This window comes from Ictalurus punctatus, chromosome 21 (assembly GCF_001660625.3).
Source record: "Ictalurus punctatus breed USDA103 chromosome 21, Coco_2.0, whole genome shotgun sequence".
In the NCBI taxonomy this organism is placed as follows: Eukaryota; Metazoa; Chordata; class Actinopteri; order Siluriformes; family Ictaluridae; genus Ictalurus; species Ictalurus punctatus.
The window spans coordinates 17202546-17274634 of record NC_030436.2 but is presented as its reverse complement, the minus strand read 5'-3'; the positions used below and the strand labels follow the sequence as shown (position 1 = coordinate 17274634).

Sequence of the window (72089 nt, the reverse complement as noted above, 5' to 3'; positions counted from 1 at the left end):
ATATGGGATGTGACGTGACCTTGATGAGTCGGTGTTATAAACGAGATTGAAAGCAAAAGATTTTAAGAAAAGCAGACTATTTTCGACTGGATGTAGTCCGTCGGCCGAAACATGTTCGATGACGTTTGATGATCACGTATCATGATGGCTGACGTCAGCTTCTTTAGCCTTGCACTGGAGCTCTGGAGCGAAATAACTCTCACCGAATCGGAATTTCAAACTGCTGCGTCACAGGGCAGCGTGACACACTCGGAGGAAAGAGCTATCAGCCCTCTTCCTCATACACAAGCTCACAGATGCCCACGATCGACTAGTGTCGGCCCGATTGACAGGTGACAGAGAGGCTACGCTACCAATTTTACTCCCTTGGATCCATGTGGGATGATTTGTGATTTGCAATCATGAGCATTTTATTTACGGTTTAATCATAGCATGTAGGGTTTTGACAATTCACCGAAGGGGAAAGGACACGGGATGTAAAACGCGCATTTGTTTGCATTTACTTACTTTTCTACTTTATTTTTGATTTAAATTTTTTTTAGGATAATATGGGGTTGACATTTTAGGGGTTAATTAGGGTGCTCACGGAAGAGGTGGGTCTTTAGCTGTATTTTGAAGATGGTGGCAGATTCTGTTGTCCGGATTGAGGTTGGAAGTTCATTCCACCACTGAGGGACAGATAGTGTGAAGGTTCTGGAAAGAATCTTGAAGAAAATATGTACGAGCTGATTTTTTTTTTAACATCTCAAGTACCAGAGGCATTAGACTTTTGCCTTATAGTTTTTTGCTTGGTGCGTTTTTGCGGGGGAAAAAACGTTGCCCATACATTTTTCCAAAATCGCTCTCCGAGGAAGAACTCTATTTTTGATCAGTCTAACTCGACATTATGAATCAGTGAGTCTATGTGCTATCGTAAAATAGTCAGACTGGATCTAAACGAGGGAAGTAAAAATGAGTTAAGAATTCAGTATCGACAGACAGATTTTTATCATTCATGCTGTTAGCATCGAGCCGTCCCATGTCCGAGTAGCTTCTGGTTACTAGATTCGTAATCCGCATTACTTCCGGCTTTGTCACCGTTTTCCAGCGTTCGCAGTGGTTGTAACGTTACAGGGTATTTACAGACGTGTTGTGAATTTTATTCATGTCTATAAATGACACGACGTTGGGTTCCAGTGCAAGACTAAAGGAGCGAATTTCAAACACTAAACACAGCTCGACTAACTAGACTTCGATTAGGTAACGGCGTAATGATTTGTAGCTAAATCATTTAAGAGCCATGAACAATGCGTGTCAAATGCACAGAACAGTACGTTCTCATCATATCATTCAGAACAAAAAGAAATGACCAGTGAATAAAGAGAAATCTTCAGACAATAGGTCAAGGGTGCTTCCTCATTTTCTGCCCTGGAGTAAATCTCCGGTTAAGGAAGGAGGACACGGTGAGGGACAGAGAGAGAGAAACCCTCCAGACCTGAAGCTTATTGTCTTAAGGGCTTAAGTTAAGAGGTAAACGAGAAGGGAGGGACGGAGGGCGGGAGAACATCGAGAACACTGTCTGAAACGATGACCAGAGCCGTCCTTCTGCTCCTAATCCTTTGTCATGCGCGTGGGACGGTTTGTCGGGTAAAACCGTGTTTACTCAAAACCTGCTTTTTCAGTTTAGAGCGCTTTAAAAACAAAATGGCTGCTCTGAGACGTGTTGTGAGGACTGTGATATCGGCGCAAATATATAGATAGAGAGATATGTTAGCTCTGAGGATACTAACATCAGTTTGAGTCTCTTTGCTGCGTTTGTGTTAGGGATGCATCGGTACTATGTATTTTTTCCAGACCACGTACGTGTACATCACTAATACCGATACCAAAATGAGTAACTTACTGAGTATTACTCAACCAGGAGCATCACGGAACATATTATTTATCCTTGTATACGTGTCCCTGGTGAGGGTAGCAGGCTCGCGCTTTATATCGTTAGCACGTTTATTTTAAATGAAGTGTATTAGCTAGCTGTATTAGCACCATTGGATGCAGTACCTTGTCCGGGTAATATGACAAAAATCCCATATCACGACACTTTAGACATTTTCTCTGATACACGATATGTATCATGATCTAAAGGTTTGATTGAAAGGCCGGATATATAAAAAGACTAAAGATGAAAAAACAGATTCTCTTGATTGTTGATACTTTTAAATGGCTTTTAATTTACTTGAATTAACTTTAAAAAAAAAAAAAAAAAAAACATGCTGGAAAAATAAACAAACAAACAAGCAAACAAATAAATACATTTGACAATTTTATAGATTCAGTTCAAAATCTTAAGATCGAATCAGCTGCTTCCAATCATAGTTTTGTAATTATTATTATTATTATTATTATTATTATGTTCAAAAAAGCCTGTGAGATCTAAAAAAAAAAAGTGTTGTGACATAATTTATCAGGATATTGATATTATATCATCACATCGGCCCACCTTATTGGATAAAAGCCGTTACATGCACTTTTCCTTACCTAGCATGTGTTTGTTGAGAGCGCTGAACGCTTTGTGGTGAGTTTTATCTTTAAGAAGTTTTATCAGGTTCTGTATTGAAGCCTCATCTGCTCGTTAGTGCGACAACATACACTAGGATTAGTATCACATGGTATCAGATGTTGGTATCGGAGCGTTTTGGATTTCTTTGGAGTAAACGAGCACGGCATCAGACTCGTATCTGATAGCGGTATCGTTATCGATGCATCCCTAATTTTGAAGCGTTTTCTTCTTCTCTGTTGAAACCTGTCTGAGATTCGCACGGCCTTCTCCTTCTCTTTGTTCCACTCTGAACAATCTGTGCTGCATCCTAAAAAAAAAACGCTTCAGACGGTTTGCTTATGCATTGCAGTGTGTGTCTGCAAAAAAAAAAAAAAAAAAAACAGAAAATAAATAACTAGAAAAGAGAAATCACTCCTTATATTCACATCCTTTCTTTGTTTCCCTCTCGCTGTGCCTGTCTCATTGCATTTCCTTTGTTTTGTTTTGTTTTGTTTTTCTCCCTACTCTCTCTCTCTCTCTCTCTCTCTCTCTCTCTCTCCCTCCACCTGAATCAAAGTGGAACTTATCCTTCCTGTTGAGTTGTTTTTATCACATTATCTCGAGTGGCATGATTCAGAGTCGACTAATCTTCCTGTGTACATCTACTAGCATGACCCGCCTCCTTGGAGAATTCCCCTCATACATGCATTCGCAGACATCCAGCCATCTTCTCCACTCCAGTCCTCCACCCCATTTCATGCCCGCACACACACACACCCCGGGTCCCCCCGGGCCCCCCTCTGACCCCAGATGGGTATGCAGGGCACATGTTTGGCTCCTTTCCCCACCTGCTGAAGTGGCTATGCCAGCAGAGAGTGCAACAAACAGGCCAAGCAATCAAAAACACACACACACACACACACACACACTCATATACATGCACATGCACACACATTCAATATGACACAGCCATATCACCACCTTTCTTCTCAATATCTTCATATCATATTCTTTTTTTTTTTTTTTTTTTACTTTGATCACATCACAGCATTAAAAAAAAAAATCTAATCTCTATTTAATCTCTCTCTCAGTTATCACACTTATAACAGAAGTTGAAGGGCAGTTGTCGTTGGGGCAGTAAATGAATGTTTACAGAACAGATGTCTTCCAGACATACCCTGACATTAAATGTATCTATAAACGGATAAAAAGTACAATGTCTTGTTTAATAATCTTTTTTTTTTTTTAAATGCCACATGCTTTTTCTGAAAATAATACATTTCAGGTTGTACCAGTAACTCTGCTTGACATCAGGCCGCATCACACTGTCGTGGAGTATTTCCCTATAACAGCGCACTCTTAAGTGTTTTATTCCTTACACGGTATGTCGTTAAACGTCCTCGTTGGTACCGATTGTTCTTACGCATCAACGTGTAACCGTTCTAATTTCTGCCCAGAGCTCATGATAACCTTGATAACAAACCAATTCCAGAATATAATCCTGTGGGGGTGATCTTGTTGTTATTTCCCCTCATCCATCACATTTATGTTTTCTCTGAACCATTTCGTTTCTTCAGATCGCCCTGGACACTACAGTTTGATTGGCCCTTTGATTCTTAGCTTCCCTTCTGTTTTTTTGTTGTTGTTGTTTTTTTTTTTTTTTTTTTTTTTTTTTTTTAAATTCCCTGCTAATCTTCCTCGTGGGAAGGTCTGATCTAACTGGATGTTAAGATCAGACTGGAAGCCGTCCTCGAGCAGGCATGGAGTGTGTTCGGCGGAGGTTAATTGGGGTCAAGAATGAGGATTTCTCAGCAGCACACAACACAATAAGATTACACTCAGTGTCGTCCTTTTTGCCATTTTATAATAGTATTTTGTTAGAAACGGCCATATGGGCATGTGTGCCAGAGACACCAACAGTTACAGAGCACGGTTTAAGACTCATTAATGTTTCGGCTACTGACATCTAAATGTGTTGATTAGACAAAGAGAAATGTGGACCATCAAGTAAGGACTTGTAAACACTTTAAAACAGGATGTGCTGTTATAAGAAAACTATCAGCGACATGGCGGTGTGACGCTGTTACCCAATCTGAATTATTTGTCATTTATTCGTTATAACTAATATACTACAATGACTTGTTATGCGACAGTGATTCTTCAATGACAATTTTTTTCCATTTATAGTTACATTTAATGTTGTGGAACATCCCTGAAACGTTATCGCTACTGTTTTTTTATAAATAAAAAAAAATAAGACAAAAAAAAATTTGTTTAAAAAAAAAAAAGTAAAGTCCTGAAGACTTTCCCGTGGCCGAAAACATACTGACCGTTACAAAGCACTGACGCTGGAGACTCCTTCCAGAAAACTTTACTGCTGCAACAATTACGCATTTATCATCGCTAAATGACAACACAGATATTTTAATTGAATATTACTGGCTTCAGATTATGCCGAGCGTCCGCCATACGGTACAAGTCCATATGAATGAGTCGGTCCTATAGAAATGATGACCTCTCCGAAAGATCTGGAACTACTGTCAGAGCTGCTGTTATAGAAAATGAATCGACGCCTTTCTAATCGATCAGAATGGGGACTTCGACAGCGCTGTGGTATGAATGTCAGATACAGATGGCCTTTGGTCTGTTTTAATTGGATACGCCGCATAACACGCTCCAAATCATGTAACGTCACGTAATAAAAATGTGTGAGGGGTATTTGTCATCAAGGAAAGAAGGATTTCGTTTCATCACTGGCTTTAAGAAAGGCATGTTACAGCCACAGTGTTAGTCCAACATGATGAAGATACAATATGGAGTGAAATATTGAAAACTTTAACTTGCTGGAATACCAGCATGCAGCTGTTTCCTGAAGCTCATCGCTAGGACCATATCCGACTCCTGAACTTCATGCTGAAGCTACAGTTAGTCAGGGACAACCGATAGACAGAGGATGTAAAGGGAGGGGTGAGGGAATTCATTTATTTTGCCCTCTGTCATTCGGGCTAGTCCTTTAAAGAGTGGCTGAAGAAAGTGGGATTAACATGAGCGCTCATCTGTCTGATTCAGGCTGAGCTTGAAGATCATTGATTAAAAAAATCCCAGTTTATGTGGATGTGTGTGTATATATATGTGTGTGTGTGTATGTGTTAGAACCCTTGAGCTCAGCTCAGAGACTCAGGCATCCACAGATATGCCGTCGGATTACACGGGTCAATTATACCCTTAATCTGCCTTTCTAGGGGGTGGGATTACGGCCGGCTGGCATTGATTGATTCAGCGTATTTCTGATGACCTTGGTAGAGGCTGAGTCTTTAGCGCTACTGCTTGTTGTCGGGTTCTGTTGTCCAGCTAGACCATTTCACTGTCTGCTACCACTTTGCAGTCATGCTCATGACCTGCTGACCCGAGTGAATGGTTTAATCAACTCGCTGTCCAGAGAGAACCACCTGACCACTCGTTCAAGAGGTCACAATCTCTGGAGTCGTTGAAGCTGAAGTTACGATTACTACTTTATTCAGCATTCAAGAGTATGGAATTTTCCTACAGTTATACAGGACTTCATATTGTGCCTTAAAAATGAAAACTATTCAGACCTTTTGACGCCGTTACAATAATCTCGTCATGAAGATGCCAGCGTCGTGTTTTTCGCCTCAGGCTGGTATTAATGAAGAAGCGTTGCAAAAAGTAAACAGGACATTAGTGGGCGGAAATATATACTTTAAAAAAAATAATAATAAAAGAGGTGGAGAACCAACAGGTACCTCTATGGTTATCGTTCCAAACATGTTAAAAGGTTTTTCTTCGTTCAGAAAGGAGGCAGTGGCGCTGTTGTAAGCTGCTTAGGTTTCCAATAATTACAGGAACTGCGATTCTTTTCTCTTTTTTTTCCCCTCCAGCTCTCAGCATGTCGAGTGTAGACCTGGTGGGTTAATGCTACAGTGCAAATAGGCACTAATTTTGAATGACAAGAAAATATATATTTATAGTGTGTGATTGCATTGGGGTCATTCTGGTTTTCTAAACAGGAAATTTAGCCAACCACTTTGTTCTCCCTCTCTCAGTCTTTCTCCATCTCTCTCTCTCTCTCTCTCTCTCTCTCTCTCTCTCTCTCCATGATGTAAACCAAAGTATGGTGGTATTTGTTTGATTAACTCGTCTGACAGGAGTGACAGCTGCTAGCGGGTGCGCGTATACGAGAGTCTCAGCGCGGGTCCGCCTTTGTACATCTGTCAGCACGGAGGCAGGGGGAATCGGAGGGAGAAAAGAGACAAATTGGTCCCAAAAGGCAGGCCATTCACCTTCAGCTCACCCCCTCCGCCCCCCGCCCTCCCTCGGCTCATTCAGGTGCTCTGCGGGATTCTCAAGTGCTCGCTGGCTTATTCCATTTTGCCCCCCTTCTCCCTTCGCCCCTCCCGACCCCATTCAAGGCCGAGCCCCAGAAGTGTTGAGCTCCTCATTCGGCTGCGTCTCAATCCGCCTCTAAGCGTTCCTTTGTGAGCACTTTGCTCACGGCTCCTTACTCACAACCCCCACTCCTTCTTTCCTTCTTTCTTTCCAGCCTTTTTTTTTTCTCTCTCGCTCCTCTTTTTCGCTCATTGTGTGTTTACTCAATGACACGGACATGGGCTATAATTCCCAGCGTTTAGTTCATCCCAACAAGGTCGTTCTCTCTGTCTGAGCATGTTTTGGTGAAGAGAGCTCTGTTTGCATACTGTTATCCATTTAGTGAACAGGCTCTTATGCATAAGAACAGAGTCCACTGGAGGTCCAATAGTAGAGGGGCTTTTTTTTTTCCCTTCTTCTTTTCCCATCCAGAGCTGTAGATCAACAAGCTAAAAAAACTGTAGTGACACATTTTATTGAGAAAAAAAAAAGAGAAGAAGAATAGCGCTCCATTTGAAATGCTTGTTAAAATATCAAAAGGGTTTATGAATTAAACTGTTTGTCCTGGGTGTTTTTCCTAAGCCCGTCTGTGTGCCGGAAAGATTAAGCGGCCCTTTACAGACGTAGCGCTAGCCTGAGCAGAAACATTGGAGGCTTGTTGCACTTAAGGCTCCAACGAGGCATGCAAACCTCCACTTTGTACGCGCCGCTCAATCAAAAGCAGTTTGAACCTCACATGCTTGCTGAGCCTACAACTTTTCTTCAATCCCGCCATTCAGGCGGACCTCTTTCTGCGAAGAGAAAAAGAGAGAAGGAGGGATGGAGAACGAGAAAAGGGGGGGAAAAACGAGGAAAGAAGAGAGGCTGAATTTGAGTGCTAACACAATGGCGCAATAGAGGAACATGTCTGGGGTCGTGTGTTTCCTGTGAAAAGTTTTCCTCTGGGTCATGATGTCCCACTGTGCTGAGAGAGAGAGACGTGAGCTCGTCGGTGTGAGTTACCATGGTAATTGAGTTCCCTCGTCAATGGACCTCCTCTCAGGGGCCAGAAAGCACACAATAATAGGCCAACAACGGCTGTGAACAGCGAGCAGGTAGGATTAGCCCGTCCCTTTGTCCTAAAAGCATAATGTCTTGTAGTCAGTTTTAAAGAGTCCTCTGCACCGGGGGCCGGGTTTAGCTCCAAGCCTGAGCTCAGTAAGAAAAAGAAAGATGGTGGAAAAGAAAAGCAGACAGACATGAGCTTCGCTCCTTAGTCCTCTAGGTTTTGTGCAATTTTTTTTTTTTTGAGGCAAGGAGCTTTGAGTTACAAAGACAAGGAATTCTGAGTCAGTCTTTCTCAAGCTTTCCAGCAACTTGTCATTTCACATTAGCATCAACACTAGCGGCAATCTTCATTCCATCCCTCTCGCTAATTGCAGACACAGCTGGGTCCCAGCGGGAGAGCTTCTCGAGCGGCGTTGGCCGTAGAGAGCAGGCCTCACTCAGACACACGCTCTAAACTCATACTCGCACATACACACACTAACTCATTCAAACGCACGCATTACCACCAGTAAGGGCAGAAAGAGGCAGAGTCACAGGTTGCTTGTAATCCCCCTGTACCCCCCACTGAGTCTCCACCTCCTCCACCCTACAAAATTCCTGCTTTTACTACAAAAGGGAGATTTTTTTTTTTTAGGAAGCACAAAGAAAGGCCTGATCCGGATCCTCAATGACTCCCACTGCCTAGATTCAGGTGTGCTTAGGATTAGTAAAAGTAGCATACGTGCGTGTGTGTGTGTGTGTGTGTGTGTGTGTATTGGATGGGTGTGGAGGGGCGTGCAGCCTCGCACTGAATTCTGTTTGTTGCCCCCTGCTAGGCACCACGGCTTCCTGTAACATGTCAGAGATTGGAGTGTGAACGCAGGCTCGCTCGAAAACTGGGTGTTTTTCTGGTGTGTGTATGTGTGGTGTTGCAGGGGGCAGGAGGTCGCACAACCATTCAGCACTCCCTCCTAGAGGTGTGGGGGGCCTGCAGATGTTCATGTGTGTGCACGTTTCGGTAATGCCTAACACACACACACACACACACACATAAATCCTAATATCAGATGGAACTCATTAGATGATCACAGTTTTTTTTTTTTTTTCCATATCCGTTTCATTACGTATTCAGAGGCATGATACTCTTGTTTCGATTGGCAGACGCTGCCAGCTTCCTGCTGCTTCATATCCAAAAAGTGGCGCGGTACATAATGCCCTCTGAGAGAGACTTCTGTTCCTTTCGTCATAGCAGAACAGAGTGCCACAACCAGCACTGTTCATTTTGCAAGCCAGCCCAGGCCTGTTTTTATATTTGCATCCCTCTGTGTAGATCTTTTTGTTTTTGTTTTAATTTAAAGCCATTTATGTCTGATTTGAACTTCAGAATTATGCCTATGATGTACCTCTATGATATTAACAATAATTGTTTTTTTGTTTTGTTTTTGTATAAGACACTCTCACATTTGGTGCTTGGGCGTTGCTTTGTCATGTCATTTGCCTTTTTTGTCGAGCTAATGTTGCCAGTGTATCCAAGGAGAAGGTATCCAAGAATAGGGTAGAATAGGTAAAGGGCACGAGAGATGAAAGGGGAAGACAGAGTGTGTGATGGAGGCAGAGGGAAATGGAGAGAGGGAGATAAAACGAGAGAGAAAGAGAGAGAGTATGTGTGAGTTGTGAAGTTGTCCAGGCCTGGCCTCTCTGTGGGGTTCTATCACGGACCGGCTGCCCGAGCGTTCACAGGCACACAGCACTCCCAGATTAACATAGAGCCCTGACTCCCACACACACACACACACACACACAGACACACACACACCACAACGAAGACACCACAGAGCCCCCCCAGACACACCACCAAACCTCCTTCAGATCCTCAACCTCTTCATGTCACCACTCCTTGTATAATATCACCATCCCTGAAAGCTATGGAGCCAAACATAAAGGAGGTTCATTTCTTGACTAAAAACATGAACATGATGGCATCGTACCTGTAAAGCATTTTCCACGGTTCTACTAAAAGTGCTAAGCACCTAGGCAATCCATTTAAACCTTCAGTCATCTAAAATATGCTTGTATGTAGCATAGATACATGGGAAATAATGTGACAGTCATGTTTTCAGTGGGCATATTTCCCAGTGTACACCCAAAAATGAGAACTGATTCAACAAGGAAGCAATCGTACTTGGGTTTCTAGTTCTGGTTTAATTTCCACCAACTTAAGAGATGGCCAGAATGGTCGCAGTGATGAAAATAATTTCACTGAATCATGCAAGAAGTTCTTCCATTGAATGGTTATTTGGTTAACCAGTGGAAGTGTTTTAAATTTCATCAAATGTTATTTACAATAAATGACAAACTTGGGTCAACTGGTCCAAGGTGACAAAATGAATTCAACATAACTCCTTTATTGACATACCAAGAACTCCATGCAGTCGAAACCTGAGGACCAAAAAATGAATAAAGGCCATTCTTGACAGTTTGTGCAATTCTTTTAGAAAATACTATGACGAATAGGTTGTTTAATAAACATAATATTACTTTTAGTTGTCAGACTACCCTGTTTTGTTGGTGCTATTTGGCATTCTGATCCTGCTAGCCTACACCTCAAAGTACCATTAGGTTACACTGGTCAAACGTACAGAGATACCACAGATTATCGACTGAAACTTTGCTATTGAGCCTGTGGCCAATGTAGAAAGTACAGTTCCAGTTTAATGTTGCCATGATTTCTGGATGATTTCATTTGCACAGCGAAAAAAGGTCCACTGGTGACTGGATGAATGCTATGAGGCAACCCTGGAAACAGTGGTCCCCAACAACCCTGTCATAAGATGCCTGGGCATCTACCTGCCTCTAGAGATCAGTACCATGAGCCCTAATTCAACACATCGGATTAAAATGATTAGTCATAGATCTGTTGCATTTGGCTTGGAAATGAACTCCTACAGATAGAGCTTGTACGAAAAAGGTCAATGACGTCCTGTATATCCTCCCCTATGCTTGTACCCCAAACTGTGCATTTTTTTAATTATTTGTCCCCCCCAAAACAAAAAACACAGCTCAGTTTGCTCTTTGTACCCTTACTGTTAGGACTCCTATCAACAGCTCGGCTCAATCACAACCAATCAATTAGATTCCAGCCCAGATCCTCCCCACGGTCTAACATCTGCAACCCAAAAGCCAAGAGCACTGGCTGTTTAATAGTTGCCTTGAGTTCAGAAGTTGCAGAGATAGGATGAGCAGATAGAGGGAGAGATAGTTGGGTAAAGTAAGGACAGTGTGCCTGCCTCTCCTCTGGTGAAACAAGAGTGATGAGTGTATGCTAACAGAGGCTGATGGCAGACTGAGCATCTCTCACGGTCTGTGACCACGAGCAGCAGAAACAGATTGTGGGCTTGGTGTCAATTAGTAATTTCCTCAAAGGAAAAGTTCTTCTCTGCTTGAAGCTTTGCTCCACAAATGTTTAAGAATCAGCTGACGCTTCAGTCAAGGGTTCTCTAGGTCACCTAAGGCTTTGGTCCAGAGTAAGTTTGCTGATGCTTTGGTATAGGGTTGTTTCCGAGATGACTAAAGCTTTTTTCCAGAGTAGTTTAAGAGTCACTTGAAGCTTTGGACCACAGTTGTTAAGGTCACATGAAGAACTCAATTAAATACAGACAAAATGCACCTGAATCTTTACCACAGGACCGATTAAGAGTCATTTGGAGCTTTGGTCCAGGAGTGTTTGTCACTTAAAACTTTGTCCAGGATGCTTTAAAAGTTGACTAAAGGTTTGGTTCAGAATTCTTTAAGAGCCGATTAAATCTTTGGTCCAGGGTTGTTTAAGAGTTGAGTCAAGCTTTGGTCCAGGGTTAACTCAGAGTCAACTAAAGATTCAGTCGAGTATAGTTTAAGAGATGACTGAAGCTTTGGTCTAGAGTGGTTTAAGAGTTGACTAAAGATTTGGTCCAGGATGGTTTAAAAGTTGACTAAAGCTTTGGTTCAGAATTCTTTAAGAGCCGATTAAATCTTTGGTCCAGGATGGTTTAAAAGTCAACTAAAGAATTGGTCCAGGGTTGTTAAATTCACTAACGCATAAAGGTTGCATAAGAGTCAACTGAAGCTTTGGTCTATGGCTTCTGCTCAATTGGGTGCTTATGCACTTCTTTAAACCAGACAATATTAGCGAATGATTCACGTTGATCCATTGAGCCAGTTGACTGGAAATGTAAGATTGTCCCAAATGGCAGTATTTATGTTCAGAAATGTGTATATATATAAAAAAAAATAATAAACGTAAACCATCCAGTCCCTATCTTCTTACCTACTTAAACTGCTTGTCTTGTTCAGATATGTGGCAGTGTGTACCTGTGTTTGTGTGTCTTGTTGGAAAAAACTGCATTTGTGTTTCAGCAATGGTACACTAGCACGATGAACCTACTGGGTACCTGGTTAACAGATCGCATGGACCTGCAGCTTCACCTGTACCAGCTGAAAATCCTCATTCGAATTGTAAAGGTAACCTCAATTTTACAATTTATCTTCAAAAAAAATAAGATGAACCAAACAGTGTTTGGAGAATATGAAAGAACTTGGTGTAGGCAGAGAAGTTATTAAAACATTTACTGTACATCACAATATACAGTTACAAAGAGGAATGCACCCCCCCCCCAAGTAGAGCCAGTTATACATGGCTGTTAGAAAGAATGCATGACAAATCCTAAGAGCAAATTGAAAATGCTGAATGGGTTTTACCCCATAAACTCCCAGTTTAACCCCATAAACTCCCAGTTTAACCTCAAACTCCCAGTTTAACCCCATAAACTCCCAGTTTAACCCCAAACTCCCAGTTTAACCCCAAACTCCCAGTTTAACCCCATACACTCCCAGTTTAACCTCATAACCGCCCATCTTAACCCCATAAACTCCCAGTTTAACCCCATAAACTCCCAGTTTAACCCCATAAACTCCCAGTTTAACCCCAAACTCCCAGTTTAACCCCATAAACTCCCAGTTTAAGCTCATAACCGCCCATCTTAACCCCATAAACTCCCAGTTTAACCCCATAAACTCCCAGTTTAACCCCATAAACTCCCAGTTTAACCTCATAAACACCGAGTATGACCCCATAAACTCCCAGTTTAACCTCATAAGCTCCCAGTCTGTCTATTAGTTTTCACTTTATTTGCAGAGTACTCTTTATTATATAATCATAGCAGATTATTATTATTATTATTATTATTATTATTATTATTATTATTATTATTATAGTATTATAGTAACTGATAACATGCTGGTAACCTTAACAGGCCAGCAAATTAATCAATTAGTCTTACAAATTTCTATTACAAATAATACATATTAAAGTATAACTATTTATTAAAGTAAGCTAAATAACATAGTAGACACAGTGTTCCCATATCCCCATCCATTTTGATCTATTTACATATGAGATTGATTGATTGATTGATTTTTAAAGGCGGCTGATATAGGATTTCAGACTGGTAAATGGGCTAGACTCGTCCTGCTAAATCTTGCAGTGTGATCTCCGGGTAGCAGCAGGAGCAGGACCTTGTAGTATGGCATCACAGGTTTATTTCTATCCTGTGAAGCCACCAGTCAGGCTTCACTTCCTCTGCTACATAAACCTAAAGAACATCCACAACTACACAGTGTTCAGACAAACAGGACTGCTCGTTCCCTAAAAAACAGATTAATGCTGGTCTCAGGCTAAAATTTATGTAGAGAATCTTACTGTATAAGTAACATGTGCAGCCCACTAAGATTAAGTTTAAATGCAGTGCAGATGTAATTGTTTACAGTTGGTTTCTTGGACTATTTATTCCAACTATGCTGTTCATGTAGAAAAGGGTGAAAAGCAATGCAGCACAAGTATACTTAACCTCTTCTACAGAGTATTTGTACTTGATTCATTACATTATTGGTCATTTTGGAACTTTTACTCCAATCAGAGATTAGACCTAGTTTTTAGTTTCAGGGGATTCACTATATATTGTTCGTATTTATGTATAGTCTGAGTGAACTGCAAGAAGAAGCACTGTTCCTTTAAATTTTAATTGAATGTTTAGGGAGAATTCAGTATATTTGTTTAAGGCAATTGATACAAGTTTATACAGACACATATTCACAAACATAAATCTTATGTTCTATTTAATAAATAATAATAGATGTTGCATTAATAGATGTTCTAGATCATTTCTTTTGAATAAACAGCAACATAATATACATTTTGTGTAAAGTTGCTCAAGGTTTCTTGTCTTGATCTTAATTATTAACAATATAAATGATATAGTTTAAGGAGGTGGGGTTGGGGGTTTGAACGGGAATCCTCCTGAATGGAGCAAATGTGCTGGTGACTAAAATCAACTTTTTGTTTCATATCAGCAAACATTACATTTGAACATTTATTTAAGAATTAAAAACAAAAAATGTGCACTTATCTAGTTGGTACTGTAGTTTAGAGTTGTAGTTATAGTACTTATAGTTCTAGGATGGTATCAATCTGATACCCAGTATCAGTTCTGGGCTAATACCAGTGAAAAAAAAATGGTGGATCAGATATTAGAGTAATCGGATATCAGATCTTGTAACAAATGGCAAAGAATTGAATTGGGAAAAATATATATTTCTGGAACTAGAAATGATTACTAATAAAGAGACTTTACTGTTTTTTCTTGTGTTAGGATTGATATTATATTTATGTTATTATAATTACTAAGTGATTTTGCTTAGGTAGTATTTAAAGAAAACAACATTGGATGGGTATAGGTATCGGTATCGGCTAATGCTCAAGGTTTCGGCATCATTACTGGGGGGGGATAAAAGTAGTTTTGTGCCACATCTAGTTACAGTTTAGTGCTAGTGCTTTATTTCTTTGACTAAAAAACCCGGACATTTCCTTTAATTTTTTTTTTTTTAACTAAAAGCAGAACAGTATTAAAATTACTTTTCCAACAAGGAACATGAAATAATATAGACGGAAAATCCAGAAATCCTTTTTTTCATATTATGGACTAAGATATGGAACAAATAACATTAAAGTGATTCTATGACACTCCTTCTTTCTCTTGGTTTATTACTATGGAGTTTAGTACCAGTACTTAAAGTACCAAAATTTAAAAAAAAAAACAAATTGCCAGCAATAAACTGTTATTTCTACACTGACCAACTCTCTGTGGACCTTTTCAGAAAAAATACCGCGATTTCCGTCTACAAGGCGTCCTCGACTCCACTCTGAACAGCAAGATGTATGAAACGGTGAAGAACAGGCTGATGCTGGAAGAGGCCACGGCGTCTGTGAGGGATGGAGGGATGCAAGGCATCTCTATGAAGGACAGCGATGAAGAAGACAATTAGGCGCCACGTGGAGCGACCGTGTTTGGTGTAGTCTGCCGAAGCGATGCATGTACTCCGTTCGTCATGCTTCCTTAATAATTTTTAATTTCGAGTCTAACGACCGATAATGGGGGCCAATGTTAATTACTGATAGGAGATGAGAAAAACAAAAAAATATATATATTAAATGTTTGTCAGAAGATTGTTGTAACAAACGGGGGGTTTGGGGGGTGGTATGATGAATCAAAATCTGTGTTTTACAAGTAATAATGTCCAAAATGCGTTCCTAAATGTTTCGAAGCAATATGGCGTACTACTTGTAAGCGATGTTTTGCGTCAGATGGTTAGGAATGTATGCCCTGTTGTGTCCCTGTTTAATGCAAACGTGTACGGCGCTTCTTATGTGTACTGTAAATATATGAATGGTACATAATTGTGCATAGTCTCCGTTGGAGGGTTTTTTTCCCGACTGTATGCCAAACGAATTGATTATGTTGTATTGAACTGGTTTGAGGTGTTTAAAGGTAGTGTTTACACAATAAATGAATAGTCAATCAATAATCACAGTATCTCTGGTACCACAAGCCATCTGGAACGGCCATCTTTTTTTTTTTTTTTTTTTTTAAATGAGTTAGTAGATATTTTAGAAATGCAATATTCTGAAATAATTACGATATACTTTGACTAATATGGACAATATATTTATGTTTTTATGTCATTTTGTGATTTATAAATATGCTTTTTACATATTTTATCTATTAGCCAGTACATAATCTAAAGCCTCACTTTTCATACCATTCCTGCAAGTGATTTTTTTTCTATCTGGCTCTCGACATTGTTGCTTTTCATCATATCTGATGCTGTGTATTGCCCTTGGTGCATCCATGTTATCTAAAAAAGAAAAAATATATATATAAAAACATCCAAAGAGCTCTGAATTTTGTGGAATGACAGATTCATCCTAGTTTTGCCTCATGTATGTCCAAAAAGAAAAAAGAACCGTACAGTAGCTAAATTAAAATGTTCATACACAGAATCGGGTCTTATTATTATTATTATTATTATTATTATTATTATTATTATATTATATATATTTTTAAATAAGCCTCTATATATGTTACTTGTTGAAAAGCAAACAGAAGGAGATTCGAGTCAGCTTGGATAGAAATTTGAAAGAGCCTTATTGTAAAATTACAAAGTAAGAACATGTCTGCTCAACACCTTCATCCTTAAGAAAGTCTGAAGTTGGGACAGCGGGATTAAATCCGAGCTCGATTGGAAGAATGGCTAAGGACGAGACACCCTCCACTCCACTCGCAGATCACCTCACACAGATTAAAATCATTCTCCTAGCATTTCAGAAACAAATCCGTCAGTCCTGAAGATGAAGGAACAAAGGGGTGGTGGGATTAGACTGAGCAGTGCCCTATAAACGCAAGGAGGATGGGATGACTTCATTAATTCCTACAGAGGTCAAAAACAAATCCTTCGTGTAAGGGAAGAGGGCTAGGAAAACAAAAATAACAAAAATATGACATGCAAATACAGAACACAAGAACAATATCTCAACAATGTCTAAATATTTGGGTGTCAATCAAACTGGCCCAAAGAAGCTTAAAAAGGTGCCATTTGTGTTTCATATAAATAAATTGCAACTCAATAAAACCTAATCTAAATATACAGCCCCACTATAACTATACTTTACTTTGACATATAATCATGGAATCCTTCAAAAATGGTTATTTTTCCATTAAAATGTGAATCTCAACCCTGTTACCTAAACAAATTCACCTCTGTGAAATATCTGGAATATTCCATCAGACATGTTCAACATAATGTCACTTCATCTGCATTTCCTGTAGATGATGAGAAGAACAAAAGTGCGTTCTCCATATTTCGCCTTTCTTTTCAACTACAGTGTCCTCCACTAATATTGGCACCCTTGGTAAATGTGAGCAAAAAAGGCTGAGAAAAATTGTCTTTATTGATAACCTTTTGATCTTTTGTTTAAAAATTTTTTTTGTTTAAAAATTCACAGAAATACTCTGCGATTATGGATATCAAACAATTGCAAACAAAACACAGGATTATCTAAAAAAAAAATATCTTCGTTAGATATGTGTGTGCAGCAGTTATTGGCACCCCTATGAATTCATATGAGAAAAATATATTTGAAGTGTATTCCCATTGATATTTTAATTTTTTTAGTACAGCTGGGTGACTAGGAACAGGAAATTGTTCAACCATGACTTCCTGTTTCACAGGGGTATAAATATGAGGTAACACAAAGGCCAAATTCCCTTAGTCATTTATAACAATGGGTAAGACCAAGGAATATAGCTGTGATGTGCGGGAAAAGGTTGTTGAGCTTCACAAAATTGGAAGCGGCTATAAGAAAATAGCACAAGCGTTGAAAATTCCCATTTCCACCATCAGGGCAATAATTAAGAAGTTCCAGTCAATTGGAAATGTTCTGAATCAACCCGGAATTGGACGTGTGTCTATATAGTCTCAATGCACTGTGAAGAGGACGGTTTGAGTGGTCAAAAAAGGATCATAGCAGGAGAATTGCAGAAGTTAGTTGCATCTTGGGGTCAGAAAGTCTCCAAAACTACAATCTGAAGTCACCGACATCACCACAAGTTGTTTGGAAGGATTTCAAGAAAAAAGCCTCTACTCTCATCCAAAAAAAATCTCAAGCATCTTCAGTTTGCCAGACACTACTGGAACTTCAAATGGGATCGGGTTCTATGGGCAGATGAAACCAAAATAGAGATTTTTGGCAGTAAACACCAGAGGTGGTTTTGGAGCACACAGAGAGGTAGCCATATGGAAAAGTACCTCAGGTTAAATATGGTGGTGGCTCTTTAATGTTTTGGGGCTGTTTTTCTGCCAGAGGACCTGGACAATTTGTTAGGATACACGGCATCATGGACTCTATCAGATATCAACAGATATTAAATGAAAACCTGACTGCCTCTGCCAGAAAGATTGAAATGGGCCGTGGTTGGATCTTCCAGCAGGACAATGATCCAAAACATACATCAAAATCAACACACAAATGGTTTACTGACCACAAAATCAAGGTCCTGCCATGACCATCCCAGTCCCCTGACCTGAACCCCATAGAAAACCTGTGGGGTGAGCTGAAGAGGAGAGTCCACCAGCGTGGACCTCGAAATTTGAAGGATCTGGAGAGATTCTGTATGGAGGAACGCTCTCAGATCCCTCGCCATGTATTCTCCAACCTCATCAGGCGTTATAGGAGAAGACTCAGAGCTGTTATCTTGGCAAAGGGAGCTAGCACAATGTATTGACTAAAAGGGTGCCAATAATTGTTGCACACCTATATTTAACAAAGATTTAAAAAAAAAAAAAAAACAAAAAAAACTGTTATGTTTGCAGTTGTTTGATATCCATGAGAGCAGAGTATTTTTGTGAATTTTTTGAACAAAATAAACAATAACGATAATTTTTCACAGCTTTCTTTGCTCATATTTTCCAAGGGTGCCGATATAATTGGAGGGCACTGTATATTGTAATACTAACTGATGAACATACAACCACTTTGAACAAATTATGCATATGAAGGTAAATGAACAACTTAAAAAAAAAAAAATCATACTCATTCCATTAGCATGGATGTTAATTAGCCACATTTAGTGCACTTGCTAATCCCATGCTCAACCTTGTTGCTCATTTAAGAGCAAAATCCTAAAAGCCAATGAGGTTGTTTCAAAAGTTAAATTAAGGATTAAAAAAAAAAAAAATGTAATGTTAATAAATGATGAATAAAGTTTGAGGAGTTACAAAGGCTAAACAGCACTACTATCATGGAATCAACAAAAAGATTTGTGAAAACATTTCATAGTTTTATAGCAGAACTTGAAATCGTCAAGTGTTTCACACCGACCCTTGTGATGCGCGGTTCCTGATATAGTGTAGCACAGCAATTTGCCTTTAGTGATTCTTTCCAGCACTACATACACAAGTTCCTTTAGTTACCCACAAGCAATTGGACACCAACTGATTCACATTGTGTAGCATAACGAAGTTAAAAGTGCTCCATCTGACACCCTTGGAGCACTGCAGCACCTGAGAGAGAGAGAGAGAGAGAGAAAGAGAGAGAGAGACATCTCATCTATTTAAAGCCTCGGCTCACAGACCCAATTTTGCCTGTTCTTGAGCACCAGGGCACAGGGCAGAGAAAGACTAATGAGAGAGGCTCATTGTTGGAATAAGTTACCCGTGGCTTACCGCTGTGACCTAGTTCTAGTAGAGTAAGCCCTTGCAAAACATCGCTCTCGTTCTGATTTTCTGTGCAATCAAAAGAGGAAAGTGAAAGAAAATCATGACAATCTCTCCAAACGGGAGTGCCGCAAGGGCCGACTCGGATATCATACGTTTAATTTGCTCATAAATCCCGTCATGGTGCAGCAATTTTGCTCGACAGAGTGCCTGGCGACAGATTAATAGACGAGGAGATTTAGTCAGGCACGATCCGTGCTACTGTGGCTTTTAAGCTCCAATCAGGTTAGGAAATGGGAATGATAACAGTCTGCAAATAAAAGATTCTCCAATTGACCGGCACAGCGTGAGTCGGCTCCAGGTTCGTACTCGCGATGCGTGCAGGAGGGGAGGGGGGTGGTTTGGGGGCCCTGAGCCCTGACCAGCAAACGCAGCGTGTGACCTCAGAGCGGATGTGCTAGGCAAATGAAATGTAGAAATTGAGGAAAACAAATACACAGAAAAAGTAGCATAAGATTATGTCTGTGTGCCCATGTCGTGTTTCGACTTAAACACTTCATTTCCGAGTCGGCGGAGAGGATCGTCACCTGCCGAGGTCTGATAGATGTCGAAACGCTGTGCTGCATTCACCTTGATGAACGTTTACTCAACAGCTTGTGTTAAAGTGGAGGGGAGGTATAGCTGCAAGGGCTGCCATGTTCATAGACGCCAATGGTATATAACCAGGTAGAAGTCAGATCCCTTCAATAAGAGTAGGCTCAAAGCCTCTTAGACTTTGGTGTTTTATTTAATGCCTACCTTCTTAGCTGTGCATAATTATTTCCCCCCCACCAAATGAATAGCTTACTGTTGAAAGCAATTGTACGCCGTGTTCCGGCCTCGGGATAGACAGACAGAGAGATGGAGATGATAATCAGATGATCTGCTTCTCTCTTTAATCAAATGTGATCCGGCAGATAAACGGGTGGCCGAGGGACCGTATTATGCATTAGATTTGATCTATCAGGATGAGCTCCACTGTATACTTCGAGCAGGTCAATGTGACATACACACTTTTTGATTTTCAGTGCTTTATCTATTTGGGAAAACTCTCCACATTTGAAAACTGTGATTATTTTTCCCCTCCTATATATTGTTCTGAAAATTACAGGCTGTCCTGAAATGAAATATGTCTTTTGCATGGAAATAGAAAATGGTAGGATTTTTAAAGTCTGGTTTACCTGGGGGACCTTTATTTATTTATTTATTTATTTATTTATCTATTTATTTATTTAACTTTTTTTTTTACCACCGCATTTTTAAAACTGGCTCCTACATTGATCGCAAAAAAGATCTTTGCAGGAAGATACACCAAATTAAAAATGAAATAAAATATTTCTACATAAATGTTTGTGAAATATATGTATGGTTTCTTAAAGTAGCTGTTGCAGGAAAAATAAAAGCAACAATTTTGGCAAAAATCGTCCATTTGTTCATCTGTTTTCCCAGAATTCAGTCAAAGCATCCAACTAGTTTTCCCAGAACACGACACGTTTATAAAATGTGCTACAAACTAGCAACTCAAACTGTTCCAACATAGTCCTTAGTTGTAGTAATAATAGAACAGAAGAAGGGACAATAATTGTCTGCATGAGCTGTGGGGACATATGGAGAACATAATGCTGGAGGCAGATGGTTTAGTAACTGCATTGTTCTAAAGGATGCAAGGATGGGGTCTCATTGGGTGGAGTTTTAACAAAAAAGGAGCCTTAGTATTAGTCTTAGTGGCTAGCTACTGTAGCTACAGGAGTTGTGAGGTGACATTAAGTTAGTCAGCTAGTTTTAAACACAGAACAGCAAGACTCGTTGTTCATGTTTGAACACAAAACAATGTGGTTAGCGATCTGCAAGGCAAACAATTCATTTACAACACGCTCCTCATTTGAAGGACAACTTGGTCTACCGTATCGAAACTTTCAGAGAACTCATCGTGGTTTTGCCTGCACAAAGACATGAAATTTTGACACAAATTAAAATAAAATAAGACACCCCAAATGATATCTGCAATGCGCAAAATGGCCGCCTACCTAGGGAGCTGCCTTCTAGTCAGAATTCAATGAATACCTGCCTGATTTGACAGAAATACCTAAAGATACACAATTTAGATGAGATTAGTTGAGATGGCTAAACATGATGACGCGCATGAAAAAGAAGAAAAACTTAAATCGACAAATGATTCATAAAATAAACAGCCCGGTGTGTGTTTGATCTTCCCTTCCCACCGACTGAACGATAATTTTTCCAGACTGCCTGATATCTTGAGGCGTAACGACAAACAAATATGCTTCACATCTTCTCAAAGTGGATAATCATACCCTTGAGCGCATTCACCTTATGTGCTCGGCAGCATTATGCAAATGTAATCACGCCCTGATTTTAAATGCACCTGTTTCTCTAGCCTCCAGCGATTGTTAACGCACAGACCGGACATGTTCTGTCCGCGTCCCGTCCAAAAGCACCCGGCGGGACCAAACAAGGGCTCTGCGGGACCAGAGGGGACATCTCCTTGCCCATTTTGTGGTTCAGATCTAATTCGCTGGACAGATGAGTGGCTGTGGACGTGCGGGCGTACAGGTCACCCCAACCTCTCCCTCCTCTCTGCCGTCCTCACTATTGTCCTGGGAGAAAAGAAAACCCTGTTGAGGCCCTTTCGCTTCGAGCATCAAAGGTGCCCTGGAGCCCCCCTTTCGCTTTTGGAAAAGCCTCCGCCATTCAGAACTAACATTATGGAGAACCTCCTGCACTCGGGCCAGGGTCAGAAAAATAGACCGAGATAAAGAAATAAAGGGAGCCGGAGCAGAAGTGGCAGGAATGCTCGCTAATTGAAAGGCCGGAGGAGAGAGAGAGCGAGGGGAGAAAAACGAAGAGGAGGGAAGAAAGGTGAGCTAAAAGACAGTTTAAAAGCAGAAAAGAGCAAAGAGAGCAGGCAGCTGACAGAATGTGTGGCAAGGGTCGCAAGACACTCTACACTTCACAGACAAACAGGAAAAAAACATGAGCTAAGAATTAAGTGACTCGGTGCCAAGTTGTATAGATCTGCATGCGTGTGAGTGTGTGCGTTGAAGAGAATTGAACCGACAGTCAATGTGTGGAGAGAGAGCAAGAGTGAGAGCGAGTGACGGGGAGTGGAGCTGAGATACACTGACAGGTTTGAGAAATGCAGGCAGGCTTCAGGACAAAAGTCCTGGCTGACAAAAGGACTCAGAGATCCATCTTTGCAGTGCACTATTTTATCGTCGCATAGCGTGCAAAAAAGTCTTTAACAGGGGTTTTTTCCCCTGATCACAGCAGTAAAGCAAAATCCCTCAGAACGCACTAGCTTTGAAAAAGCAAGCACTGCACTCCAAAAAGTTAAGTGTTCAATTTGAAAACGACTATACGTGATCTTTTTGTCTTTTTAACATGGCCAACATGGCTAAACAGGTCACTCTCCTGATCTGATCCACATTACGTAGACGAGGAGCGAAAGACAGGCAAGATTTACTTGTGTCATGGTGTCAAGTATTGATTTCATAGTTGATTATAAATCAATAATTATTGAAAAAAAATTCTAAATCAAAATCTGATGTCCAAATTAACGATAGGCTTGATCAGATATTAATCGGAAGCTATTGTATCATAACGGATTCAGTGGTATCATCAAAGATAGAATCGTTGCCTTATGAACTGAAGTCATATAGTATTGTATTTTATCGTATCGTATCATGACATATCGTATTGTATCATAGTGTATCATATCACAACATATCGTATTGTAAAGTAGCGCATCTTACCGTATCATATCATAATGCATCTTATCATCGTAACGCATCATATCTGAACGTATTGTATCGTATCATAGCGTACCGTAACGTATCGTATAGTAACACAGCGTATCTTACCGCTTCGCATCCTATCATGACATATATCGTAACGTAACGTATCTGATCGTATTGTATCATAGCATGTCGTATTGCAATGTAGCATATCTTTCTGTATCATATCATAATGTATCGTATCATAGCGTAACATGTCATATCTGAACGTATTGTATCGTAACGTATTACATCATAACATAGCATATCTTACATTATCGTATCATAATATATCATAATTTATCATATCTGAACATATCGTATCGTATCATATCATAACGTATCGTAACGCAGCGTATCATAGCGTAACATCATATCTGAATGTATTCTATCATAACATACAGTATCATAACATAGCATATCTTACATCAGTGGTTTTGAAAGTGGGGGCCACCAGGGGGCGCCTGGGGGGCCTCAACAATTTGGGGTAAAAAGTAAATAAATACATGATTATATATATATATATATGCATTACTATAACATGTTATATATGTATATATGTTATACAATCAATTCCTAATGTAATGTAAAGATGTAATTATTAATATAAAAAAAAAAGAAAAGGGGGATATATTCAGAAGTCTGTATTTTCAATGTGTTTTAAAGACATCTTGCAAAAGGGGGGCCTCGGTCAAATGTTAATGCCATTTGGGGGGCCTTGCCCTGGAAAAGTTTGGGAACCCCTGTCTTACAGTATCGTATCATATCATAACATATCGTATCGTATCGTAATATATCGTAACGTATCATACCTGAACATATCATATCGTATCGTATCATATTGTAAGGTATCCTATCTGAATATATCGTATCGTATCATAACATATTGTAAGGTATCCTATCTGAATATATCGTATCGTATCATAACATATCGTAATGTATCATACCTGAACATATCGTATCATATCATAACATATCGTAATGTATCATACCTGAACATATCGTATCGTATCATAATATATCGTAATGTATCATATCTGAACATATCGTATCGTATCATAATATATCGTAATGTATCATATCTGAACATATCGTATCGTATCATAACATATCGTAATGTATCATATCTGAACATATCGTATCGTATCGTAATATATCGTAATGTATCATATCTGAACATACCGTATCGTATCATATCTGAACATATCGTATCGTATCATATCTGAACATATCGTATCGTAACATATCGTAATGTATCATATCTGAACATATCGTATCATAATATATCGTAATGTATCATATCTGAACATATCGTATCATAATATATCATAATGTATCATATCTGAACATATCGTATCGTATCATATCATATCATAACATATCGTAATGAAATTGTGAGGAAACTTGAGGTTTATCTACTTGGAGAGAAATATCTAGACTAAAACCAGAAGTGGAACATTTGTAACAAATCACATGACTACACTTATATGAAACCTCATAGAAAAATGATGTACATTTTATATATGATCATATGTTTTTCACATGTGACTGTGTGAGTAATGTGCGGCCACGTTAAAAAAACATAAATGTAAAACGTAAATGAATAATTGGAGCAATCATCTGCTTTTCTGTAAGGGAAGTAAGAAAGGTTAAGTGTAGGGTTAGGGGCTTTCACACCTTTGAGTTATGACTTAATGTATACAGAAAAAAAGCAGCTTTCCTTGACCCTCAAGTGTACACCTTTTGTACCATTAATACTATATTCTCTTTACTGTAAAATGCAATTACAGTCTAATTATATAAGATAGAAATCTTTGACACTATAGTACACTATATCCATATTTCCAAGTGAAAGATACGTATTACAAGGTACAAAAGAGTGGGCGCCAACCCAGAGACAAGAAACGGTACAGTCTAGAATCCTTTTTTCTGATTCTTCAACTACCTCTCAAAATACTGAGGTTCACTAGATAGCAGGTATGTATCAGATTTCAGCACCTCCTTTTGAAAAGATATATATATATATATATTTGAGCAAGTGATGCAAATTTGTTGACTTTAGATAATGTCCTTACTTCTAATCTTTGGAATGATATGATATGGGAGAATCCATCCCAAATCTTCACTAATACAGAAAATGTGAAGACAATGAAAATTTCCCTCTGGAGGAAAAGGTGAGTAGCTACAGTGACACGTTCGCTCGTCACGTCTCGTGTTCTCACACCTCTTTTGGCACGCACGATCGACGTGTTCAAGCTTCAGGTTGTAATTAGGAGGACTCGAGTTCAACCCGTGAGAACCGTAGATGTTGTTCAGCCATTCATTAATAGACAATCAGTGTGTGTGGGTGTGTGTTCACGTCCATTGCCCAGCCAAGGCATGTTCTCAGATCTACGCATATACACACACACACACACACACACACACAGACACAGTCTTGCTCTCTATTATGACAAAGCCTGTTGTCACCTTCTTGAGTTTGGTAATTACGCTGTCCTCAATCCACGACAGTGTTTATGTGAAACACTTCAGTATCTTTTGAGCAAATGAGAGACAGATTCTCATGAGTTCATCATTTTGTCACACACTGAGAAAGAGAACAAATATTACACAAATATAACACAACAGTAACACAGCATGGTGGTGTTCACAGACTGAGCTCCAGATGTCACAACACATATTTCAATTTAAAATATCTGTTGCTGCAATTAGTGAATCGATAACACAGAACAGATATGTTATGAGCACATAAAAAAAAAAGAAAAGAAAAAAGATTGAGGCTTGGATCTGAGAGGCATGTGTTAAATAATGGGTCCTATGGCCAGGGCTCATTTACTCCTCCAGGACGAACAGATGGGTTGAAGTCTTTTCTAAACTTGTCTTTTAAAGGATCCCTGATGTGACATAGGAAGCTTCCGCCCACTTTTTCCCTCCCTCATTAGGATGTGGATTTAGCTACATCAGCAGTAGCTCAGGACTGTCCATTACACGTCCAGTCCAACAGTTTACGTAACACAACATGCCAATATTCATTATAACATTATATTTTACATATTATTTCAAATACGTGAAGGTGAGATGTTTCAAGATTATATCTGTAAATGCACTGGAAAATTCATGAAATGGGGTTTGAAATTCATCTGCGTGCTCTCCAATGAGCGATGAATTTGGGGGAATTTGGTGGAGTCTCAGACTAGATCTCTCTGTGCCAAATTCGCTTTCTCAACTTTGGGTGATAAAGAAGCTCTGCAATGCTTAAATATTCATTCAAACCACAATATCAGACAGACAAACAGACAGACAGGCAGACAGACAGACAGGCAGACAGACAAATTGAATCTGTTACAGAACAATAATAGCTTAACCTTATTTGTTTTCTTTAAAATATATTTTGAAATGATAAGCATATATATATATATATATATATATATATATATATATATATATATATATAGTTAATAATATATAATAATCACACAATACTTTAAATAGTAGATGTAAAATGAAATACATATTGTTAAAAAAGACAAATCTAGTGTATTACGCAAACGTTGATTCGTCAGAAGTGTATTACACACCAAAAAGAAAGTCTTGAGATAATACTAATATAATGAAGTAATGTGGTATCTTTAAAACATCAATAATAATAATAATAATAATAATAATAATAATAATAATAATAATAATAATAATTATAATAATAATAATAATAATAATAATTAGAATATACACCATTTATAATAATTATAATAATTATAATTATAAACATAATAACTATTATTATTATTGTTGTTATTATTGTTGTTGTTGTTGTTGTTGTTATTATTATTATCTCCATTTCGAAACTTCCATGTATATAGTACCCTTCTAGCACTCAAGATAATTCCACAAGTTGACAGATAGATAGACAGACAGAGAGATAGACCTATAGACAGATATCCAGCCATAACGGTGGATGCACCGTGTCATCTCTGAATAGCTTTTGAAATATAATTTCCTCCCCTTAAATAAACGCGTCGTTATCATATAAACGGTTTTTGTGTTGTAAATGCGGCTGTGTGCGTTGGCTCGTGTTAACGCCGAGTGCTGAGGCCAGTTTACAGCAATAGGATCAATGTTTATTGTGTCGACAAGCCGGTAATTGTGTCTGAATAAACTCAAATTAGAGGCGGATCATTAGCATATGAGTGCAGTGAGTGGAGGCCGCTTAAAGGCTGCAGGTGCGGGAGCGGCAACATTCTCTCTCTCTCACTCTCTCTCTCTCTCTCTCTCTCTCTCACTCTCTCTCTCTCTCTCTCTTCACCATCACGCTGACTCACGGCACCGCTTATCAACACGTGTGAAATACACGGTGCAAATATGGGTAACACATATGTCTGACTTTTTTTTTTCTTTCTTGTTTTCTATTTATTATTTAGTTTATTTTATTTATTCATTTATTTATTTTTTTTTCAACCTGAGTGCTTCACGGTTGAAAAGATCCAAAGTTGCCTACATTATCAAATCTACTACCATTTCAATGTTCACTGAAACTCTACACTGTTTAAAAGCTTTAGAGTGATGCTATAGACATATACAATTTACTTCCCAAAAGTACCTTTAAAAATGGAGAGGTCTTTTTTTTTGCCACATAAGAAACTAGATCATCATTTCATACCTTATGTGCTTGTGGAGGGAAATGATAGACATTATTTCACCGACATAAATCAAATGCTGCCAACTGCAGACAATATTCCTAACAAAAGCAAAAAATGGATCTTCTTGCATTTTTGTCCTACGAGTGAATTGCAGTGAATTGTTCAGCCTCAAAAACACTAAAGCATCGAAACTGACTTGACAAGAAAGAAGGGAAGTTGTAATTAATGCTTTGCAAAAAAAAATTTCTACTATAAATAAAACTAGTGGAAATGTTTTTGTTCCCAAATAATAGTCAGTATCGACACAAATGTGTTCAGTTTGAAAGCACTGGAAGAATTTCTGACGCGCAAAAAAAAAAAAAAAAAAAAATCTAATCAATGACGCAATCTGGAAAAGCGCGCTGCTTTCCCTCTGGAGGGATTTATGGTAACAATTTGTTGTGAGTCTCAGGTAAAATCGTCTGCAAACAAATGAATTCAAGCAGGTCCTCAGGAAGAAAAGACGAGAGGGGGACTGGTCATTGTAGCGAGCGCACAAAACTCTGGATTCCAGCAAACTTTTCTTTTTTTTTTTTTTTTTTACGCACCGCTTTTTAAAAGGGCCTCTTTTTATTTGCTTGGTATACCTCTGCTCAAGCAGAGTCTTTTCTTTCCTCCTTTAATCCGTTCTTTTATTTCGGGGGGGAAAAAAAACACAAAACCAGGTTCCACGCAGTGCTTTAGTGGCTAAAAGTGAAAGAGCTGCTGCTTCTTTTTTCTCTCTCTCCCGAGTCTGAGCTCTGAATCGCGCTGCAAAATTGGCTCTTGTGAATGGACGAAGGAGGGAAAAAAAAAAACGTTTAATAGGATCCGAGGGAGGCTCTGCTCTCGCAATTTACTCCTTAAACAGGTGGAAACTGGACCTTGTTCATTATACAAATAGCAAGTATCAACGGGCATGGAAATGCCATTGGAAATGACCAGGATTAGAGAGTGGAGATGAAAACTGAAACAAGTCGGAGGCAAAAAAAAAAAAAAACACAACGAAAAGAAAAAACGAAAAAAAGGTTTTGACTTTAAATGAGTTCACACACAACGACTGAGCTCAGGATTCTTAAAAATCGGTTTGGCGTGGGAAAACGTAAAAATATCAGTATTCCTCTAAATAAATCAAATAAATAAATAAATAAATACATAAATAAATAAACTTAAGACATTACAATCATTACAGATTTCGTTAAAAATCGATGGAAAACCCCAATATCCCAATAATCAGACAATTAAAATCGGCTTTAAAAATGAATGACTTGAATAGTAGGCTGTTTAGTCTGTACAGTCTCAGAAATAATGGTCCCACGCACTAAAGGTATTATCTGGAAATGGGAATATAATATACATTTTAAAATATTTTTAGGTGTATAATTGGACTGTGCCTTTAATTCAATCATTTAACTTTAATGCTGCACTCTAAAAGATAATTAAAAAGGTACAAAACATGAAACTTCACATGTAAAAAAAAACAAAACAAAACAAAACAGCAGCAACAAAACATAAAGGCAGGTATCGATTAAAGCTATTGATTGTACCACCTTTATTTCTGGGAGTGTAAAACATTTATGTACGGATGCACTTCTTTTTTTCAAAATGTATATCAACTAATATGCATTAGAAGAAGAAGAAGAAGAAGAAGAAGAAGAAGAAGAAGAAGGAGAAGAAGAAGAAGAAGACCACCACACACTTATTTTTATGCATATGCAAGCTGCACGTGCACATTATGGTTGTGAAGTGTGTGTGTGTGTGTGTGTGTGTGTGTGCCACCAGATTTGGGCCCAGACACATAACTAATAATCTGCACTATCTGTCGTGAATAACACAACCACCCCCATGGCCGCGTATAAATGGGCGGTAGCAGAGGGGACAGGAGATGGCGATGGCTTTCCCGTGTCACCCCGAGAGAAAGGAGATCATCAGAGAGAGTGTGTGGAAAATGTGACAGAGCGCAGTTAGCAGAATACACCACTTGCTGTCAGAAGGGGTGGGGAAAGGTAAACTACAACATCACCTTTTTGGGGTTTTTTTTTTTTTTTTTTTTTTTTGTTGTTTGGCTGTGCGTTTTCCAGGAGTGAACTTCTCAGCGGAGGGGGAGTTCTGTCTTATTCTTTCCTTAACGAGGTCTGTAATGTCCTGTTAATTTTGTGTGTACTAGTTAATGAGCATTAATCTGCTACCCCTGGATGCTATTGTTCCCGAGATGGTCATTTGAATGTAAATGGGAGGAGGGAGGGAGGGGGTGACACTGTGAAAGCGAGGTGCTTATTAAAACTGATGTAGTGTCCCTGATTCTCTGGCTTCCAGCAGGAGACACCGGCGAAGGACGCTGCTCACACCAAGTTCGGCAGGAAAAAGAAGCAATGGCGAGCTCTTTGCCCCTGGACACGGTTATGTCCTGCCCGAGACTCGAGCCCAGGAGCGCGGTCGAGTCCTCTCCAAAACCCTTGGCTTTCTCCATCGACAGGATCATGTCCAAGACGACGGAGGAGCGCAGAGGACCGGACAACACTGAAGGGAAGAGGACGGCGGGTTTATGCGCGCCCATCCCTTGCATGATTCCCATCCAACCTTTAGCGTACGACCTCCAGGCCAAAGCGCTGGTGAACTACTCCGAATTTTGGAGAGCGAATTTCCGGGGTGCGCTGTGCGCCTCGGCGGCGGTGGCGACGTGCAAATCCAGCTGCGGTGCGTGCACTAAAACGGACCTGCTGCCAGGGAGCAGGGTTATCAAACCTCAAGTGATCCATCAAACAATGACCATGCCAGGCAACGCATCTTTGTACTATTTAAATTACCTGGATGCTGCGTATCACCAATCCGAGCTGCTCAGCGGACATTTGTTTTCTTCAGTGGTTGCCAGTTCGCAGGCGCAGGCTATGACTGCGCACCAGAAACTGCTGCTGCTCGAGAGCGCAAAACTGGCTGAGAAAGTGCCCACGCCGCAGTATCCACATAAAGAGCGTCTGCCCGGGCAGCTGGACCATCTCATGAAGGAGAACCACGGGGTGGGTTCTGAGAAGAACAGCGCCAAAGTGCACAGCAAGGCGAATACCTGTCCTGTGGACGGGAAACCCAAGAACTTCACGTGCGAAGTCTGTGGAAAGGTAAATTACTGTAACAAAAAAATTTTCTAATGCAATTCTTCATGAAGTCCAACAAGAAAATGTCCATCACAGTAATTCAGCACTGCGTGCATAAAAAAAAAAATCCATGCAGAAAAATATTTAAACATCAAAAGTGTCAATTAAATAGTGGGATTTGTGTTGTTGTTGTTGTTGTTGTTGCAGTATTATATATTCTGAAATAAGCATGAGAGAGAAATGCGTCAGTGCATGTTGTTTTCTCATAGGTGTTTAACGCGCACTACAACCTCACGCGCCACATGCCGGTGCACACGGGCGCGAGACCGTTTGTTTGCAAAGTGTGTGGGAAAGGCTTCCGCCAGGCCAGCACACTGTGTCGACATAAAATCATACACACACAAGTGAGTACCGTCCAAATGTGCCATTACACGTCATACAGTGTTACGTTATTATTATTATTATTATTATTATTATTATTATTATTATTATTATTAATAATAACAATAATAATAATAATATTATATAGCGCGTATATTTTGCATTGGCACTGAATTAATATTATGCTTTAACGTCCACTCCTCGTAGCCTCAGTAAACGAATCATAACCACTTGTTCACAGGAAAAACCTCATAAATGTAACCAGTGCGGGAAAGCGTTCAACAGGAGCTCGACGTTAAACACGCACGTGCGAATCCACGCCGGCTACAAACCGTTCGTGTGCGAGTTTTGCGGAAAAGGTTTCCACCAAAAAGGTAAGCAGTGAAACTTGTGGGTACATTTTTAAAGCTCAAAGAAATGGGATGTGTTAAAGCCAGCCCATCCGAAGGAAATGAATAAACATGCACACAGGCTTGGATGTAAATATGAACTGTCACTTAATGCTAAAAAAAGAATTTGCACATTTTCCATGGGTCAAGGCGCAAGGCCTCTGTCTCTTTTATAATCTGACAGTTTCAGGCTGTTTGGGGGTTTGATTGTGAGCAAGTTTGACAACTTCTTGACTAAAGCATGCAAAGCAGTGATTAAGAAAAGAAGAAAAAACACTTTCCTCTGATGCAACTTTTTTTGAGTTTGGATTTTAAAAATAATAATAATAATAATAATAATAATAATAATTTTTTAATGACTGTCTTTTTTTCTTCTTCTTCAGGCAATTACAAAAATCACAAACTGACGCACAGCGGCGAGAAACAGTTCAAGTGCACGATCTGCAGCAAAGCCTTCCACCAGATCTATAACTTGACCTTCCACATGCACACGCACAACGACAAGAAGCCGTTCACGTGCGGGACTTGCGGGAAAGGCTTTTGTCGGAACTTTGATTTGAAAAAACATGTGAGGAAACTACACGAAAATAACGCGGCCTGCTTACAGACGGGCGAGGAATCCTCCAGAGTACAAAACTGAGATCCAGTTTAAAAGGACTTGCGCTACAAACAAGCTACGCTGTGTACAAAAACAAACAAACAAACAAACAAACAAACAAACAAAAAACACGAGATCGGATATGGTTGGATGAGACGATCACTTCACAGCGGAATTGTAAATAAAACAGAATAAAATATTATTTAAAAATATATATATTTGGAAGCATTTTATTGGTCATGATGTTTTGCTGCACGAATTAACACACAATATATAATTTAATCTAATTTATCTTTAAAATAATCTTTATAATTATTTATGCATTATAAAATGTTGCTAATGCGTGTTTGAAATTATTAGCAGAATATTAATACAGATACAACACTCTTGAAAAATACGTTCGAAACCACAAATGCTAATTTTTTCTTTCTTTCTTTTTTTAATTTAGTATCGTCTGGATTACAAATATAAATATGTGAGTGTAGTTGTAGATAATATTGGAAATCTTTAAATGTAATTTAATACTAAATTTATTTGATTGAATGCGTCATAAGACGTCTTGATTTATTTGGTTTATATGTGGACCTCTCTCTCTCTCTCTCTCTCTCTCTATCTATCTACATTATATATATTTATAAAATATCTATACATGCATACATTTTCAGGAAATTAGAGGAATATAAGAGAGTCTCCATCACGCAGTTCACCATTCAGTAACGTTTCCAGACGGCGTCTCCCTTATATTCCTCTAATTTGCTGAATTCTGGTCTAATAAGGACTCTTTTCACATTCTACCAAACAGCACATGCACATAATGCAACACCATACACATTCATAATGCAGTGTCGGAGCCAGTGAAGCGTACACACTCGGACGTCCGACCGGCACGCGCACTCGACTTCCGTTTAATCGCTCAAATTATCAGATAAAACATGGACTCTTCAAAGTCTCATTATCTTAATCAAGTAAAGAGGCTCTGGGGGGAAGCTTCTGCGCATCCAGTCGCGCTCATGAAGTGAGTCTAGTCGATAATAAAAGTCCACATTTAATCACTTTAATAAGGCGGAATGTATTCTGCGCGCGGCTCCTGGAACAATATTATCCTAAACGCGCTCGCGGAAACGGTGATGAGAGACAGAGAGAGAGAGAGCAGCGCGTGATCACCAATCTCCGCGTCCCAATTACCGGGACAATGTCAAAGGAACCGGAGAGAAAGACTAAATAGCCTACTACTGACTGAATGGCCTGGACATGAGAATCTATATATGCACGTGATATATAATGCTTAACATTTTTTTTTATTTTAAAGCTGTAACATGACAAATTATTTCTCCAAGCTTACGCTAAACGCTTCAAGGGTCAGAGTTCAGAGCAATGAGTCGCCATTTTACAGAACACCGGGACACTTTCCCCAAGTTATTCAATCTATTTTTTTCTCTCTTGTGAATATTTGAAATATCACTGCAGTCACAACTTTCCATTCTCATACAATTTTTTGTAAAAAAAAAAAAAAAAAAAAGGAAAAAAAATTATTAGCTTGAACAGTTTATTGATGTTGCTCTGATTAACCATGCGCGCTTCGGAGACGCCGCTGGACGCCATCTTGAAAAAGATTCACAATTTGTCATTACTGTCACTGTTACACAAGTGATCTTCAATAACTCCAGTGACTTTCCACATGAATGATCAAGGAACATTGGTTATTCGTGCAAAAGGAATTTCATTAGTCTCAATTTCCACACAAAATACGAAAACACAATTCAATTTTATTGGAATATTTTCCATTGTGCACGAGTTTAAAAAAAAATGAAAGAAAGAAAGAAAAGAAAGGATTCCCATGTGCCACGTGGAAAACAAGTTATCCTTGGGAATAATCTAGGTATTTAGCAAAAGTGCCAGTGAACAGTTTGTACTTTTAAATTAGTTTGCTGAAAACGTCGACTATATTTAGTAGCCTAATTAGATCATAACCTAAAAATAAATAAACAAACAAACAAATAAATAAATAAATAAAGTGACGTTTACAGAAAAGCGTTAGTAAAAACAAGCAGGCAAACAACAAATAAATATGAACCCGAAGTAAGCAAAATATAACAATTAAACAACATTAATAATAATAATAATAATAATAATAATAATAATAATAATAATAATAATAAGCATTTTGGGATAATGGCTGTATTAGACATTTATTTTAGAATGAGGAATATTTCTCCAGCTGCAAAAATAATACACCCACAGCCCGCAAACGTACGTCATCGTGAAATTATACATTTACAGCAGGACATATAGTTTCTATGAAATTAATTCAAATGTAAGCAATAAATATTCGAAAATCCTACACCTATACTAGCTAATGCTAAACTAGCTACTATACCCATTTCATAGTGATCTTTAAAGTCAGCTATGTCCACATTCCAGTACAAACAGATCTGCCCTGAGACATGAGTCATGACACATGAGAGCGCCGCCTAATTAAAGCACAAGTCATTAAAGCCTCCCATCAACAAGCCAGTGGACGTTTAGCGCGCTCTCTTATTATTTACACACTGTGCTCAACTTATTTCGCCATCAAATACACGCATGTCCAACTAAGTCTCACACACGCACACGCAAACCTTGCGTATTAGATCATTTCCAATCAACAAAAGCAGTTGGTGGAAAGGGTGTCACCAAAAAGCCATGTTTGTGCGAGACGGGGGGGGAAAAAAAACAGCAGCAGCACTTTATAAATCTGCCCATCTCTGAGAAAAGGAGAGAGAGAGAGAGAGAGAGAGAGAGAGAGAGAGGAATAAACAACCTAGAGGCGGCCTCGTTGCCCTTTTCTCCGCACTTTACCTCTCAAACATCTGAGCAACCAGCTTTGCTCCTAGAAACATGTTAATTGCCGGCGGAGCTCATTACAGCTGAGGCCGCGTGAAGGCGGCGCGCGGGGATTTTCTGCAGGGGAACAAGAGCGCATTAATGAACCGTCAACAACGCAGAGGCCGAGATCTGCCCAAAACGGAGGCATTGGAGCCGCCACAAAAGCCTGGTCGACGCAGGAAGAAAAGGAGACCTGGAGTTTTTTTTTTTTTTTTTTGCTGTTTGGCCAACTCAATCGATTGTAAATGGGAGATTAACGGGGGTAGTGGCGGCGCGTTTCTGCTAAGAGGCGACGAAGAAAAGGTCCCAATTAAGTCCACCAAATGTTAACTACGTCCCTTTTCTCTTCCCCTCTCCTGCTGCCCGCGCGTTTACACCAAATGAAATTCTAATTAAACCGCATTAAAGCGTCCTCCTCACTGCAGGTTTTTTTTTTTGAGCGTTGTTCTCTGCCTGCTTGTTGTTGCGCGAGCTGAAGAGCGACGCCGCTGCTTGGCAACAAAGCGCTCGCGAAAGTTATCAAAAGAGCGTCATCAAACGCGCGCTCTCCGGTTCCGGTACTGCAGAACCGGGAGGGGAAACACTGAAAGGAAAATAGTAATAATAATAATAATAATAATAATAATAATAATAAATTATTATTATTATTATTATTATTTAACCATATTATGATAACACCACATTGTCAAAATAAAAAAAATGCACACAATTCGAGAAAAAAAAATTGATGTTTAAATACTATATTAACTATTTAAAATCAGGTCAGAAGAAAATGTCACTAAAAAAAAAAAAAACACGCATAAACCTTTCTTACGTAAACACAAACAATTATAAAGGCTAATTGTTGTTCCAGCACTATGTATATATATTTTTTTACATAAGGTTGTTATAACGGCTGAATTCTGACTACGTTTCATGTTAAACTCAAAAATCAAGCCGACTATAATTTGGAATAAGGGGAAAAAACCCGTGTGTTGTCACTGTATCATTATATTGTCGCCACCAGAAAGTACATTTTTCTTTAAAAAAAAAAACACAAAAAAAACATACAAATTAAATTCACCTTCACGCGTTCACTTTCAGATAGCATTCCGAGCAAACAAAAACATTGCTTCTGTCGCTTGTGACAGAAGACCACAGATGAAAACAGACAACACTTTTATAAATGTCTTGCCCTTACTACACAAGTAACGTGTGGTCTCAAACTTGCGAAATTTACACTTTGCACAATTCAATTCAATTTTTTAAATTGGTACAATGGTTTGGAAATGTTCAAGTGAAGGAATTAAGAACATGTTCTTTTGATTTCATCTGTCTGAAATTGGGTCAATTACATCACCCTTGTACATCAAGAACTTCTGTTTAAAAAAATTAAAATAAATAAATAAATAAGTAGGGCTTGGGTCATGGGTCCCACTGGTGCGCGTGGGGAGTGAAAGCCAGCCCTTCTGGCCCGATCAGACATAATTGTAGAGTTACTGTAGCACAAACTGCTGAAAAAGTGAATGCTAGCTATGATAGAAAGGAGACAGAACACACAGTGCATCACAGCCTGCTGCGTATGGGGCTGCGTAGCCACAGACCAGTCAGAGTGCCCATGCTGACCCCTGTCCAGCACACCTACAATGGACACATGAGCATCAGAACTGGACTATAGAGCACTGTAAGAAGGTGTCCTGGTCTGATGAATCACATTTTCTTTTACATCACGTGGATGGCCGGGTGCGTAAGCGTCCCTTACCTGGGGAAGAGATGGCACCAGGATGCACTATGGGAATAAGTCAAGCTGGCAGAGGAAGTGTGATGCTCTGTGCAATGTTCTGGCATTCATGTGGATGTTACTTTGACACGTGCCAGCTACCTAATCATTGTTGCAGACCAAGTACACCCCTTCATGGCAATGTTATTCCCTAATAGCAGAGGCCTCTTGCAGCAGGATAACACGCCCTGCCACACTGCAAAAATTGTTCAGGAATGGTGTGAGGAACATGGCAAACAGTTCAAGGTGTTGACTTGGCCTCTAAATGCCCCAGATCTCAATCCTATTGAGCATCTATGGGATGTTCTGGACAAACAAGTCTGATCCATGGAGGCTCCACCACACACCTTACAGGCCTTGAAAGATCTACTGCTAACGTCTCGGTACCAGATAACACAGCACACCTTCAGAGGTCTTGCGGAGTCCATGCCTCTAAAGGTCAAATATGTATTCGTGGCACAAAGGGGGGGGGGGGGGGGGGGAATCACCGTTTGGTGCTTTCTCTGCTCTGTGTTTCGAGCATTTTAATCATGACACTGTTTGGATGCAAGGGTAATTTGCAAAACGTTTCTACAGTTTAAAAAAAGAAAAAAAAAAGTTTAATTTTTATGTCCCCCAGTTACATGTGCTACAAAAATAAAGTACAATTTATTAGTAAAATATAAACATATGTTATCGTGAAAATGTCACTCGAGCACACAGGGAATGTTAAAGGTAATGAGGAAGTTTATTTGATTAGATACCACAAAAGGATGCCAACTATACCTCTCCATAATGCATCCATTTTTGGACAAAATTTGGTTCTTCATACATTTACATCCTGTGCTGAGGTTCCACCTCGAAAAGAAAAAAAAAAGAAAAACACACACACAAACCAATAATAACAACAACGGGTATATTTCTGTGCTTGCACCATGTCACAAAAATGGAAAAATTTCATATCTATTTTTTTTTTTAATGTGTAGATAAAGGGTACATTGGGCAGATCACAAAGTAAATCTGCTAATATAATTATAAACAAATGAGATCCTACAATTTATACATGAACAGGTGTCTCAATAAAACATCACACATCAGTTGTTTGTGCTCTTCCAGACCCTCAGTGGGTGCAAAGGCGGCTTCTGCTTTTGAGTTGAAGCCATCCTACACACCCACAAGGCCTCGAATCGTCAAGGGCACGCTCTGAGAAGGTGCTTTATGGCTTAGAGGTCTCCAGGCAGCAGCATGGGAGCAGAACGTGGGCTCTCTGCCCCGCTGGAATAACATCAATGTCAGTCTCTGGCATGACCTCCGTTCAGAAGCAGTCTTTGGCCCTCGAGGCTAGGCAGCTGAAGGGGAACTTCTGTCCCCTCGCCCAACATGTTACACACAGTCTGTTGAAAAAAAAAAAAAAAGAAAGAAAAGACGAAGGCCTGACCTCAAAACAATCTGCTGCTCATTCACTAGAGCTCTCACAAGTCTCCCCTCCACCTCCTTCTCCCAAATCCCCCATTAGACAACGATCAATGCAGACAGCCTGGCAATTTAAAATAAATGGGAACATAACTAGGGCTGCTTATCCTCCAAGGAGAGAACATCTGTGCAAGGATTCAGTTAACAGAAGTCTATTAAAATGTCCTTTCTGGATACTAATGAAAACTGATCTGGAAACAGTCTCATTGTTTGGCAGGAACACTAATGCCGAGATGTCCGGTGTTAATCCTCTGACCCAGGATTCCCCCTTCACTTCCACTCCCTTGTGTCACAAAGGATGGAGGTTAATTAACTCGGACCTGCAGATCTACGCTAAAGCTGATCTTCAGTTTAACACACGGGCTAAGATCAGGGAAGTACAATGCGGGATTAAAAGTACAATGTGTTGTTGACTGACCAAATCACCGGTGGTGTAGGACAATCACAAGTGTTTGCAGTCTCAATCAACAATGTTTAAAAGCAGACTATGTGTGGATAAAAATCATTATTATTGACTCATAAATGTATTTAAAGTGGATTTGATTTTTTTTGTGAAGAAACGTACGATGAACAGCAATACCAGAACAAGAAAATCAACACAATTGATAATACAAGGCTATGATGGTGCAGCCTGTAATGAAATAAAGACATCAAGTGCAGAGGGTTGGCTGAAGCCCAGGTGTGTGTTTATCCCCCACTCACTGTTTTGTCCCTCTCCTTTATTGTGGTGTCCATGGCCAACCTCGCTCAAGGGCTTTCTTCATGAGTATACACAACACATAACTAGTCATTTGGAAAGGCTCCAGATCGTGCTCTTCAAAACCCTTTTAGATAATTCACCATCTTGATAACTACCCCCACCTTGGCACCCCAGACTCTTGTTCCCTACCCACTCATCAGGCCGACTGGTGCCCTGACCTCCGGGGCAAGAGCGGGTCCCAGCTGAGGAACATGGGCAGCTGCCAACCAGCGCCACTTCAACCCCGGCCATCCGGATGATCGCATTTGTCAAGCCGCCACTCCGCGTCACCCAGCGCAGGGTTGATCATCGCAATTAGGGCTCGATCCGGGGACTGCCATGTCGTTCAGTACACACAGAGAGACAGAGGAATGATGTGGCAAGAGAAAGAAAGAAAAATGAAAAAGGGAGACGGATAGAAAGTGCAATAAATTCAATTCGCTGCAAGAAAATCATCAGTTTGTCTGAACATAAATTACTTCCTCGACATTCTCTTCTTCACTGTACACAGCATCAAAACGCTTGCGGTGATCATTTAAATCCATATAAATAAAGTTTCAACAATCGAAGCACCTGAACCTGCCTAATCTCACAGCGCATATTGGGCAGCTAATTGCTGTGGAGTTATTGTGAACATATTGCAAGTAGCTAACCTCAAAATCAGCCTTCAAAGACACAAAAGAAGAGCAATTACTATGAACAGAGAAAGCACTCATCTAGAATATGAGCCATAAAGGGGTCATGACCTCATCGTTACCAAGAGCTCAGGTAAGAAAAAGACATAACATTCCAACACAGAACTGCACATGCAAGCATGTTTTAGACAAGTACAATTTCAGGTTTGAAAAGGGTAAAAGGAAGTAGAGAACTTCGGCTGGCTACTGGTTCGTGACTGAGTATGAGGTTCTGAAGCTTGTCACAAAATGTAGCAAGTGGTGAAATCTGTATTAGAAAGTTACATTTAAAAAAATCATCATAAAGTAGCAATATACTGAATGCAAACAATGTCTATTCATTGAACCCCTTCAGCACAGATTTACTTTATGAACATAATCCAATCATTTAAATATTAGACATTCAATGTACGGTAATTTCCTGGAAACCTTGAGCTTATTTTTTTATTTTTTATTTATTTATTTATTTTTTTAATTCTTGAATTTTCCCAACGGCAGAAAACAGTAGGCCAATGTTGACATTTATAGACCAAATAGTTTTTAAGTTAAACAATACAATTGTAGAATAACCTTGATAATGGCAGTATAATGGCAACCATTAAAAAAAAATTTTTTTTTTTTGGGGGGGGGGGGGGGGGGGGTTTGAGCGAATCACCCACTACACCTGACCCCTGGTGGTGCTTGGACCCCAAAGTCTCTGCTTTAAGAAACTGAGATTGCTTTTTATTATCACACACATTAGTATATTAATATGTACAATAAAATAAAAAATACTTAAACATATTGAGGTTTGTTTATTATATAGAGCCTTTATTTAATTTTTTTTTTTACTGTATCTAGTATCCTAGAATCTAAATAATTTATCTTCATTATCCCAAAAGAACATAAATACATAGATATAATGACAAATTTCTTACACGAGTAAGTCAATAAAAACTCATTAAACATCTGAAATATGACTTGCTGATCAAATCAAGATCAAATTATTTCATTCGGCAAGCAGACAGCATACATCTATGACAAACGTGTTTTGGGTTTGTCATTCATAGCCTGTTCTGCCACCTTGTGGCAACACTCTTACAGTGCATGATTTTACACCACCTTGCCACCCATCATACCTCAGACACAGTTATTTGGCATTTTATCAGGTCCACTACCATATAGGCCACTTTGTAGGTAGACAAAAAATATTTTTAAAAAATAATAAAGCCCTTTTTGTTTCGCGAAATGTGTTCAGAACAGAGGCTCAAGCATTTCTGCAGCCATGGGACACTAAATTAAACTTCATGGTCACCATCAGAAATACTCTATAAACAAAGTGAAACCATTCAAATATTACGCTCATTATATAAATGTGTAAATTATTTCTCTGAGCCACAGAACATTTTATTCCTGAAGTCCAAGCTGACGTTATTTATAGACATTCTTGGTTTTGAGTTACTGAGGTGGGACATGCCACCTACAGGACGACACTTTTCACTCTAAATAAATAAATAAATAAATAAATAAATAAATAAATAAATATATATATATACACACACACATACGCACATATATACATACACAGGTTGAGCGCATCATTAACACCCACTGTATGCGCTAGGAGTGTGTGTGGAACTGAAAATTAACAGTAGATCCACACCTTCACAGAAGAGCTACTGATGCTGCAAACAGCACTTGTTTTAAAATAAATAAATAAATAAATAAAAAAATAAGGAAAAAGAAAAGAAAAAAAAAAAGAATTAATAATAAAATTGAAATTAAAATCTAAAACACCTTGGTACCAGACTTGCATGCAGCGTCATATGTCATAATTTCATGAACAGGGATGAAATTACCTTATAATAAAGAGATCCTTGGTTTAACCCTACCTTCTCCTAATTCACATCAGTCAGCAGATCTGGGTTTGGGTCGAGGAGGTCTGCTCTTACTCCGTGCAGGTGAAGAGTCACTTTCAGCACCTTTCTGTTCCTGGAGTCCTCGTAAGATCATCTCTTCACTCCTCGGGGCTTGACTCTTCCCTAGTAAGTAGCTCTCCCATTCTGGAAGCTTCTGCTCCACTGAGGCCCAATAACGAGTCTAAAACATTGAGCATGCAGCACAAAATAAATAAATAAATAAATAAATAAATAAATAAATAAATAAACAAACAAACAAACAAACAAACAAACAAACAAACACATGATCCAATTACATGTTCTCCCCGTGCTGCGGGGGTTTCCTCCAGGTACTCTGGTTTCCTCCCCCAGTCCAAAGACATGCATGGTAGGCTGATTGGCGTGTCTAAAGTGACCGTAGTGTATGAATGGGTGTCTGAGTGTATGTGTGATTGTGCCCTGCGATGGACTGGCACCCTGTCCAGGGTGTACCCCGCCTTGTACCCGATGCTCCCTGGGATGGGCTCCAGGTTTCCCCGTGACCCTGAAAAGGAGTAAGCGGTAGAAGATGGATGGATGGAAGGAAGATCCAATTACCTGTTTAAAAAGGTATACTCCAGCATATTTCGATCATTTCCATCTACTATATTTGTCATGTTTGGGACGTTTCTGTGTACCGATTTAACTTATAGCAGAAGTCTAAGAGCAGTTGTTGGGGAAGCTGAAGAGTGTTGTTAGAAGTTCTTTAATTTACATATATTTGTAAACTAAGCTGAAAATCTGTATGATTAGCCCTCACCCAAATGGAACTAATGTTTTCAGGATAAAGAATTTTTAATGAGATACCAACATAGCGCCTCGTTTAATCAAGCTTTTAGTAAAGTTGTGCGCCAAAATGGTATAATAAGCCAAACCGAAATAAAATTTCCCGCCAGATTTACAGCGGTTTCGGAAATGCTGACTTTCTTCGTACTTCTGTGAATATGTTAATCGCCCGTAAAGTGCAAAGCATGTTTCCAACACAACTCGTTTGCATTGATTGACACTTACAACACTCTATGAAAGTTCGAGTGCACAGACAGCTGGGAGAACGAAACGAATGATCAGGGTGAAGGCTAAAAAACAAATGGAAGATATTTAGATAATAATAAGCAAGAGCTAAATCCTCCATCAGCTGAGGTATTAGTTTACGGCTTACAGCTATGTGCAGACAGACCAGTTTGTCTATACGGTGGCGTTTTTCGGTCATAACCGAGTGATTCGTTTTAGTGGTCTTAATTCATGGGTATAATATAAAACGACTGGTTTTCACACAATGTTCCTGATAGTATTCTTAGTCTCTGACCTAGTGAACTGACATGAAGATGTGTTTTTGCTACACACGCCTAAGCGCTTTTATAAGTCGCTTTGAATAAGGACGTCCATTCAATGCCGTAAGCATAAAAATAAGCAATTTAACCTCGACAGTATATTCCATATTTAAAACTGCTGTAATCCATGCAAATTATATAATCTGAATTCAAGCAAGTTGAGGTTTACATTAGTTCATCTTCTAATGAATGTTTTTTCCCCCCCAAACGTACCAGACTTTCATGAATATCAAGTTCTTGTGGATGTGCTCGTACGAATAATTTACGAACAAATCCGATCGCATCCAGTTTGATAAAAGAGGTCCAAAGTTTCTGCACACTATTACAAAACCTTCCAGGAAAGTGCAAGTAAATATGCCAAGACATTCCCTCATTTCTGTCTCATATTAAGTCCAACTGCAGTGTGATGGTCTTGAATTTGTGTTATTTATCAATTGCGACCTTTAGGACTCTTAAAATGAATGTAAAGTAACCAGATTTCTTTTCTCCCCCTCCAGTACAGGGACATATCACACATTCACCAAGAATAAGAGCAGTACTACCTGTGTAAAAACACTCGAATCCCAAGTGTGTGGTTTGTAAGCTACTGTATGAATTCATCATTTTTCAAAAAGCCTGAATACCTGTAGGTTGAGAACATCAGGATGCAGAAGTGGGCATGTCCAGAAACGTTTTTCTACCTTCTGGAAATCCTATAATAAGATGGAAAACTTGAATTAAGAATAAAGTGGTCCAACTTATTAATCACTAGTCTAGTGCATAACTACTTAGTAGTACAACTTATACACTGCATGCTTAAAGATTACACAAGCTGTTGGCTTTTAAATTGACCAAAAGGTACATGGGCGAGTGGTGCGACAGAAAAGCATTCTCTCTATTGCTCGGATTGCTGTGGCATCATCAGGAGCCAACGAAGCGAAATTGACCATGCTATCTGGGTGGGAGGGATGGCATACTCTCAAGCGACACTAGCCAATCATGAGCATCTGTGAGATTATGTATACAGAATAGGGCAGACAGCCTTTTCCACTGAGAGTGTGTTACACTGCCGTGTTGCAACAAGAGCAGCAGCTTGAATGGATGTGGTTGGCTAGCTTTACGTGACTCAGGGGAAGCATGCGTTATCTCTTACTCGCCCTGGTTGCTATAGGTCATATGATAAGAGATAGGACAGCTGGATGGTGGATGGGTATTGGCAGGTGACCAAATATTGAGAAACCAAGCGGCAAAAAGGTACAACCTAATCACTCAGACTAGACAGGTTTCATGTTTGAAGGCTTTTTAATTTTGCTATGCACGAGAGCCACAAAGCTAATGTAGACAACAAATGCCAAAAGTTTAGAGCTCATGGTTTAGCATTGCGGAAACCACTGACCAGAACCCAGTCCGTAGCCTACAGGATTTCACTGAGTTTTTTGGGGATTTTTGCGGCCGAAAATGCTTGACTTTGCTGCGGCGAAATCCTGGGAGAGACTGAAAACCACTGCATGCTCACATCAAGATATTTTCTGACTCCGTAGCGCACATGGGCATAGAGACATAAGTTTGCAGATGCCAAGCCGGTCTTTATTTATTCATTACATTTGGGAAATTGTATATAATGTGTAAATTTCACCCAAATTACTCTTAATAATAAATGCTTGATTATTATTTTTGACGTGAGAAATTATTTCAACGTGGAAAATGAAGTGACCAGTTGCTTTAGCACCCATAATAACAATTTTCTATGCTCCAACACACCAGATTCAACCCAGCAGGTAAACAAGTCCTCCATGACATGATTCCGGTGTTAGAACAAAGAAAACAATTTATTTACTAAACATTTTATGAAAAGCCTTTAGATGTCATTAAAATGACCTTTAGATGTAATTAAATCCTCTAGATGTAATTAAAATGACCTAAAAAATGTACCGATATAGTTTTCATAATACAGGATTTCTATGAAAAGGCTTTAAAGTACCTCCAGTATTTCTGCATTCCTTTCACGTGCAGCTTGGGACATAGTGGCTTGTTGGTTTCTCTTAGCTTTCTGCTGCTCATAGCAAATCTCCATCTGTTGCAGTAGAACAGCTCTCTTCCCCAAACTGCAGGGCAGGAACACGGTGAGACAGTCAGGACATGACACATCGACTCCGCTTTGGCCAACAAGTATCGGCAAGTGGCTCTCTGCAGTTGGAGTGTACTTTTCCTATTACCAGCAACCAGTCCATTTTAAACCCATATTTAAAACGCTTACAAACTACTTATTTGGGGAAGTTTTTTTTCCCCCTTGAGATGTAAACCATCAAACAAATCTTTTTTTAAACCATGTTGGAAATGACCTGATGAGAATGTTATCCTTACATGGTCTTACACTTTTCAATAAGTATTATAAAAAGTAGCCTTCATACCCGTCTTACTTAACTTCATCGCCCTTGTTCGTTCAACAAAACGTCTCACAGAACACAACTGGTTACCCCTAATAATTCAAAACAAATGTATCTAAGGATCTGCCTCAGATAGTATACAGTCATCTCCATAAATATTGGCACCCTTTAGGAGACGATGGTATAGCTCCTTGGTCCTGGTGTTCCAGTATGTTCTCTAGGAAACTCTGGGGCCTTAGGTGTGTACATCCCTAGGTCACGTGATACATCAATTAGACACAGGTGAACTTCATTCAATGCCACTTCAGTTAGCGCCAGAGCTAATTTATGGGGTGAATAATTATGCAACATATATATTTTCCTAAAATACTTGACATATAATCCAAATTAAGTCCATTTCAGTTTCGCGGTGTAACAATACAGTATGTGGAAATGTTCAAGAGGGTAAATACTTATGCACGACAGTATGTAAATATTTCTCTCTGTGCCAAACCTTACATTTCCTCGTGTTTCTTGCTGAGTTGAAGCTCGTCGTGGGAGTTAGACGCCATTTTACCTTCTTTAATATAAAAAAAAAAAGAAAGAAAGAAACGTTGTGACTAATTCTGTTTATTCTCAGCTCATAGCTTTAAGCTAACGTGGTCGCTCAATCTCGTTAGTTTCCGTTTCCCTCGAATGTTATCTCTGAAATAAGACAAAGAATTTAAAACATGTTGTTTTGAACGTTTAACTAAGGGAATTCTAAAGAAAATAAAACTAGTTACGGTTAAAGACCTGTACATGTAACCCTCTCGTGAATACTTCCTGACAGCATTGCCTGTGACCATAGAAACCCAGTTCCAGCATTTTCATTGGCTGTAATGGATCAGCTGATCAAATTGCAGGAGCTCTGTGAACGTCCGCCATCTGCTGTTCATAAAAGAGAATTACAATATTCTTGTGGAACCCCCCCCCCAAACAGATTTTTAGGCAACGTTGCATACAAAGATCCGTGATTCTCTTAATTATACTCAATGCAAACTGGTAACTCAGGGTGTAATAAATCAAAAAATGTTACCTAAAATATCCTGAATTATCACAATAGCAGAAGTCTACTTTCTAACTGCATTATTCCCTAACCGCGCTTTATTACTTAGCTACCACCACCAGATGGCGACAAAAGCTTAAAAAAACAACTACAAAACTGAATTCGCTTTCATACACGAAATTAAGGGATAGTGTATTCGAGCTCTGTAGAACTCAAACTGGGGTCCAGGGGTCCATTTTTATTTTAGTTTCGTAATTTCAGTTTCGTTTCTCATCCTATCCAGGGTTGTGGGGAGCATGGAGCCTAACTCAAGGAACTCGGGGCAAAAAGTGGACGGAGTGGTAACCCATCACAGGGCACAATTACACACCCATCCCCACACTATGGGCAGCTTACAATGCATGTCTTTGTACTGGGGGAGGAAACCGGAGTACCAGGAAGAAACCTGCATAACATGGGGAGAACATGCAAACTCCCCGTACACAGGGCAGAGAAGAGAATCAAACCCCCAACCCCGAACATGCTAACCATCATCATCATCACCATTATGATGATGAAGATGATGATGATTATTAGTATTAGTAGTAATAGTAGTAGTAGTAATTTTAAAACTACTACTACTACTACTACTACCACTAATAATAATAATAATAATAATAATAATAATAATAATAATAGTAATAATAATAGTAATAATATTTTAGTGATTTAGTCATTTTTAGTCAATTAGTCATTATTATTCTATTATAGTTAATTGATTGACTGATTCACTTTAGTGAATTCGCTTAATACAGCCCTTTATAACAGCTATAAATGTCCATTTATTGATTGATTGATTTGTTTGTTTGTTTGTTTGCTTGCTTGTTTGTTTTACCATATGATATTTTACCCTAATATATCTGGCTTTGGTTCAGAATTAAAAAGTTCTCATGTCACCAAAAAAGAAATATTATTATAATACATTTGCGTCAAATGTGCAATATTTAATTAGTTCATAAAGTAAATCTGTGCTGCGAGTATATATGAGTGCATTTTATAAAGTTGATGGTATGGAAATGTTTGTTGCTGTTTTAATCTTTCATTTTAGTTGGTGTATATATTCATTTTTAATGCACAGTTTTAGAAAGAAAAAAAAGAGTTGATATTGGTATCCGTTTGGTATTAAAGCTTGTTACTTATAGGCATGGCCTTTGTACTTGTAGTTCTAGGACCTACGGAATATAACATAGCGTTAAAATTCAATCTTACATTATTTATACCTTAAAGAATTCCTTTGTTTTCTACACAAACAAACACTATTTATGATTATTATTGTAGTATTTTCAGTGTAATACATTGCAACATTGCTTTATCCATCCAGCCATAGATTTTCTGTACCGCTTATCCCTCAGAATCTCAGGGAACCCAGGGAGCATCAGGCACAAGGCGGGGTACACCCTGGACAGGGTGCCAATTCATCGCAGGGGACAATCATATACACATTTAGACACTCATACACTACGGACACTTTGGACATGCCAATCAGCCTACCATGCTTGTCTTTGGACTGGTGGAGGAAACCGGAGTACCCGGAGGAAACCCTCGCAGCACGGGGAGAACATGCAACCCTGGAGGTGTGAGGCGAATGTACTGACTACTAAGCCACCGTGCACAACATTGATTTATGTGGGGATTAAATAACATCTTGTTTGTAAATTATTTAAAAGAATAATTAATATACTATAATAAGAGACAGTATTTGAGATTATGTAGGATATTACAAAGTGTATAATGTTAGACATTAAATTATGATTACCTTGCTTGATGCTCCAGCTCTTCTGAATAAATCTAAAGAGAGCAGAGGACTAGAAAAATATCAGAGTGTTCTCACTCAGTATCAGTTTCATCTGTCTTTAAAGAAGAAGGCTATTCTGTTCAGCTTTCTGATGTTAGACATGTTATCAATCCTCGGTCTCTGAGGGTCGCTCCAGACGTCACTTGCAATGTCATATTTTTGCTTTTCAAGTGTCTTATCGTTCATCAAAGTGAAAGTGTGTGTGCTGTGGGATGCCCACTGGGATCAGGGAGGGAGATGGACCTTTTTAGGGCAATACTCTATCATTCTGTGGAAAAGCAAGGACTTTCTCTCTCTCTCTCTCTCTCTCTCTCTCTCTCTCTCTCTCTCTCTCTCTTTCACACACACACACACACACACACATATCTACATGCACGTGCACGCCTGTATTTATATTCACACACACTCAGCCATGTGACCTTTATCTGCGTGTGTTAAAGGCGCCCGTATTGTAACCCAGAATAGAATATAAGCGGCAGTAAAAGTTCAGTGAGTGACTGAAGCAAATGTGTTTTTAATAATGTGTTTTTATGACATTTATTTATATAAATGTGTTACAAAGTATTTATAGACATGATATTTTTGGTTATATGCCACAGCTATTACACCTGGCCAGAGAGAGAGAGAGAGAGAGAGAGAGAGAGAGAGAGAGAGAGAGAGAGAGAGAGAGAAACAGAGAGAGAATGAGAAGTAGAATGAGAGAGAGAATGAGAGAAAGTAAGACACATAAAATGAGGGTGAGAGAGCCAAAGAGAGAGAGAGAGAGAGAGAGACACACACATACACACACACACAAACACACACACATACAGTATGAGAGAGAGAGAGAGATAGAGACACATACATAGAATTAGAGAGACAGAGAGAGACACACAAACACAGAATGAGAGAGACGGAGAGACACAAACAGAATGAGAGAGAAAGAAAGAGACATATGGAAAAGAGAGAGACAGATACACTCACGGAATAAGAGAGAGACAGAGAGAGTCACACAGACACAGAGACACAAACAGAATGAGAACAGACAGAAAGACACAGACAAAGAGAGAGACATGCACAAAACGAGAGGGAGAGAAACAATGAGAGAGAGAGAGAGGCACACACAGAGAATGAGATACAGGGAGAGAGAGAGCGAGAGAGAGAGAGAGAGAGAGAGAGAGAGAGAGAGAGAGAGAGAGAGAGATGAGGTGGGTCTGTGATTATTTCCCCGCTTCCTTTGTGGTTTGATTAAAGTTTCTATGATTTATCAGCTGACAACATTATTATGCTGTGTACAGTATCTCTGTGTACGTGTGTGCGTGTGTGCATGTGTGTGTGTGTGCGTGTGTGCGTGTGTGTGTGTGTGTCCTATAAAGGTGTAATGAGTTTTACACATCATACTGAGGATAAAATATAACATCCACACACCTGCCAAATGTATTAGAATAAACTTTCTCCGTACTGACGCCTGTATTAAAACGGGCCTCGTCTCCTGTTGGGCATTTGACAGATATTAGATTATTTACTGCATGATGGATGTGTTTACTTCAACATGTGAACGCCTGCAGTGCTTTCACGGTGGACCAGTTAATATCTGATCATTTGTGAAAGCATTTCTCATTGGTTTTCTCTTTTTTTTTTGGCACAGATCCACATAATCGGACTTTGTGCAATCTCTGTGAGCTGGCTACTGACGGGAAACAAGCTGTCAAGTCTGTATTTTTAGAATATATCCAAAATACGTTTCAATTTAATAAATCACACTGACTGGGAGCTCCATTAGCTGTAAAGACGGATTAGGTGTAAAGTCTATAGCTTAGCGCTTCATGAGAACATCAACAGGTTTCAAAAAAAAAAAGTTTGAATCTTTAACATGCTAATTTTTCAGCCACGCACGCTTACGCTTATAAAGGATGTTCCTTTATGTAGACAGTTATGCTTCCTGGAGAATAACGCTTTCAGTTCTTTCTCTGATTACAACCATGTACTGCTTAGAGCTGTGATTAGTGATCGCATTTCAGTGTAGCTCGTCTGAAACACACTGATGAAACCTGGAATACAATGAAATAAGGAATTGCATTTATGTCCGAAGCAAAGCCAGGCTGTAATTCTTAAAAAAAAAGCAATTTCCCACTGATATTTTGTCACCGAAGAGATACAACGAAGTAAGAGCAATGTTTTGTTTCTGGCATGGAATCTTCTCCATAAATATGGAGGTTTAATTCTGCAAAAGAACCATGGCAAGCCTCTGAAAACACTAGCCACATGTCGGTCACTACATGTCGGTCATGTGGTAACACTTCTAAAACACTAGCCTTATGTCGGTCATGTGGTAACACTTCTAAAACACTTGCCACATGTCGGTCACCACATGTTGGTCATGTTGTAACACTTCTAAAACACTAGCCACATTTCGGTCATGCGGTAACGCTTCTAAAACATTAGCCACATGTCGGTCACTACATGTCGGTCATGTGGTAACACTTCTAAGATATTAGCCACATGTCGGTCACCACATGTTGGTCATGTTGTAACACTTCTAAAACATTAGCCACATGTCGGTCACTACATGTCGGTCATGTGGTAACACTTCTAAAATACTAGCCACATGTCGGTCACTACATGTCGGTCATGTGGTAACACTCCTAAAATACTAGCCACATGTCGGTCACTACATGTCGGTCATGTGGTAACACTCCTAAAATACTAGCCACATGTCGGTCACTACATGTCGGTCATGTGGTAACACTTCTAAAACACTAGCCTTATGTCGGTCATGTGGTAACACTTCTAAAACACTTGCCACATGTCGGTCACCACATGTTGGTCATGTTGTAACACTTCTAAAACACTAGCCACATTTCGGTCATGCGGTAACGCTTCTAAAACATTAGCCACATGTCGGTCACTACATGTCGGTCATGTGGTAACACTTCTAAGATATTAGCCACATGTCGGTCACCACATGTTGGTCATGTTGTAACACTTCTAAAACATTAGCCACATGTCGGTCACTACATATCGGTCATGTGGTAACACTTCTAAAATACTAGCCACATGTCGGTCACTACATGTCGGTCATGTGGTAACACTCCTAAAATACTAGCCACATTTCGGTCACTACATGTCGGTCATGTGGTAACACTCCTAAAATACTAGCCACATGTCGGTCACTACATGTCGGTCATGTGGTAACACTCCTAAAATACTAGCCACATGTCGGTCACTACATGTCGGTCATGTGGTAACACTCCTAAAACACTAGCCACATGTCAGTCACTAAATGTTGGTCAAGTGGTAACACTCCTAAAGCACTAGCCCCATGTTGGTCACTATATGTCAGTCATGTGGTAACACTCCTAAAACACTAGCCACATGTCGATCTGTCAAATACACTAACAATTACAAGCTATTACACACTACCACAGGTCAATAAGAACACCATGTACAATCTGTCATAAGCTCCATTTTATGGCATAATGTGTGTTTATCTTTTGTCATTTTTGTAAGTCAGAAAATCCCCTTGTGCTCATTTCTCAAAACCCAGTCTTTGGTATGCACCGGGGGGTGTGCGAGCTCTGTGTACTTCCTGGTTGGAAGGGGTGGGATGCCGCTGCTGGTTTGCACTTTGTACTTCCTGTCTCTGAAGGGCCGAGCCCCTCGGCACTTCCTGCCTGGCGGGGTGGAGGGAGTGCTGTGACCTTGTCTCGCATGTTTTTCCTGCTGCTTTGTCCCATCAGAGGCTCTCTAAGATGGAGGACATGGCACTCCATCCATCCAGGTGGAGGAGAGGAAACGCATGAGGAGAGGCTCATGTGCAAGCATCATATATCTTATCGCACTTTGTGAACTATTTGTTATGGGGTTACAGTCTAGTGATAAGCTCGTTGGGTTTGCCTGTTATAAATGACATGCATTGCTCGAATTAGAGACTGGACAAAATATGGCAGCATTGGAGATCTTCCTCTGGCTTTAATTTTTGTCCTGAAATGTATTTGCCTTTACTTTATACATTTAAGATAAAGACCAGCTAAAGTGGGCACTACAAAGTGAATGAATGATAAATTAATATGCTTGTAGTCATAAATTATAGGCATAAAGTTTTTCACTGTATTATTGGTTGGATATGAATGTCATTATTATATACCTGCTACATTACTAGCTAGAATTTTAGCAAGCCTGCTGGAGAAAGAGGCAAGAAAAAGTCTGACGTAATAGCCAATTCTTTCTTGCATCATTTTTTTTTAGCGATTTCATATCTTGTGATGAAATTATTAAGAAAGAAGTGCTAAAGTCAGTTCTCTCAGTCATACGCGCTATGCTGACTTTACAGTCACTTGACATTCTTTTTAAAGCAACTCAGCTTTTCCCATCATGCCCCTTAAATCATATTTGCTCATACACATGCAGTAGGACAAGTGCTGAGTCTTTCAAGGACACATTTGAGGCATTTCTACTAGAGCACAGCAGGAGGGAATTTTCCACTCTCGCTATTTCAGCTCTCATTTATTCCTGCCTCTTCCTGTTTCCTGTCTCTCTCCACATACTTCCTCCCCTGACTTCACCTATCAGGAACAGATGAAGTTTCTGGCTGATAGGTGGAGAGCGTTTTCGAGTCTAGAAAGAACAAACAAGTGACATCTAATCGGCTCTGCTCGCAGTTGCAAAACAAGCGTGGGAGGCAGTGCTTTCAGTGTTTGTTTGTTTTTTTGTAGATACTCTGATGCAGCCTTTCATTCAAATGGCCGTCCATCTTACAGTCTTACAGAGAACGCTGTTAGAACGTTCGGTAAATGTTGAAGTTAGGCTGTGACTTTCCAAAAAATAACATCTTTAAAAATATATCCTGTAATAATAACTTGCTTCACACTGTTAGTTAAAAGTGTAGAAAATAGTAGAAAACTAGTAGAAATGTTAGTTAAAAGTGTCACACCAATTGTGACCAGGAGCAGCTGATAGGGCTTTTAAAGATAATAAGACATCAACATAGGTTTCATTTGTGGACTTTACATCAGATTGTGTGTTAACAAACATCTAAATATAAAGTTTATATTTTACTTTTGTGTAACTGTGTGCAACAGCACCACCAGTGGTCATAAGAAAAAATACAATGAATGTTATGAAGAAGATATAAGTAAGGCTGGGGCTGATTTCTTTCCAACCCAGAGTGTAGATTTTCAGTGAGAAACACACACACACACACACACACACATACATACATACATATATATATATATATATATATATATATATATATATATATATATATATATATATATATATATATATATATATATATATATAATGAATGAAGCTACCTATGTGTGTGTGTGTGTGTGTGTGTGTGTGTGTGTGTGTGTGTGTGTGTGTCCCACATCATTCTAATTATTCATCAATAAGACCTTGGGATATAACACATTGCTTAATAATAATATATTTTAGATTATATTTTAAACTCCCATCTAATCTTGGTTATGGCATAAAAGATTGAGTTTCCAAAAACATTGCACAAAGCTCAGGTTTAAATAGTAAACTAAGCATCACATCTCTCTCTCTCTCTCTCTCTCTCTCTCTCTCTCTCTCTCTCTCTCTCTCTCTCTCTGGGAGTCTGTATAGGGAAGTAGGGTATATCCTTCCTCCCTGCGGAGGCCATGTCATGGGTGGAACGGTCATTGTCAGTCCTGTTTACTCCACTACACTCATACACTTTTCCCCTTTATTTTAGCATCACACCGACATAAAGCTAAATGTCGTTTTGTAAAACGGGATCATTCTGATTGCACTTACGTTACTGAAGGTGATGTGCTTTCTTACACTTCTTCACCAGCGCAATATAGCACTTGTTAATGAACCGGCCTGACTCACGAGAGTGCATGCAGGCCATTATCTTTGGCTTAATGATGGGACTGGGGTTAATCATCCTGTACTTACTCTCCATCTAACTGCCATGACTCACAAGTGTTTTTTTTGTTGTTGTTGTTTTTTTTTTTTTTTAATGTTTCTCGTAACTCTATAATGGCCAGCACAAAGGCAAATGTGGTTTACCATTCATTGCTAGGACAATTAAACATGCCCGCTATATAATGGTGTGCTCATTAGTTACATGATATGGTATGGAAGGCACTAAAAGCTCAAGTAATCCTGGGAAGTATTAAATGGCTTTAGCACTATAATCATTTACCAGCACCATGGGTGTAATCATGCAGATCATTCTTCTTTTAGTGACAATAAGCTTTCCAGGCTTTGTTTAATGTTAATGTTAAGCCGACAAATGTACTGAGCTTTGCATGATTAAAAATGCAAAAGCTGCTAACTGAGTGAGGGAGCATATACTGTCATATAAAAGAAACGAAACCAGTAAAACGGATCACCAAACCCGATCTCATGAAATATTTGTCTCAATCCGAACAAACAACAAATAACATGAATGTATGGTAATTTAGGTTATAAACAACACCTGCTCGTTCTTTATCCAAATCAGCCAATCATGTGGCACAGGACAATGCATAAAATAATGCAGATACAGGTCAAGAGCAGCAGTACCATGGTACCACACTGGATGGTTTGAGTATTTAAAAAGTATTTTCCCACAAAACAATCTCTAGTTTTTTAACAGAATCGTGCGAACAACAACATCAACAAAAACACCCAAAAATCTGTGGGTGGAAAGGTCTTAGTAATGAAAGATTGAAGAGGAGAATGGCCAGACTGGTTTCAGCAGGACGTCACAATGACCATTCTTTACAATCATGGTGAGTTGAAAAGCATCTCAACGCAGATGGGCGACAACATCAGAAGCCAACATCAGGTTTCACTCTCCTCAGCCAAAAACAGGTATCTGAGTCAGACTCACCGAAACTTAACTGTTGAAGAAAAAAAAAGCGTGTGAGCCCATGTTGGATCAAACCAGAACTCTAAAATGTGAGCAAATGTGAATGAACATCCATCCATTGATTTTCCATACCTCTTATCCTCCACAGGGTTGCGAAGGAGCCTAGAGCCAATCCCAAGGAACACGGGGCACAAGACAGGGGACACCCTGGACAGGGTGCAAACCCATTGCAGGGAACATTCGCACACACACACACATGCACACTGCAGACAATTTGGAATTGCCAATCACCCTAAAACGCATGTCTTTGGACTGGGAGAGGAAACCTCAAAAGCACGGGGAGAACATGCAAACGCCGCACGTACAGGGCAGAGGCAGGTTTGAACCCCCAACCCTGGAGGTGTGAGGCAAATGTGCAAACCACTAAGCCACCATGCCCCCAAATTTGAATGAACAACGTAACTGAATTGCAATTAATATCATGCTAAATTTGTATGAAACGGTCAAATGCTAACCTCTCCTCCAACCCTAACCTTTAAATCTTTGAACTGAGTTGTGGGAATTGTTACGAATTTCCATGAAAAAGTGTGAGACCATATTGGATCAAACATGATCCTAATGGCCGGGGCGGGGGGAGATCAAAACAAACTAGGGCTTGTATTTGGTTTGGTTTTATAGGAACCTTTTCATAGTATCTTTTCATACAGGCACTAATTGTTGTATCCAGCTACAGTATGATGAGATTTTGAGTCAATTATTATAGCTGACATGCACATACTGTAAGTAATTCCATTCTATTTCAATTGTAAAAACAAGGTCACACTCTGTTGTTCTGCATCAACGTCTTGTGCTAATCCATGACCCTTCTCATCTCTGAACTCATTGCTCTATCAGCTTACACATGCAGGAGCTTGTTCCTCTGAAAAGAACTGAAAAGACTGAAAAGAAGCCGAGGGCTCGATGACCAGAAGTTTAGATGCTCAGCATATAACCGAGGTATGAATAGGCTTTGAATAAAGGTGATGTTTAACATAACACGCACTTCATTTAGCCCGAGCTAAAAGGATTGTTTTAAAGCTTTCAATCAGGTGATGAATGAGCTCCATTGTTCTTGCCATAAATAAACCTGTGTTCGCAGTAGGAGGCAGGCATTCTGACTTGCTTCGTGTCTCTGGCATGGCGTGCTGGCCTGAATGATCGCTAACTCATGACACACGCTTGCTTGCTTGCTTGCTTGCTTGTAACACTAACATCCCTAGACGCACAGGAAATTAAACGCTCCGCTGAGGTAATAAGGAGCGTAAATCTACGAGCTCAGTAAGCACAAGACGGACATGCATATCTCTATATCTATGTCACCTGAGGCACAGGAGAATGTCTCGTTTTTGACTTGACATAAGAGTGCATAAATTTGTGCATTATTTAAAAGCACATGATTTACATTAATATATTTCAGCCGTTTTTATAGATCAGTGGAAATGAGAAATGCCTTTGAAGAATGTGAATTCATTATAAATGAAACAGTTTGACACTGTGATTAAGATGGCCTCTAGTTCATGATACATTTGCTATATATATATATATATATATATATATATATATATATATATATATATATATATATATATATATATATATATATATATATAATTCTGGTCTATTGGCTTCTGTACTGTTTACACACCTTTTACAAACCTTTTGCTCCATTTTGTAGTTTATTTGATGGACTCAGAGTTCCAGAATGCAAAGGAACATGATCAGTTTTATTAGCTTAAAAGTTGCAGATTTGGAAGCTGATTTGTTTGATAAGAGACTAAAAGACTAAAGCACCGCTGCATCACTCTCCTTAGGTAGAGATGAACCTAGTGCAGACAACATCCCTCCAGAGCTTTGAGGTCGTCTAAGGCGAGATTGTGTAACAGCTTACCACTTTTCATAAAGGCATCCCCCGACATAGACATTTTTAAATCCAATCTAAAAACATATTCCCGGGCATTTGAAGATTTTCAAGATCTATAGTATCAGGTCTTCTGTTATTATCCTGTCTTTTATCTGTGGTTATGCCTTTTAATGTTTATATTTCTCCTTTGACTTATTGCTTTAATAGCTGAGATGATGTCCAGCGCTTTGGCTGACAACGGTTTTTTAAATGTGGATATAAATAAAGGTGACTTGACTTGATTTGAGATGAATTCCCATTGGCACCACTACTAGCAGGTCGGTATCAGCAGGCATTGTGGGTAATGTAGGGAATTGTTAACCAACGTGACAATGGACCAATATCACTGAGTTTTGAACCATTTTAAAAAGAATTTCTTTATAACAATCAATCTTGGACACCACTGATTACCACATATTAAATAAAAATTGATAAGCAAGTCGGTGGCTAAGTCGTTAGCACATCCTGGGTTGGGGGATCCAACCCCGTCTCCGCCCTGCGTGCGTGGAGTTTGTATGTTCTCCCCATGCTTTGGGGGTTTCCTCCTACAGTCCGAAGACATGCACAAACCAAAAGAGAGAAACCAATTGGCTGATTGGCATTTCCAAATTGTCTGTACTGTGTGAATGTGTGTGCCCTGCTATGGGTTGACACTTCATTCAGGGTGTCCCCTGTCTTGTGCCCCGAGTTTCCTGGGACAAGCCCCATGACACTGTGTAGGAAAAGCCGTATAGAAAAAATGGATGGATGGATATGCAAGTTCAGGGAGGATTTTCCTTTAAATTTGTCAAATATGCCGTTTTCCCCCCAAAGCATTTATTTAAAGGCAAGAGCTTTTCCAAGACTTCCATTATTTTTCAGCTACATTACGCTCCAGTACTAAACAAAAAAAAAGCAAACATCAAATGCCAAACATGCCATGGCTGAATAATCACATTTGCTCTAAGTGGGAATTTGATTCCTTTAAGCAAACATATGTGTCTAGATTAATCATAAATATCACCCCGAGCAAGTTGTTTTCAAATCTTAAGTATGGCTTACAGGCATGCAACTAATGAGCCGTTTAGGCAAATGTCCAGGGCTGAGCAAGGTTAATTTTCCTTAACAGCTTCACGTCATATGACTTCGGTTTCGGTATCCAAATATAAAACCTCACCATCCATGTCATCGTCAGAACCGCTCATTAACTGGGAGTCTTCACACCTCATTTACAAGCACCGCAAGAGACAGCAGAGACAAAACAGAGCTCAGACAGATGAGCTCTACCTGTTGGCCATCGTGATGGATCATCTTAGCTGAAGGCCTGAAATCTCACATACCTGCCACAGCCACTAAGCCTGTGCGTGTGCAGAACAGGGATTTTGGGTACAAGAGACAGCTTTGATGGCTTATTGCTGAGCTGTGAATTTCACAATGGGTGTCATCAATTTAACAGCGCCGGCATACAAAGTCATAAAAACAGCAATAACTGAGACAGTAAAGTAAAGTTACTAGGCATGGTGCACGGAGAACAAAAAAGAAATATTATAGCTAGCGCTTTGTAATATTTAGAGATGTTACACTGTTATGGTTGTAATCATACATCACTGTACTTAAATGTTATTTCAGTACAACCTAGTACATCAGCTACACATCCGTATGTGTCTACTGATAAGGCCAGGGAATACAAACCATCACAGTTAGCCCTGTTTTAGCAAGAAACAAGAGCCTCATTGACAGGGAGTGAGGTTTATTAGCCAGAGAAATAGTTGTTGTGTCATAAAAGGCAAGTTAAAATGTAAAAAAGCAGGCATGTAATGAGATTTTAGCACCATTTGCTGTGGCATTAAAATGATTCTGACAAAAAAGAACTCACAGGCAGACAAGCATAGTAATATAATGATGTCTAAAATGTGTAGCCCTTCGCCCCTGTCCTCTCAGCCATCTAAAAGGTTGAATAAATTACGCTTATAAAGCTGCAGGGGAGGAAATAGCGCTTTTGGAAAACAACGTCGAAATGCAGCAACGTGAAAGATATTGGAAAATATACGTTTTTTTTACAATGACATGTAATCTGCAGTGGAAATAGAATATGCACAGAATGTTACAGTATATCAGCTGATCTTAGTTCGAGGATTAAAAGATAAAAAAAAATTGAGATTAGTCACTGAGCAGCAGTTATTACGTAGTTTTAATGCTAGCTTTAAAATGGGAAAATCAGTTAGCTAACAACATTATTCATTTCTATCCATCATGTTGTTTTGTTACAGGATGTTAGACGGGTGTTTAAAAGGTTTCACACAACTGCTAATTGCCTTTATTATTCATTAGGCTTTTTTAAAAAAAAAAAAAAAAAAAAAAAAAAGAATCTCTAGCTAGCAAGCTACATGCTAGTCTTTACTGTGTTAAGCTTTCACCAGCACATGGATGAAAAGATGAAAAACACAACCGCGGGTTAACATCTGTGGTACAGTAATGCTTTACCAGAGAGACAGAGAGGGACAGAATTGTCGAATAGAGTTTATACAAGCGGAGATGTTTCTGAAAGGATGCCTAGCATTAGCGTAAGTTATCACCCACCAAAGATGCTAGCTATACGCTTATCCTCGGAAGCAGCCCTACTGATCATACGTAGTCTAGAAGTTGATAGGAATAAACACGATGGAATATTTTGGCAACTGTCCTATAAAATCACACCCCGAAGTGCATTCTTTCCAGCTATTAATTTTTTCTTATTAATTAAAGAATGTCATGTCATACTTTTTATCCGCTTGTTTATCCATATGTTGTGGAATGACCTTCGAAAGACACTCCTGATGCTGGAGACTCTGATGTCTCTCTCTCTCTCTCTCTCTCTCTCTCTCTCTCTCTCTCTCTCTCTCTCTCAATAGATTCAGCTTATGATGAAAAGTATGCCTGCAAAGCAGCCCATGTTCCCTCATGTCCTCTCCTCACCCGGCACTTCATTAAAGGTGTAGTATCTCTTTGAGGCATCTTCCTGCTCCTCTACAACACTATTCAGTTCATTTTCATTTCCCTCTGCTGTCCACGAGTCATTTATTGATAAAAGAAAAAAGAACAAAGGAAAACCTCGCACTCTTGTGTATTACTGTCCCAAAGAAGTGGTGGCACAATACAGATCCTGTTCATCGATCTCCATTCACGTCAACACCCCCAGATGAGACCCTTAGATGGAGCTGTAATAAAAAAACACATTCGGGCATTAATATGACCATCATCAGCCGCACACATGCAAACCAAAAGAGAGAAACCAAAAGAGAAGACTAAGTAAGAAAAAAAAAATGCAATTGAAGCAAAAACTGAAGAAAGAAAGAGAAGAAATGTGACTGAGGAAATCAGTCAGAGCAACCCTGAGGATGGTTTGCATGCTTTTATGCACAGTGAGTCGTCCCCTCACACACACATAATGAGAGTCATAAAAATCTTGATGGTGTGCTTATTCTCAAAAGTGCCCCACTGTGAAAACAGCGCAGCCTTACAGGCAGGTTTAATGCCACTAATACACAGAACACGGGACCAGCAGAGAACACTCCTTGTTGTTGTTGTTTTCTCTTTTTTTTTTAAGTTAATAAGCCAAAAACATACAACTTGTCATGTTAGAGAAACCGCAAACATAAACTCTTACATCCTAACGAAAGTCCAAAACACTGACACTGGTGACTCCTTCCATAAATGTTAAAAAAAAAAAGTCTCCTTACAGAAAATATCAATAATTACACACTATTGTAATTTCTGTTATGTGAAATGACCCACTCTGTTAGCGACGTTCACACTAATTACTGTCATCTGATGCAATTTCAATGCTCAATTCTCTAAATTCTGTACGATTTCTATAGTTTCAGGATTACTGCATATTTTAGATATAAAAACTTCATTACCAGTATTACTACAGGTATACAGGAACATGCTGTGAGTTTACAATAAAGCCCCATATTGTAAATAAATAAATAAATAAATAAATAAATAATGCATACAAATTACTGTAATTTACTGAAATTGTTGTACTTTCATAAAACATTTTGAGTTTGGTGTATATGTATATGTATATGTATACGTATATATGTATATATATATATATATGTATATGTTCCATTTCTGCAATGCTGTAAATTAGGGTAATAGCACAAAATAGTATTTAATTTTTGTAAAATGACAAAAGGATAGCAGTCATACTTTTTGAGAATCAGACTCAATCCTGGGACCTCCCTGGTTTCCTCCCCTAGTCCAAAGACATGTGTTGTATGCTGATAGGTATTTCCAAAGTGTCCGTAGTGTATGAATGGGTGTGTAAATGTGTGTACGATTGTGCCCTGCGATGGGTTGGCACCTTGTCCAGGGTGTCCCCCACCTCGTGCCCCGAGTTCCATGGGATAGGCCCCAGACTCCTTGTGACCCTGTGTGGGATAAGCGGTACAGAAAATGGATGGATGGATGGATGGAGTAACGTGCTTGTGTGAAAGCGCCATTTGAGGATTTATGTATGGGAGATGTTTGGTATAATTGAGTTACTGTTTAGGAAAAAAAAATCCACACATGAGTGTCAGAGATGACTATAATGTGAATTGTTTTAGATGCCAACTACCATCAAGGCCAAAACTAGGCAAGAAGGATCATCTCAGTTATCATTTTATCCTTGTATTATTTCCTTAAACTGCCCAGTGTGTTGAATTGGACTTTGTGATTGTATTCAAGTCACTACCAATTATAGGAAGCGGAAAAAAAAAAAAAGTATGGAAAAGATGGCTTGTCATAGCTTATAGATATTTATTTATAGAGCTGATGCTGATGGAGATCTTTATTTATAACTGTCCTCCAACTTCCATTTGGATAAAAGTCAACAAAGTGCTACAATACATACAGCAACTCTGGCCAATCATGGGAGTCTGGGAGTTCATGTATGAAGAACGAGGAGGTTGGAGGAAGCACGTGTTATCCTTCACCCTCTGTGGTTGGTAGCTGGTATAGGATTGGGGAGAGCTGGCTAGTGGGTGAGAATCTGCAAATTTGGGAGTAAATGGGGTAGAAATAACACATTTTGAATGGGTTCCTTGCTGTAGTGAACACACTACTGTTTCAATACTTGAAATCCTGTTTTTTTCTTAAATAATTAGTGATATTATTCCATGGCTACTATGAATTCTTCAGTATCTACAGCGAAGCTAATAACCACTATAGTGTAAAATATTTGACTGAATAAGACTGAACCTGTCAATACTTTTTAATGTACAGACACACACACACACACACACACACACTCAAGTACTACACAAAGATCGATGCACGTTTGAGGTTTCCCTGTGTGTGTACAATATTAAAACTGCAACATACATCAAACCAGACGTGTTTCGAGCTGGCGAGAGGTTCGAGAGTAATAGAGTACAAATCGTTTCAGTAAGCCGCGGTAGCATAAGTGGAAACGAGCCCCTGATGTTCGTGAACATTTCCCCAGGGCTCCGGGTAATAAAATGACTGTAAAATGATCGGCTTTTGGTTATAGCGCCCCGTGTGTCGGACACCTTCGGCGCTAAGAGATTTATGCAGCAATTATGTACAACGAACTAGCAGTGGAGTGATTTTAGCTACAATATTGTACACGCAAATCAATTTGTTGTTGATTTGGTAATAAGGCTCTGATATAAGAACGCTTTAGACGAGCAACATGACACATTAAAACAGGAAACTAGAAGAAAAAAAAAGAAAAAAAAAGCGATGCTGTTATAGGAAAATAATCAACAACTGGGTGTTGTGTTGTGATACAAAGTGCAGTTACTGTCACTTTACGTGGATTCTTTTCCCACATTGTTTTATTCCTCGTATAACACAGTCAACTGTTACAATTTTCAATTTATTACAGAACGACTAGTGGTAATCTTTATCCATTTATAGTTACATTTGTGGGAAGTCCACGAAACAAGTTGTTTCCCGTCATCACTTACGTTATAGCAACTATAATCAGTGGGAATTACAGCCATCGCTGCTGTCAGAGCTGCTGGTATTGAAAATGAATGAGCACGTTCTGAGCAATAAGAATGAAGAAGCGACAGTGGTATAAATATTCAAATAAATATCGGCCATGAAACGTGATTAGTCTCTTATCTTGTGTCTGGAGTAAATCTGATCCTCTTGAGTGTTTGCTAATAAAGTAACTATATAATCATGGATGTGTAAGTTAATTATGCGTGACAGCAGTCCACAGTTGGGTGTTATTAGAGAGCAGGAGTGGAGTGAATATTGATTATTGCACTGAGATGGGAAGAGACGTTGCTTTGTGAATGTGAGCAGCCAATAAAAACACGTCGGTTTGATTTGTTTATTGATGAACAAAGTCACTGAGGAAAATGAATTGATCCTTATTGTGTGTTTATTTAGATGACTGTCACTCAAACACGATAACAGCACGATACGCTACTGCACTGGGGAAAATACTGCTGGTGAAAAAAAAATCTCATTAACCTCTATTCTGTTCTGCTCTGTTCTATTCTATTCAATTCTGATGTAATTAATGATATTCTATTCTATTCCACTCAGCTCTGAATTATATTATGTAATATTTCCTCTAATCTAATTTTATTTCTTTCTATTCAATCATGTTTTTATCTATTGAATTCTGTTCGTTTCTATTTCATTCTAGTGTAATTCATTCTATTCTATTCTATTCATCTGTGGTTTATTCCATCTTTATATCTTCTACGCAATTACAATTTTATGTCTTCTATTCTATCTTATTTTTAATCTTTTCACGTATATTCCATTTTTATTCAACTCTATTCTATTGTATTCTATTTTATACCATTCTATCCTAATTTCACATCTTCTCTATCAATTTTATGTACTCTATTCTATTCTAATTTCATCTATTCACCTTTATTTTTACTCTCCTCTCATCAGTTCTATTCTAATTTCACCTCTTCTCTTCATTTCTATTTTAGTCTCTTCAATTCTATTCTACTTTTATTTTCTTCTCTTGTCTTTTATTAAGATGTTGTTTATATAGCTTGGGGTTTTTTTTTTTGCTTGTTTATGATGACTGACCCTAAGATTCACACAGACATCACTGGCATCACTGGGACATCACTGGCTACTCGATCCCCTGTAAATAAATAAATAAATAAATAGATTCTTTTTTTTAAATAGACAACAAGGAAACAAAACACGTCCAAAATTTTTGAGAAGGAAATCCAGTTAAATGTTTTTTTTTTTTTTTTTTTAATTTTTTAAAAAATGGAGCCGTGTCTTTACCTCAGACCGGCTATGATCCCGCTGCCCAGTTGACAGTCACAATCCACGCGCTCTTCCCGGAGGCATCCACCCTCTTCTCTTCTCTTTTCTTCTCTACCCTTTTATCTCTACACTTCAATTTGATTCTGTTTCTCCTCTTCTCTTTTTTTCTCTTCTCTTCTGTACCCTCTTCCCTCACACTGATGTCTCAAGGTCACTTTGTCCAAACCCAGCAGGACAACTTTCACATGTCACAGACACTCTAACGCAAGCAGACAGCTGCGTTTCTAATCAAGCTCTATGACAACCCATTTCGCTTTTACGAGCCAAAGTGCCATTCCTTTAGATAATTTCCATCCAGCCATGTGTGCCTGATCGAATTTGCGAGAACGCTTCTCGCCGTATCACCCACGATCTTTTAATAACAGCCAAATGAGTTCAAACAGCTCTGATGGCTCTAAATGAATTAGCCTTTATAGAATGAGTAATATAAATGCATCAGTGGAGGAGGAAGAGCAGCGCTGTGCTGGAGATAAAGAAGATGAAGAGATGCGCCCTTAAGATCCTGTCTGTCTCCTGCTGGCTTTGAGAAATCACACTCACCTCTAGTCAACACTCAGCGTCATTATAGAGCCATGAAAAGCAAATTCTAAACAAAAATGGTGGTCTCCTGGCCAGGCACAAGTGCACCAATATCAGTGTTGTATTGTGCACTGCCAAGCGTTTGCACACCTGGATGAATGTAAATGATCATAAAAGCAGATAATCGGTTTATTGGCCAGACTCTGAGGTTGTCTTTTGTGTTTTATGTCCAGAACACAACATTAACATTTTCACATTCCAGGAATACAAATGTAGTGTAGACGTGACCTTCTGTATAGTATTTGACATGCACGATGGAATACTGGGACACTTTGTAGGAAAAATTGTGAGAATACCTGGAAAGGCAGGTGAAAAATCAAAACAGGTACCAACAAACTCCAGCTGAATTGCACCCAGTCAGTGGAAAAGTGGGCAAAAATTAGATAGGGTGCATTATCAAAACACAATGATCAGTTGTAGCTGTTATCGGCTAACTAACGAGCTTAATTTGGTATCCAGATGAAATGTATAATGAAGTTATACGTTATATAAGTTATAATGAATACAGTGATTGTCTTCGCTGTAGCTTTGGAGGCAGTAAAATCAAAAGAATTCAAGCTACTTGTGTGACTTGACTGTATACAGCCACATTAATGTGAATATGGTGTAAGTGGGACGTTACACCACATTCCGGGGAATGTCCCCAAAATTAGACAGGTTATTATTCATAGTTATATTGCAGCATTGGAATACTGATAATGAAATATTTTTATTCATGATAATGAAGAAACAAATGAATCAAGGGATTAACATGAAACAGGTACACACATTAGGAGAGCAAACCATTGACCGAGGTGGAGACAGGACTAGAATCAAAAGAAGGGCACATAGCAAAACAAACAAAAGCACATGGATGACAAAATAACAGCAAATTCTTGGAACCGTGCTACTGCCATTATATATAAACAATGTATGTGCACATGTAGATTTGAAGGTATATATGTACTCCATGATCCTGTGTGCACAGAGTTTGCATGTTCTCCCCGTGGTTTGGGGGTTTCCTCTGGGTATTCTCGTTTCCTCTCCCAGTCAAAATTGTCCGCATTTTGTGAATAAGTGTGCGAGTGTGTCTGTGACTATGACGTGTGATGGTTTGGAATCCCGTCCATGACTCCCCATGACCCTGTGTAGGATAAGCGTTACAGAAAATGGATGGACGGATGCATGGATGGACGGCTGGATGTACTCCATGAGTACACACAGCTACACACATCTTCACGCATCCACACTGTCCAAGTTCCTCAACCTCCCAGCTGCTGACACAATACAATGCCCTTAAGTGTCCCCAAAGAGAAGATGAGCCACATTTTAAATCTTGGTTTTATTGTATGTGCCTTCCAGTCATGGGAACAATATGGAGAGTGAAGATGAATGACGTAATAAAGGTGAGCTCCTTCTTTTATGTCTCTTTATGTCCAGGTTTGGTCTTTAATAAGAGAAATGAATGGGAGGTGACTCGGGAGGAGTTGTCCATGCCTTTTATTTCAGCTGGTACGCTGGCAAGAGCAAGTGAGGATCCAAGCTACTGTTCATACCCTTTACATGTATAACCAATTTGCAAGCGCTCATAAGTTCCAGTCTGACAGCAAGGGTGGGTTGAGGGAGCAAGCTTATTTGGCGGCTCCAATAATGATCACTGGTACATTATTACTGCTGTTTTCATCTGTTCTTCTTGACCTGCTTGATATGACATTGGTGTATGATCCTTATTCTCTAATACACTAATGGGTGTATGGGTAATGGGTAGGAAAATGGTGTAAGATTACAAAAAAGGTAGAAAGGTAGTCTGTCCTCACATATGGGACTGAGGATGTTTTTCATACCATGCATTCAGATTATGAAACATTAGCTACCCATCTGTGGTATCCATCCATCCATCCATTTTCTGTACCACCTGAAAAGCCTGGAGCCTATCCCAGGAGACTGGGGCACACAGTGGAGGCCACCCTGGATGGGGTACCAACCCATTGCAGGGCACAATCACAGACACACTCACACACAAATTCACACACTATGAACAATTTGGAAATGACAATCAGCCTATAACACATGTCTTTGGTCTGGGGGAGCAAACCGGAGTACCCGGATTAAACCCGCAAAGCATGGTGAGAACATGCACGCACTACGCACACAAGACAGAGGCAGGAGTCGAACCCTCAACCCTGGAGGAGTGAGGCACATGTGCTACCCACTAAGGCACCATGACCCCCATCTGTGGTATATTTTGCTAAATAATCAAGGCCTAAAATGATAGTTTGATCCTAAGCTGAGGTTATGTATAGTGTTTGTATGGGTTTTTCTGGGTTCTCCAGTTTCCTCCCAAAAGCATGGTATTAGGTGGATTGACGAAGATCAATTACCCCTAGGTGTAAATGAGTGCGTGCATGGTGCCTTGTGAATAACACAATAGAAAACCCTGGTGTCTCTGCCCCTTCTGTTACATTAGATCAGGTGGATCATCCGGCATTACATTAATAGTACTAAATTTCCCTGAATTTGTCAGTATAGACACACTATTTGCACTAAATTATGAAATTTGACATATCTCTGCTCCTTTATTGCCACCATATTGAGCAGTGTATTGTTGCATAAAGACATAGTACAGCAGTCATGGGAAAGAAGGGTCTCTTTTATTCCTTGTGAAGAGTGTAATATCCTGATTTAACCCCACACTACTGTTGTAGCAGATTTCCAGCCAAACACATTCATCATGAAGAAGGAAACAGGTGATTGACGGGTGCTGGTGTGGGCAAATGGTGTGGATCAATCGCGGAGCAAAACAGGAAAATGATGTCATGGCAACACACGGCGACATGTTGTGGTGCACATAAATGTTTATCAAAGATTTCATTGGAGACTGTGACACGGAGTTTGCTTTGTCACTACGACAGCAGAATTGTGTTTCGCGCTAACGAGGTGAGCCGCTGAACAGAAATGGAAATCGAGGCGAGCAGATTTTGCTGATGTGATCACAGCACGCGCATAAAGGATGATGTGTCATTGCCCATTCATCCTTGACTCTCTCTCTCTCTCTATCTCTCTCTCTCTCTCTGTGTAGGTGTATGTGTGCATATGGTTTTCAGGTGACTTCAGCACTGCTTTGCAGTCCAGAGATGAACTCAAGAGCAGATTATTAATGACATACTGCCGGCGCCTCTCTCTCCTGGGAGGCATTTCCGAAGAACACACTCACATTTACTTTCAAATGTACACAACATTGATCTTTGAAGAGTCCTGCGAGTCCAACACACTCAGAGAAGCTGAGATGCTTTTCTGCTCACCACGGTTATAAAGAGTGCTTATTTGACTTACGAGGCTTTTCCGTCTACAGGACTGCCGCTCACCGGATGTTTTCTGAGCAACTCTGTATAAACTGATGTGCTAGAATAGAAAATCCCAGGAGATCAGCAGTTTCGGGAAATATCTCCTACAAACTAGATCCAGTTCTTCCGTATGGCTTACCGGCTGTGTTTAAGGACGCAGTGCGACTCTCTGTAATCTATAAGCATGGACGAAACATGTTCAAAGTTTCAGTCTGAACTTAAACATAGTAAATACAGACTATTACTGCTATTTTACTATATTCGCCTTGACTATATTTCAAGTAAGGGTAAAATTGTATGAAGTGATTTTTCACCAAGCTAGAGAAGAATCGAAAAACAGCAGCCATCTGTGAATTTGAGGGCCTGATCTCAGCGGTGAGAGAACAACACAGCTGACACCTCAGACGTGGTGCACCGCAGAGACTCAGACAAGCTGTTCTGGTGTCGAACCGAATGCTGGGTGTGTGCGCAGGAAAGAGACACTGACATGGCTGCAAGGATATCAAGACTTTTTAAGGGATATGCCCGAAAACTATATTTACTAATCGTTTTAAAACCCTGTATCATGACCTACTGTATTGATGTGCTCCATCTCAAAACCTTTTAAGAAACAAGAAAGCTGCCAGGAGCCATTATGGGCTAGAGGGGGGGGGGATATATTTATAAACATGGTATCTACATCCTTTCAGTTTCACTAGGTTGAAAGATGTGAAAACAGTCACAGGAAAAAAAGTGAGACCCGAACCGGCACTTTTTTTTTTTTTTTTGCAACAGGTCTATTGTTTCTTTCAGCAGCCAGACGACCTGAACGAGTAAAAACAGATCAGCAGTTTACTCAAGCTTAGTTAGCATGCTAATGGAAGTTCCCTGTTTGCACTAAGTTTGCTGGTACATATTAGCGGGTTCCCAGCAAAGGGCAACCCAAGAACACACGCCATGGGCTTAACGGGATTCGGGAATTGTGAGTTTGCGTTATGATATTAAACAAAACAGCAAAATGAATTGCTACAGAAAAGGGCAGCGAGGCAGCACGCCGCACACCATTTCTCAAAACGGACGGCGCACCGGAGCACGCATAAATCTAGCTGGCTAGCACACGACTGCTTTAAAGGCCAGAACGCGAGTCTTTTTTATGCTTCTCCTCGAGAGCTCTACCCAGCGCCATTAAATTACTGTTGCAAGAGCTCGACTCCGAGGGCCTTTCAGAACGGAGAATATATTGTAATAATCAAAAAGCTCATTAGCAACAGCTGCGTAACTGCCGTGCGAGTAGCAAAACACTGAATCACTGCACATACAATGCCCTCTTGTACTAATTAAATGTGCTTTGGAAATTACTACAGTCATTTGCCTGCTTGTTAATATTATATAGGTATTACAATGCGGTGCAGAACATTTAATTATTATTGTTAGCAGCATTTATCGTGCAAAGTAGAACAACATAGAGAAGGTAGAAAGCCAACACTGAGGCTGTACTAACGTGATTTGGTTCAGACGTTAGAAATTTTTTTATAGAAAAAAAAAAACGATTTGTGCTAAATTAGTTGCGAGTGTGCATGTATCAAATTCAGTGAATGGAGTTTTCACATGGGTATGCATACTAGACACATGGAGAGAGAGCTACGATTATGTCATCGTGTAAAATAGCTGTCTTTCGACATAATGTTCCCAATAATTCAAAATAAAAAGAACATTTTGTAGTATGCCATGTTTCCTGCAGTAAAACCTCATTTTAATGTCGCAAGGCATCAGCTGTTGCTAGCTTGTGTACATTGTCTATCGTTACTCAAACGATATAAATGAACTAATTTAACTTGCTCATTTTCAATGCAAACTTTAGCTAACGACTGTAACTTGCTAGGTTAGGCTATTTTGTTTAACCTCATTTCCATTAAACGATAAGATGGATTAGTCAATTTGCGAAAAAAAAGAAGAGATAAATGGCATAGTTATAGCCGAACCACATGAATGAATGAATGAATGAATGAATGAATGAATGAAGTAATTAAGTAAGTGTTTTATTGCTTTTATACTACATCGATTTGCTAACGATCATCTTGAAATGTTTCATTTCATTAATGAACAGCACGTCATGTCTTTTTAACCATTTATAGTTACATTTTACGGTGTGGAAAGTTCAATGACAAGTCTTGAATTCTCATTCTCTCACCAGCCTGCCTCTCTCTCTCTCACTCTCTCTCTCTCTCTCTCTCTCTCTCTCTCACTTTCTCGAAATTAGTAAGACGTAAAAGTAAAAATGGCAGCCTGTCATGTTACCAAGAAATCTGAAAGTGTAGAATAAGCCCTGAAGACTTTTGCAAGGCGGAAAGGCTGACACTGGAGACTCCTTACATTTAAAAAACAAAAACACTAGGATTCGAACGCTAGCCAGCACTCCTGTCAGAATTGCTGTTATTGTAAATTATCCTGACCAATCAGATTTGAGAATTCAACAATACTGTGGAATAATTAATGAATCAATTAGTACACAATGACATTATTTTAGTTCATCAGGAACTTTCCTTGTCTACAATTCAGTCTTACAGAATACACCTGCACTGTATATACACACTCTCTCTCTCTCTCTCTCTCTCTCTCTCTATATATATATATATATATATATATATATATATATATATATATATATATATATATATATATATATGTAGCCTCAGATGCTATGGACACTGCTGTGTTGCAGGCTGACAGCAATGTATTGATCAGCTCCCAAGGCTCTGCTTAGAATTGAGACTTTATTTGCTTTTTTTCATTGTTGTTGTTGTTGTTGTTGTTGATGAAGTGCTGACTCTCTCTGTCACCTGGGGGAGCAGGACAAGAAGAAGGTTGTGAATAGTGTTCCTGTGTTTGTGCTCTGAGAGAAATGTTTGAAACTGCTGACACTGGATTTTCTCCACCATTATAAAACACACTCACTCTCTCCCATTCTCTCTTTTTACCTCACTTTCTCCACTGTCTAACCTTTAAGGGAATACTAGAGCTTTCTGAATCCAATCTCTGTCTACTAAATGTATAGTGTGTACTTGTGTGATTTCTTTCTTGAGTTTTTCTTGAATTTGTAGTTTAAAGTTCAGAATCTCTATATAAAAAAAAATCATCGCTGTTCATCAGAAGACCGTTCGGATTTTTTTTTTTTTTTTTTTTAGAGAGTAACAGTACCAGTGTAGTGGCATGAAGTCCCCTTCTTGTTTATTTTGTGTGTTATATGCCTTTGTTTTGGTCGTTCTCCTGTCTCTGCCCCTGTCCTGTCATTGGTCTGTTACCCATTGTGTTCACCTGTTTGCTGTTTGATCTTAATTCATGTCTGTATATTTCCCGCTGTTTCTGTTTCATAGCGAAAGTCGTATCGTGGATTTGTCTCATTAAGTACGTGCATTGTTTTCTTAGAGTGTTTTCACGCTTGATTACACTCAGGCCTGATTCTGGGCTCGTTTGGGGGCGGCGCTCATTATCGCAGGTTTGCGTTCACATAGAAGAATTCCTACCAAAACCGTGGATCGACCGGACAATTCCGTAAACCAATTTTGTGCATGCAAGTTTGGAAAACTAAGTTGGCACTAAGTTTGCTGGGTTGTTAAAAATGATTATTTTCCTTTGGCACCAACACTCAAACGATAAAGAACAACACTTTTTGGATGCACGGTATGCCATCATGCAGGAATACCTGAAAACATGCAGCAATAATCTCATAATCTTTTTTGGTCATGCAAGCCGCTA

General features: G+C 39.3%; 3 protein-coding genes across 10 annotated transcripts in view; 2 read left to right on the top strand and 1 right to left on the bottom strand.

Annotated features, from left to right (window-relative positions):
- Window positions 1-16200, top strand: part of cadpsa (Ca2+-dependent activator protein for secretion a) — a 140051-nt gene extending 123851 nt beyond the window's left edge. For all 5 annotated transcript variants that reach the window (XM_047149629.2, XM_053673956.1, XM_017450609.3 and 2 more), the window contains 2 exons: window positions 12320-12424; window positions 15116-16200. In XM_047149629.2, the coding sequence (XP_047005585.1) occupies window positions 12320-12424; window positions 15116-15283 (273 nt within the window). In that variant the 3' untranslated portion in view covers window positions 15284-16200. The remainder of the gene's footprint in view (window positions 1-12319; window positions 12425-15115) is intronic.
- A 13837-nt stretch (window positions 16201-30037) lies between these two features.
- Window positions 30038-32617, top strand: fezf2 (FEZ family zinc finger 2). The gene is made up of 4 exons (XM_047149491.2): window positions 30038-31114; window positions 31360-31494; window positions 31713-31845; window positions 32244-32617. Exons 1-4 carry the CDS (start codon window positions 30371-30373, stop codon window positions 32498-32500), a joined length of 1269 nt encoding a protein of 422 aa, XP_047005447.1. The 5' UTR covers window positions 30038-30370; the 3' UTR covers window positions 32501-32617.
- Window positions 32618-37790: 5173 nt separating this feature from the next.
- Window positions 37791-46391, bottom strand: c21h3orf14 (chromosome 21 C3orf14 homolog). Of its 4 annotated transcripts, none has more exons than XM_017496469.1 (6): window positions 46335-46391; window positions 46059-46119; window positions 45155-45278; window positions 43818-43886; window positions 41819-42026; window positions 37791-39607 (listed from the first exon to the last, which is right to left on the bottom strand). In XM_017496469.1, the coding sequence occupies exons 1-5, from the start codon at window positions 46372-46374 to the stop codon at window positions 41835-41837; spliced, it is 486 nt and encodes a 161-aa protein (XP_017351958.1). In that variant the 5' UTR covers window positions 46375-46391; the 3' UTR covers window positions 37791-39607; window positions 41819-41834. The 4 variants fall into 4 exon arrangements, 3 of the variants coding, with proteins under 3 accessions (XP_017351958.1, XP_017351959.1, XP_017351962.1); XM_017496470.1 differs by having other exon boundaries at window positions 37791-38455; XR_008393185.1 differs by lacking the exon at window positions 37791-39607 and adding an exon at window positions 42142-42368 and having other exon boundaries at window positions 41907-42026.
- Between the last annotated feature and the right edge of the window lie 25698 nt (window positions 46392-72089).

Coding starts and splice junctions, on each gene's coding strand:
- fezf2 (XM_047149491.2), top strand. CDS start 30,371: ATGGCGAGCTCTTTGCCCCTGGACACGGTTATGTCCTGCCCGAGACTC. Junction 31,115..31,359: donor CGTGCGAAGTCTGTGGAAAG/GTAAATTACTGT, acceptor GTTTTCTCATAG/GTGTTTAACGCGCACTACAA. Junction 31,846..32,243: donor AAAAGGTTTCCACCAAAAAG/GTAAGCAGTGAA, acceptor CTTCTTCTTCAG/GCAATTACAAAAATCACAAA.
- c21h3orf14 (XM_017496469.1), bottom strand. CDS start 46,374: ATGCTGTCAGGAAGTATTCACGAGAGGGTTACATGTACAG. Junction 43,887..45,154: donor GGAATGCAGAAATACTGGAG/GTACTTTAAAGC, acceptor ATCTTATTATAG/GATTTCCAGAAGGTAGAAAA. Junction 42,027..43,817: donor CTGATGTTCTCAACCTACAG/GTATTCAGGCTT, acceptor TCAATGTTTTAG/ACTCGTTATTGGGCCTCAGT.